Source organism: Mytilus trossulus, chromosome 4 (assembly GCF_036588685.1).
Source record: "Mytilus trossulus isolate FHL-02 chromosome 4, PNRI_Mtr1.1.1.hap1, whole genome shotgun sequence".
Classification (NCBI taxonomy): domain Eukaryota; kingdom Metazoa; phylum Mollusca; class Bivalvia; order Mytilida; family Mytilidae; genus Mytilus; species Mytilus trossulus.
In genome coordinates this window covers 1,533,755-1,594,702 of record NC_086376.1, presented here as the reverse complement: position 1 = coordinate 1,594,702, position 60,948 = coordinate 1,533,755, and the positions used below count along the sequence as shown (strand labels likewise).

The 60,948-nt window shown below is 32.3% G+C and overlaps 2 protein-coding genes across 7 annotated transcripts in view; one reads left to right on the top strand and one right to left on the bottom strand.

The window, feature by feature from the left end:
* Positions 1-4,859: 4,859 nt before the first annotated feature.
* On the bottom strand, positions 4,860-45,201 carry LOC134714469 (elongation factor-like GTPase 1). Of its 5 annotated transcripts, none has more exons than XM_063575745.1 (24): positions 45,077-45,201; positions 40,468-40,505; positions 37,768-37,882; positions 37,158-37,225; positions 36,353-36,437; positions 35,759-35,892; positions 33,534-33,671; positions 32,521-32,577; positions 31,556-31,591; positions 30,931-31,043; positions 29,767-29,890; positions 28,586-28,665; positions 28,076-28,212; positions 27,320-27,442; positions 26,627-26,726; positions 25,657-25,820; positions 24,888-25,036; positions 23,905-24,055; positions 10,620-10,751; positions 10,278-10,425; positions 9,730-9,886; positions 8,550-9,390; positions 7,230-7,414; positions 4,860-5,249 (listed from the first exon to the last, which is right to left on the bottom strand). In XM_063575745.1, the coding sequence occupies exons 3-24, from the start codon at positions 37,856-37,858 to the stop codon at positions 5,061-5,063; spliced, it is 3,402 nt and encodes a 1,133-aa protein (XP_063431815.1). In that variant the 5' UTR covers positions 37,859-37,882; positions 40,468-40,505; positions 45,077-45,201; the 3' UTR covers positions 4,860-5,060. The 5 variants fall into 5 exon arrangements, with proteins under 5 accessions (XP_063431815.1, XP_063431814.1, XP_063431819.1 ...); XM_063575744.1 differs by having other exon boundaries at positions 37,768-37,866; XM_063575749.1 differs by lacking the exons at positions 35,759-35,892; positions 36,353-36,437; positions 37,158-37,225; ... (1 more) ...; positions 40,468-40,505; positions 45,077-45,201 and adding an exon at positions 35,674-35,735.
* Positions 45,202-48,412: 3,211 nt separating this feature from the next.
* Positions 48,413-60,948, top strand: part of LOC134714468 (stabilizer of axonemal microtubules 2-like) — a 17,021-nt gene continuing 4,485 nt past the window's right edge. Inside the window, exons 1-4 of one of the 2 annotated variants that reach the window (XM_063575742.1) lie at positions 48,425-48,487; positions 53,269-53,433; positions 58,110-58,283; positions 59,205-59,317. In XM_063575742.1, the coding sequence (XP_063431812.1) occupies positions 53,402-53,433; positions 58,110-58,283; positions 59,205-59,317 (319 nt within the window). In that variant the 5' untranslated portion in view covers positions 48,425-48,487; positions 53,269-53,401. Of the gene's footprint in view, positions 48,488-53,268; positions 53,434-58,109; positions 58,284-59,204; positions 59,318-60,948 lie in introns of both variants that reach the window. The other variant, XM_063575743.1, reaches the window with a different exon arrangement.

Below are 60,948 nucleotides of genomic sequence, written 5' to 3'. Positions count from 1 at the left end.
GTCTTTAGTAACATCCGTCGTATTTGTATTTAAAATGTCTAAATTTTCTAGAACTGCTTAAATTTTTTGGCTCCTTTGATCGACTTTATGCACTGGGCTATCGATTTTGTTTGTTTCTGATGCTTGGTTCGTCGTTGACTGCGTTAATGGTTGTATGCATGGTTTTGACAGTCCTTGGGGGTAGAAAGAAAGTGATCTGCCATTGGTGATGTTCAGCTAAAATTCGGATTTTGCATTATCCATGTTTTGGAAATGTTGAAAATAAGTTGCTGGTAAAACAGGAGAGTGGATTATAAGTGTTAATTTGTACTGGATTGAAATTGTTATTTTTCGCTACTCCTTTACCACAGGTCTCATTCTTCACATTTTATTTTACCTTTATCAGCAGTGTAAGTAGTATTCTGTTTTATTCTATTAGGTTTCTCCAGCTAATCACGCGAGTTTTGTCCTCTTTAACTTTCTTTTTCTTTTATTATTTCCACTCTTTTTTAGATTCTTTAGGTATAATGTTTAAAAAGAGGGACGAAAGATACCAAAGGGACAGTCAAACTCATAAATCTAAAATAAACTGACAACGCCATGGTCAAAATCACAAATATGTTGTAATTCATATCCAAAATCACATTATTTTGATAAAAAAATTTGCAGGAAACGCTTCAAATAAGCCCCTTCTGAATTAAAAACGACTCGTTTTATAACTATCATTGATATGAGCATTAATATACAATTATGGCCATTGGAAATGGTGAATATCCAAATGCTGTCAACTTGAATTGGTTATTTCATTGAGGGCGCAGTCCGATTTGAAATACTTTTGTTGGTTTGACAATTTTGGATATTCACCATTTCTACTGGCCGATCTGGATCGAACATATTATTCAGCTATATTTATATATAATTTAATTTTGGATGTAACGCGTCTTCTGATTGGCTGACGTTATTTTGTAATGAGCCCATAGACATAATTTAGTCATGTGACCGTGACGTCATCAACGTATTTTCATGGTTTTCTAAGGTTTAAAATGGAATTTAGAATTAAATTATAAGAAATGACAGTAATATTTTTTTTGTCTATTCGAATTAACATAAAAAATGTGGTGCACACTGTTAAATAACCCGCTACGCGCGTTATTCAGTGTGCACCAATTATTTTATGTTATTTCTTCATAGACAGAAAAAATATTACAGTCATTCCTTAAATAGATTTTAAAAGATGTGGTATGAGTGCCAATGAGACAACTCAGCTTCCAAGCTTTACGATGTTGTAAAAGTAATTCATAATAGGTCAAAGTACGGTATTCAACACGGAGCCATGCATCACCTCGAACAGTAAGCTAAAAAGGGCCCTAAAAATGACAAATGTTAAACCATTCACACAGAAAACTAACATTCTAATCTATATGTATTAAAAAACGAGAAACACTTATGAACCACATCAGCAAACGACAACCACTGAACATCAGGTATCAGAGCTAGGACAGCTGCAAACAAATGCAAAGGGGTTTAAACGTTTTGATAGATATCAACCTTCACCCCCTACCTTAAACAATAGTATAACATCACAACATAGAAAGACACACTGTAAAATATCAGTTTAAATTGTTTAACTCAATCAAAAGACATATAACACAAACAAGTTAACATTCACTGAACGAATAAATCTAATCTATGACACAATGTAAATACAAAATCAATACAATAAGGGATAAGTTGTTAACGATATCATAAAGACAACCATAACATCGGACAGCATGCCGCCAAATAAAATAATGCACACAGGTAAACGAAAACATGTTGCTAGGTATACAGCAATGGAATATGGAAAACAGACAGACTACGTAAAACAACATCTATCTCAAACATGTTAATGCTATATTATTTGAATTTAGAGCATACACGTAACGGCTAATTCTTTAGCTTCAATGTTTTTATTTGTTAATAATACGAAATATGATTCATGACATTTTATGAATTTCATTTTAGTTTTATTTAATCTCATACACTTTCTTAAGAAATAATGCAATAACTCTTCAATTTGCCTTAAAATCTAATTTCAATTTAAGCACAAAGAAATTAATATAGTGTTTGCACATAGATTACGATAGAGGTACGTATAGTAACAACTATTAATATTTACATTTCCGAGTATGTGCTAAGTTTGGATATTGAGAACATTATGACGCTATTTGATCCTATTTTTTACAACGCAAAACAAACATGTCAAATTAGAGTGATTCTTAAAAGAGGGTAGAAAAATACCAGAAGGGCAGTCAAACGCATAAACCGAAAATAAACTGACAACGCCATGGCTAAAAATGAAAAAGACAAACAGACAAACAATAGGACACATGACACAACATAGAAAACTAGAGAATAAGCAATGTATACAATTCAATTGTCTTTTTTTTCAAAAATACATTCATTTTGTGTAAATATTGTGATGCATGCACGCTGGTTCATTTTTGGAATTGGTAAGTTTAAATGACTATAATATTTTATATTTACCATTCAGCATTATCAGTATTTTATCCATCAAAATGTGTATAATGATGTTGTGTGATGTTAGTATTTTAGTAAATACATTTTTTGTTGTCGTGGTCGATATTTTTGTATCATAGCCAAAAATGTTGTAATATCTTAAATGTGCACAAAGCTGCCTATCATTTGTATTGCATTTATTCAATTTTATATTCTATTTCATATTTTATCAATCATAGTATGTGAGTTAGGGCTTTAGTATTTATTTCTGATGTGAACACTTATATTTAGAAGAAACTTTGTATTATTACCACATCTGGGGAAATTATTCATGAATTAGTAAAGTGTAAGCAATTGCTGTGGATTGATGTGGATTGCTGTGATTGCTGTGGATTGCTATGGATTGCTGTGGATTGTTGTAGATTGCTGTGGATTGTTTTGTGGATTCCAATCATCGTGGATTTAAGACTTGTGTATTGGCATAGATTTCTTACTTAGTTTTTAATTAGTTGTCAAAGGTACATGTACCAGGATTATAAAATTTAGTACGCCAGACGCGCGTTTCGTCTACATAAGACTCATTGAAGAAGAGCATTGAGGATCCAAAATTCCAAAAAAATGTGCCAAATACGACTAAGGTAATATATGCCTGATACAAGAGAATACTTAGTTTTTCGAAAAATTCAAAGTTTTGTAAACAGGAAATTTATAAAAATGACCATTGTTGATATTCATGTCAACACCGAAGTGTTGACTACTGGGCTGGTGATACCCTCGGGGACGAAACGTCCACCAGCATTGGCATCGACCCAGTGGTGTAAAGAGTTTTTAAAGGTACCAGGATTATAAAATTTAGTACGCCAGACTCGCGTTTCGTCTACATAAGACTCATATCAAAATATTTATAAAGACAAACAAGTAAAACGTGACATTTCTGCATACACGATTATGGATTATTTGCATTATGTTGCACTCTAAAAGTCGTGGTAAAGTTTGTGTTACCTCTATCCAATAATAATAAATGCACAGGGTTTTGTAATATTCTCCTTTCTGTATGTTTTTCATGCGAAATGTTTGTATTGTTATCTTATCTGTGCAATCCATCACAAGTGCTATTTTAGAACATTATGATCTTTCATCCATAAGTCAAAGGGACATTGTCATTAAAAGAGGGGCGAAAGATATCACAGAAACATTCAAACTCATAAATTGAAAATAAACTGACAACGCCATGCCTAAAAAGGATGCAAATAGTTGAGGCAAAATGAAGTTAAAGAATGGAAACCAATTTTTGGACATACAGATTAATTTACAGATGGACAAGGGTAAAACTTAAAGCACCCTCTACTATGACAGGGACGTAAAAAAAGAGTACTGTTACAACACCAACTGATTGCCAATGTTGTCATCAACAAACTAGTATGGGCTTTGCTCATTGTTGAAGGCCGTACTATGACCTATAGTTGTTAATGTTTGTGTCATTTTGGTCTTTTGTGGATAGTTGTCTCATTGGCAATCATACTACATCTTCTTTTTTATAAAGTACACATAAAGATGAAGTTTTAGTTTGTATTTTTATGATATACTGAAGGAAACTACATCAAGGAATCTTATTTAAATAAATGGAGAATGCGTCCATGGAGATTTGATGTTTTTTCCCATCTGTAACGGGGTATAACTCTGAAGGTAAAATTTATGCCACCGAAAATCAAACTTGTTCACGCGCTGAAATGTCTCACCTGTTTTACTTACGATTAAATTCATGTTAAGAGTCTGTAATACAAGGTTTTACTACAAGTATCACATAAAATTAACATTATCAATGATCAATGAAAATGAGGTCAAAGTCATTTAAAATCTGATGAACCCTGCCTCACAGTCATTCATTACACCTGATATAGTGGTCTTTTTGTTTTCAGTACCTGGAAAACATGAGTAATCGACTGTAGGTTTGGCATTAAACTCTTATCTATATTCAGTAGGTGAACTATATTTGGCATATGGAATGATTGTAAGGTGTTCATATCCATGTGGCCGGGTTCATCCTACCTTAATCTAACTTTCGAGTTTAATGGGTCAATGTTAAGTTTTCATGATTATGTTTTCTAAAAAATTTCAAAGTAAACAGTCGAATATAATTGGTGATTGAAATAATTGTTAGCTGTACATTCCTTCTGGTAGGGTTCCTATGAATTTAGAAACCACCGGCTCATTGCATAAGGCAATCTCCAAAACCTGGCCAAAATTATTTGTCTCTAGCAATTATATTTAAGACAACCATTGAAACCTGAAATTGCTTTCAAATATATAATAGGATTAGGTCAGTTAGAGGTTGGAAATCTACAAGATAATGAACTGTAAACAGAAAACCTTAAAATAGTAGTTAATAAAATTTTAATAAGTTACAAAATAAAAATTTAGTACATGAATTTCAAGATCTAAATATTACAATGTTTGTGATATAAAGTGAGATCATTTCAAAAGTGAGTCCTCTGTTTTCTGTATATGTAAATTCTTTCAGTTAGCGTAGAGTATTTCCTGTGTCATACATAGCATGAAGTATTAATGTGAGGATATCAGGTTCACTTATTCTTAGTTAATGTCCTTTGTTTCTCAGCATGTTCAACAATTTTCTTGTCCAGTTTTAGTCCTTTCCTTTTGCGTACAGTATTCATGTAGTGATGAGCTCTGTTTTCTGAGTCTGCTTTCTCTCCGTAATGAAGATATTCCTCCTCAGTTGTCGGTATCCAGAATGGATCAATATCTACCACCTGAAATAGATTAATTGATCATGATTGATAGATATAGGAAGATGTGGTGTGAGTGCCAATGAGACAACTCTCCGTCCAAATAACAATTTAAAAAGTAAACCCTTATAGGTTAAAGTACGGCCTTCAACACGGAGCCTTCGCTCACACCAAACAACAAGCTATAATGGGCCCCAAAATTAGTGTAAAACCATTCAAATGGGAAAACCAACAGTCTAACTATATAAAAAAAATGAGAAACACATATAAATTACAAAAACTAACGACAACTACTGATAACTGTTTAACAATATATTAGTCAGATACATAAATGATATAAAATGGTTTGTACTAGATTCATAACTTTGTAAACAAAAGCATGACTCAAAGTGCTTGTAGTTGTACATGACTGTTGTCAATAAAATTAACAATGTTGTCATAGGTAAAATAGCCATACACAGATTATCACTGGTCATCTCAACTCAATTGCTTTTCTCACTACTGCTGTACTGGTACAAGCGAGAAAATCAATCTTGTTGATATGACCAAAAATAATCTTTAATTACAATTTCCCTTCCATGTAAATCCACATGTACAAATTTTATGTCGATGTTGCTTATTTAAAATCAAGCTGCAAAAAAAACCTAAAGAACTGTTAAATCTATTCTAAGCATAACAAAAAGAATGTATGCATTAGAGCTTAGAAAAATGTACAAAATAAGATAAAATAAAATTCATGGAAACTGTTAATGCTTGTTGTGCATTATCATTCAAAGCATGACATGATACAAATGAAAACTAAAGGTTATTTAATTTTATGTAGGCTCCAAATTTGACCTGAACTAATTCTGTTCACTCGTAGTGGAGAAAAAAGTGGCACAACTTTTTAGTTTATGCATCATATTGAAAAACTTGACAGACAGAATCAACAAACACAGAGAACTCACCTTCCCCTTGAAAACTGGCAATCATTGTCAATAAAGTTCACAGAGAACTCACCTTCCCCTTGAAAACTGGCAATCATTGTCAATAAAGTTCACAGAGAACTCACCTTCCCCTTGAAAACTGGCAATCATTGTCAATAAAGTTCACAGAGAACTCACCTTCCCCTTGAAAACTGGCAATCATTGTCAATAAAGTTCAGAGTCAAACAAAAATGTTTCATTCAACTTACAACCTCAGTGTTAACAGCTTAGTGAAACACACTACTTAGACCATTGAGCCCCTGAGGCAAAAAATAGCCGTGCAATATGCTTTTTACTGTGCAATATGCTTTTTACTGTGCAATATGCTTTTTGCTATCTGCTGGTTTCTATCTACCTTCGAAAAATATAGTTTAACATGTGACTATCCCTGAACAAATCAAATTAGTTAAAGTATTTGAAATTAATAATATCATTAAATATATATGGGGTCATAACTCAATTGTTTGTCCGGGTAAAGGAAGAACAGTGTTCCGGGGGAAGATAGTCAGTTTGGAGATAAATGTAATTTGTTTTCGTGGTAGGAATCTAAGTAATATTATTAGTATACAGTAGTGTGCTAGTGACCTAAAGAAGGATCAATATAAACCCAAACAAGAAACAGACTCTCATTGTCATTTTCTGGATGTGATATTGGACAGAACTTACGCTGCTGATTGCAATACTTTTTTATCGACTCACTTTTATTACAAATCCAGCCAATGACTAAATACAAGCTAGCTAACACTTCCATCGTAAGTCATATAAAAAAAAGAAGATGTGGTATGATTGCCAATGAGACAACTATCCACAAAAGACCAAAATGACACAAACATTAACAACTATAGGTCACCGTACTGCCTTGAACAATGAACAAAGCCCATACCGCATAATCAGCTATAAAAGGCCCCGATAAGACCATGTAAAACAATTCAAACGAGAAAACTAACGGCCTTATTTATGTAAAAAAATGAACGAAAAGAATAGGTAACACATTAACAAACGACAACCACTGAATTACAGGCTCCTGACTCATACATACCTCCCAGTGACTAAATACCAACTGTGGACTAGCTAACCCACTTGTTTTCTTCCTAATATCATCAGCAAATCCAAAACTTTCTACTACAGGTAGTGCTGCAATTATGTTAAATATTTGTGACCCTTCCCTCATTTCGTCTTCAATGACTCGTCCATTTCTTTTCCCCAGAACAGCAAACAGTTTACCTGTGAATATATGTACATATAATAATAGTCAGTAAAACAGTTAAAATTTACAAATCATATATTCTGTAAGAATAACTAAAGAAGAGTTGACAATACTATAGTAAGATTTATTTTAACATGAAATACATGTGAATGTTGTGTTATAGTTTTATTTGATGCGACTGTCATACAGGTGAGAGGTTAAGCTAGCTTTAAAACCAGATTCAATCCACCATTTTCTACATAAGAAAATGCATGTACCAAGTCAGGAATTTGACAGTTGTTATCCATTCGTTTGATGTGTTTGAACTTTTGATATTGCCATTTGATTAGGGACCTTCCTTTTTGAATTTTCGTCGGAGTTCAGTATTTTTGTGTTTTCACTTTTTATTTCAAGATTAATTGAAATCTTTTGACATGTCACATACAAGACGCATCTGATTTCAAATTTGAAGAAAAGGATCCTGCATTAATTTAAATTTTATGTTGGATTCCCAAGATTTTGTCTCCAACATCACTCATTCATAATATTAATCATTTTTATTTCAAAGAAAGTTGTAAAAATTCTTGCAAAATGACATGAACAGTAAATTTTGGTGTGTAAAAAATAAATGTACACTTTCTTTTAGACGACAAAAAAAATACAAATAATTATTTGAGACATCTGGGGAATCACAATTAGCATGATAAGGATATTTTGACAATGTGTTATATTGCTGAAAATGGCTGTTTGACAACTGATGGTAAAGGGCATTCCTACCCTCATAAAGGGTTTTACACAGATTTGACAATCATCCCAACTTATTAAAAGAAAAATAAATTACTTCACTTAACTGATTAACTAGAAGCCAGTCCTGTTTCAAGGACTAAAGCTTGTTCAATGAAACAGGATTAGAATTGAAAACCCATAAAAATGCATTAGGGCAAGTTGTTGAGTTAATAACTGATAATCAGACTATATACTATTATAAGACTATAATTATTTTCCAATCTCATAAAACCTTTCTTATTTGTTTGTCAAGTGAAAATCAGTTTAAAAAATTATAGATCTACATTTTGTTAACTGAGAACTCTTCCATTCTTTTAAGAAAAAAAACAAAGGAACACTGTCAAATAGAGAAGTTTGTTGATATTCACCATAACCATGACAACCTACCTAAAACTTCAGCTGTAGCCTGTATATTACATTTATACATTGCCACCACTAATCTTTGAGACTGCGTTTGGAATGCTTTACGGCAGCCATCTTTGATGCAAGATATTAACTGTCCAGAGAACTGACCATAAGTCTCTGTTTTCTTTCTAGACACAGAATCTTCTATTTTATCACAAGATGCTTCGTTTTCACTGTTACTTTTATTTCCAAAATTAATCTTAGATGTTAACTTTTGTATATTATCTATATCACCATCATTTACAGAAGTTTTAGAACATTCAGATCTACTTTCATTTTGTATATGACTTTCTTTTTCAACGCTTTCTTTAGATTTTTCTGTGTCATTCATCATTTCCCATTTTTCAATAACAAAACAAACTCCTCTCATTGGTTCCTCACAAAGAGGTCCAGATAATGTCGCTATTTGAAATCCACTAACAAAACTATTATCAAGGTCCCACAATTCACCACTCCCTTCCGACTCATTATCTAAACATGTCCACACAGTTTGTCTTTTATATTCTGGAATTCTATTTAATAATAAATTTGGCCCAACCCTCCTTGGACCAAAAGCCCATATCTGGTCAATAGCACCTCTCCAAAATTTTCCAGATTCATCAAATATTTTGGTAAGTTTAGATTTGAAGTCTTTGATGGCTTCCTGTATTGATAGGTTTAAGCTGACAATGTCTGATGTTTTGTTAAGATGATCTAACACTTTCAGTAAGTCCATGCTATCTTCTAACAGCTTGGTAATATCATCAGGGAGAGGCTGAGCTCGGATTACAACACAACATTTCTTATTAGCTGTATAAGTCTGAATAAGGCCTGGCTTTAAAACCTAAAAAGATCAAAAGAAGTTTCTAAATAGGTATCCATAATAATTAATTTATTTTCAGCAAAAAATTGCTAAACTTACATTTTTCCTGACACCTCACCCTCTGTTAACCATTTTAATAGAACACACACATGTGAACCAAGCCAAGTGGTGTAGACCATACTTAAACGCTAATGTTTTCTTTTAAAAATTGTGACTTGGACAAAGAGTTATCTCTTTGGCACTCATACCACATCTTCTTAACTCTAGCTTTAGTAAGAATCCTAAACTTTGATATAATTCTAGTATTAAAATTGTGACATATCCATCTTATGTATTTAATATTGCAGACAAAAGTCAAACCTCATCATCATCTTCAAATTCCTTCATCCTGCTAGTCTTAATAACAACATTGGTATCCTGTATAACTTCATTAACCATGTCAACCTTCGGGGGAATTATAATTGTCTCTCGGAATGGTACTATAGCTTCTGATACATTCAACTCGATCTTGGCATACCTTCAAATAATAAATATTTCTTAGATTTAAAATTTGTTGAAAATACATATCTTGTGTTTTGAATTTTGAACATAAAAAAAAAACATACAGATTTGTCAAAATAAACCTCTCATTTAAATAAGCTAAACACTTTCCTTGATAAACTGTCCAACTTTAATAATCACTTGTAGACTGTACAACAAGAATATGTGGTATCACTAGACAACTAGCTTACAGAGTTCAAATAACATGATTTACACAAATATGTCACTTTTCATCCTTCAACAATGAGCAAGATTTATACTGTATAGTCAACATCAAAGTCTCTTACATGACAACTGAAAAACCAAATAGATTAATGAGAAGGAAACAATAAAACAAATATGACGGTCTGGTATACTAATATAGTTACCTCTCTTTCAAGTCGTCTACACATCTTTGTAGATGGACCTCTCCAGCTGTTACGATCACATGTTCTCCAGTTTCTTGTACCATCACTTGTACACAAGGGTCAGCCTGGTTCAATAATTTTAATCCTTGTACAAGTTTCTTCATATCAACTGTAATTATATGAATATCTATGATATGGGGTTGCAAAGGCTTATTTGTTTGTATGTGTTTGTAATTTTTATTTTACATTATAAATACATCATGTTAACTTAGCCATTTTCTCTTAGCCTTTCCAAAAATAACAGTGTTTCTAAAGAATTTCTTTGTCTCTTTAACTCTTTCTTCTAAAACCTAAGATAATTACCAGCATGTTTTGGCTCTAAAGCCACCCTAACAATGGGCGAGGCATCAAAATATAAGTCTGTAAAGGCAGGACAGCCTACAGTACTGGACACTGTACCAGACTTCAGGATGTGATCCTCTAATCCACCTATACCTAGAACAATTTCAAACATATATTAATAAAATTGAGAATGGAAATGGGGAATGTGTCAAGTTTATTTGAAAACAAAATGTCAACATTATGGGTATATAAATTTCAAAATCTGATTCACAATCACATCTCAATTTAGACTTTCTGTATATTTTTCTCTTTCACATATTTTTTAGTCTCACAAGATTTTTCAAATAAATCTTGAACAGTTTATCTTCCTAATGCAATTACCATCCATAGTTTTTCCTTTTTAATTTTTGTCTGTAAAAACTTTCTATTCTAGCTTTTCAAGCACAAGAGATAAACAACAGAAGTTTAAAAATTATGCATACCCCGGTATATACATGTACATGCATAACAGTTATTGATGAACCTATCAACTATACTGAAGAATATGAATTAAAAGAGATGTGGGATATACAGCAAAGACTGTTTATTCGATGTTAAACACTAATTTAACTCCTTTTGCTATATCATAGGGTTGTTTTTACTGGTGGAAAAAGCCAGAGTAACTTGTGAGTACACAGGCATAATTAACTCACAGCAATTTCACGTGAATTAAAATTCATGTGAATCTCACGTGAAATTCACATGAATTTCACCTCAAACGAGCTTATACATGAAACTCACTTGAAATGAGTTTTTGTGAGTTTCATGTGAATCTCATGTGAATTTCACATGAAAATCACGTAATTTTTTTATGTGAAATCACATGAATTTTTAAAATAGAGTATTTCAAATAACATCCAAATTTACAAATTTAATCAAAATCATGAAAAGTACCATTTTTTTTTGTTATAAATTTCATGTGAAATTCATGTGAAAAAAATTCACATGAAAATTTTCACATGAGTATAAGCTCGATTGAGGTGAATCTCATGTGAAACTTTTCATGTGAATTTCATGTGAATTTCATGTGAAATTCATGTGAAGTTGCCTGTGTACTACAACTTTTAGAAGAAAAGGGGCAACCCTTGTCAATTAAGATAAATGTCCAAACATCTCATTATGAGCATGATTAAACTCACAAACTCATAGCCAACTATAGCTAGTGATTACTGTAGAAAACAAATTATACAACTTGGCCTGATACATGAATGAGACAAGCAACCCAGCAACCAATAAAACAAATGATGTTTTTATTTATGATCTGAAACCCAATTGTTTTTGTACAATCAAATCAATCAAAGCGCGAAAGCGCTGTAAAGGCAGTTAATTACAGGTTGTGTGTATTTCTAGTCCAGTTTTATCATTATCTTCCATAGAACAGAGGTGGTTTGTAGAATTTAAGATTTAGAGTTCTTTTGTACCTAGTTCACCTATATCTAGTCTACTGTTTACAGTATATTTTCTGTGCCTCCCATGAAATGCATTTTTAGCCATGGCCTTGTCAGTTTGCTTTAAATTTATGAGTTTGACTGTCCCTTTGGTGTCTTTCGTCCCTCTTCTTTAGACATATAAGAACTTTTCCTTTTCAATATAAATAGACTATTTTTAATTATTGATTGTATACACATATTTTATGACTCCCATAAAAAATAGTTCACAAAGATTGACTAGTCTCTTTACTGTGTGTATAGCAAGGACATCAAGTAACATAATGGTAAATGTACATAGTAACATGTCAACTTTTTTGATGACCATACCTGTCAACTGTCAGTATTTGCAGAGTATTTCCCCCATCGAGCTCAAGGCTCCCAAATGGAAATTTTGTGAGAGCAATTTTGTCGACTATTTTAAGGAAAACAATTAATTCAACAATGGCTATGAGCTTGTTAATGCACGAAGAAGCCAAAAACCACATTGGAATATATTTGAAGGGAATCCATGACAAATCGCCCCACTTTTTCACTAACTCGCCTCACTTTAAAAACAAGAGTGCACACACTGAAATGTCTCGCCTTCTTTACTAATCATTGATATTCTGTTGATAGTCCTAATAAAAAAGCGTTATTACAACTGTCACATAATCTTAACATAAACCAAGAAAACTAAACATTGACCTTTGAACCATGAAAATGAGGTCAAGGTCAGATAAACCATGCCAGGTAGGCATGTACAGCTTACAATTCTTCCATACAACAAATAATATTGACTAATTGCTTATAGTTTAAGAAAAACAGACCAAAACACAAAAGCTTAACACTGAGCAATGAACTGTAAAAAATGAGATCAAAGTCAAATAAAACCTGTGCGACTGACATGTAAATCATGAAATATTTCCATACACCAAATATAGTTGACCTATTGCATAAAGTATTAGAAAAAAAGGCCAAAACTCAAGAACTTAACTTAAACCACTGAACCATGAAAATGAGGTCAAGGTCATATGACACCTACCAGGTAGACCTGTACACCTTACAACCATGCCATACACAAAATATAGGAGACCTATTGCAAACAGTATAAGAAAAACAGACCAAAACACAAAACTTAACTATAACCACTAAACCATGAAAATGAGGTCAAGGTCAGATGACACCTGCCAGTACATGTACACCTTACAGTGCTTCCATACACCGAATATACTAGACCTATTGCTTATAGTATCTCAGATATGGACTTGACCACCAAAACTTAACCTTGTTCGCTGATCCATGAAATGAGGTCGAGGTCAAGTGAAAACTTGCAAGGTACGCACATACCAAATATAGTTATCCAATTACTTACATGTATAATAAGAGAGAATTTGACATTACAAAAAATTTTAACTTTTTTTTCAAGTAGTCACTGAACCATGAAAATGAGGTCAAGGACATTGGACATGTGACTGACGGAATCTTCGTAACATGAGGCAACCATATACAAAGTATGAAGCATCCAGGTCTCCCACCTTCTAAAATATAAAGCTTTTAAGAACTGAGCTAATATCGCCGCAGCCGTATCACTATCCCTGTCGAGCTTTCTGCGACAAAAGTCGCAGACTCGACAAAAAAACTGCCCCAACCTGGATTACCAAATCACCCCACTTGTGAACTGTGTTAAATCCCTTTAATATTACTCCTGCCAACTGGTCCCATCTAATGGAAATGGGTGAAATCTAGATAAATATATTATTAACCAGGATGAATTAAGTAATGCCAACTCGCCCCACTTATGGAAAAAGATGTTATTCCATTGAATATAAGCTAAATTCCTTATATTGCATTTTGATACATTTAACTGGTTACTTTTCAATTGTTATGCAAATAACTAAGCTTCAAAACTTAGTTATTCTTCAACAATCAGTTTTTTTTTAGAATTATAATCTCAGTATATATCAATAATAGTAATTAAATTAATTTTCGGTTTGTTTGTATTCTGTGTAGATTAGTTTTCATTAAAGTGGTGCGAGTTTTTATTTTTAATTGTATATATTAATCTAAATATTACTGTTTTTTTTATAAGTAGGGCGAGTTGACAGGAGTAATATTAAACATGATTTGACCAATTTCACATGTGGGGCGATTTGATGAATCAGTTTGTGGCGGTTTTTTAAAAAGTGGGGCGATTAGCCAGTGGGGCAACTTGTCCTGCTTCCATTTGAAGGCTCCCTTGAAGGTTTTGTATGACTATATGGACCATCTTTCACATAAAACCCCCATGTGCATTTTGAAAAGTTGGCAGATATGTTTCTAACTCCAGGCAAAATCTACCGGTATGAATGAAAAAGAAAATTTCAATTAAGGCTATGTGGCCATAACAGCTGTCTCATTAGCATTTTAACCACTTCCCATATTTTGCAATTAAAACAATAGAAGAAAATTATTTAACGCAAAAACAAAACTTGCTTGTAAATATGAAATTCTCTTTTATACGGTATGAGTTTTTCTCATTGTTTGAGATTGTACAGTAGTACCTGTAACTGCTTATACCTATTTCTTATTCACTTTTGCTTGATAAACTCACTAAATATCAAATACATTGTACCACATCTCCTTATTTTTATAAGCATTCCAATAACATGAACAATTGTAATTCAATTCTATATACCAAAGCAAAATGAACTGCACCACTTTCATTCACTAGTATGCATCTTTTGGCAAAATACAAGTTCTTAAATGACACAATATATATTTATTGATAAAAGAATAAAATTTAGTATTCAACTCTTTAACGAGTATAAAAAAAGCACAGCTGTGTCATAACTTGTGAAATCTGTGCTGAAAACATAGACATTGGTTTTTGAGTAATTCCATATGTGAAGCTCAACATTAGCTCGTCAGTTGGTGGTGGACAGTTAAATATATAGTTCCTTTCTGTAGGCTAGCATGAATGACTTTTCAGGAAAACCAATTTCACAAATCAAAACTTTCCTCTAGATTTCTCCAACAATATTCATCCAGTTTAGTTCTCAAGTTTGTTTTAATTGGACACCGTCCTGATTTTTAATTTTGCAAACCATTCAGTCTCTTGCTTGCAAATGGTGCATGAAAATAGGATGGGTATGGCAGTAGACAAGTCTCTTTAAGGGAACAGTCATTATTTATCAGCTGAGGGGGTTGGTTCAAATTTTTCACACAAAAAAGTTTTGATGGCGACCCCCCAATCATTCTTATAAACCTTACAATGACCCCCCCATAGAACATATTTACAAAAGCTTGACCCCCCCAATCCCAGTAAACAGTGTAGTTGGGAGAGGGTGATGCCAGAAACGTAATTACAAGCAATTGTTAATGTCTTGTGGACATTATCAGACAACCAAGTGATGACTTTAAATATTGATATACATTTTGTACTTTTGTACTATATTTATTTTAAAATAACAGAATAAATTATTGCATTTGTAACAATTTAATATCATAGTAACTATTATATATACAAGAATTATTCAGATACACTACAAAATTTAAATGAAAAAGAGAAAAACAGTATGTTGCATTAAATGATAAAATCATATATTATTACAGTATGGTGCAAATTCGTCTCATTTTCATCTCATTTTGTTTCTAAAAATGATAAACAAATAATCCTCTTTATTTAATCGTTCGGAATTTAAAAATCCCGGAATTTGCTTCCTTTTGGTAAATTGGAAAAAAAAGTCATATTTTAATCAGGAATGGGAAATTATTACTAAAATGTTTAAATCAAAGATGTTAAAGAAAGTGATAAAATATTTTACTTTACTTGAGCAAAACACAAAAAAATCAACATTGCAATAAAAATAAACAAAGAACATTACTCAAATCAATAATATTTACATGAACTAAGTGCAAAGAATAAAGGATAATTCAAAGGCATCAACACATCTAGATAAGAATTAAATTAGTCTGAATCAGATGTTTCTGACGTATTTTGATCAGTGTCAACACTTTCTTCAACAACATTTATACTACCGGCATTTACTTCATAAAAGTTATCATACTCTTGCCAATATGCATCCTGTACTTTGTCTTGCAGCTGTTCTAACAAAAGACATTTTGTGTGGTGATTGAAAATACCGCTATTACACTCAAACAAAGCCACCAAATTAGCCATATCTACTGACTTGAGCCTTTCAACCTGGTGTACATCAACTGTGGTCATGTCAATATCACTAAGATGAAAGTTTATTTGATGTAGAGATGTCATTCCTTTGATAAAATATCTATTTTTGCAGTTATTCAAATTTGGACAAATGTTTTTAATCAGTAAGTGTCCATTCTGAATTCTCCTTTCAATTTTGCGTTTTAATGCCTTGCGCCTGGAGTGTCTTTGCTTTTTTGTCTCATAACCTTGAACACTTCTTCCTGGTTTTTTAGAATCTTGTCCAAATAAAACGGACTTGTTCATCAATTTGGCAGCTTTTTCTTTCATATCATTTAACTTTTTATGAATGTTATCACATCGAGAAATAAGATTTCTGTTAAATAAATGAGGTTCATCAGAATATTGTTTTTTCAGAGTTCTGCCATTTTCGTTAAAGAGGTTCAGATCGTCTGACTTAGTTTTGTTTAAAAGTTCTGAACAGTCTTCTATGCATTTATCAATATTTGTGATATTAAACTTAATCCTTGATCCATCCCCAGGACGTACAAATGACCCTTTCAATAAATCACCTATTGAGCTAGGGTTGTCCCCACATATATAAGCGCATCTCTCTTCTATTGTCTCTATCTCACGTATCAAATTATACTGCCTAGAGCCTTCCGTGAGAAAATACTTCCTAAATGTTGTCACATTCGGCAGATAGGTCCATGCTGAACTGTACAAATTTGGTAGCAAATTGTTGAAAAACATGCATCTTTTACCTTTTGGGTGGGGGAACCAACCTAAAGCTGTATTTTCCCAAACATTACCGCCTGTTAAATTTGCATTTGTGTTGCTTCGGTCCACATTCTTCAAAATATGTCGGGCTAAAGCTCCCCTCTGGTGAATATTTGAAGAACACTGTGAGCAGTAATCTGAAAGTATTAAAATCATTTTATTTGGGGGTGTAATAGTGCAAAAGAAGAGAATGCACGGATACAGTTTTATGCCTATTTAGACTGAAATTGGTCATCTTATTAAGAAAAACTATTAAAAGGAACGATTTTTGTAATATTTTTGGCTTGTAGAAATAGCAACTAATTTGCCTTCTAGTGTATTCTACAATTTATTTTTTAGTATTTTAAATTCTTTTCCTTTAAGGCTATCTGAACCTAATGAAAACTTTTACAAATATTATATGCATACATACAATAACATAGAAAAGAAAAAAATGATGATGCATTTACTACTTACATAAACTACAGTCTTCACAAAATAGTGAACTATCCAATTCAGTACAGTTTTCACATGTTATATTGCCACTTTGATTAATTCTTAATTTCTGGAAACGATGACTTCTCAATGCACCCTGCAGAATGAAAAAAAAAATAATCTATAAAACAAATGATAAAGATATAAAATTAACTTACAATATACTAAACTAAAATTTAAACAACAAAAATATTATAAAAACAAAAAAAAAACCTACCTTAGAGTGAAAAGTATTGCAACATTCTTCACAATACACAAGTTCACAGTCGGAACATTCAAAACTAGACCTGGTTTCATTGCAAAGATCACATAATTTTTCACAAGAGTCCATCCTGAATATCTGATGAATAAAGAATGTGTGTGAAATGGATGCTGACCTTATATCATGGATGTTAAAATTAATTAGTCAATACAGACTCCTGGGGAGGTTGCATAATTCATTTCCCTTATCAGATAATCACTGTAATCTCTCAACTCTCTGTTGTCAAAAGCATATGGGATTGACCACATAGACATGTTTAAGGTTATTTATGTGTACATGAAAAACAAATTTTACATTTCCCATCAATATCACAGGAAGGTGCAATATTTATACTATTAAATAGATGCATGAATAATATTAGTTTATAGACTAGGAGATAGAAAATTGAAAAAAAATAGTAGTTATTGCATGATTTTGTTGAAAAAGAATCAATTTACAAAATAAAATTATATTAAAGATAAAAAATTACCTTATCTTGAATCCAAACAGTTTTATTTCTCTAGCATCCAAAAAAGTGTCTTTCTCTCCAATTTGTGTATTGTCTCCCTGATCTACTTGTCTTTGTTTCTACAATGTCTATCGATGAATGTTCACTTTCATTTTCAGACGAAGAGGCATCACCAAAACTTTCAATATCTGTATCTCCAGGAGAGTCACTTTCTTGTGTATCTTCTGTGTCATCTTCATCTTCAGAGCTGCTTGTTGGATCGATCTGTGGAATTTGGACTGGTCGTCTTTCATTGTATAGAATTTGTTTCATATTTTTGTTTGCCATAAATGATTCTACAATTGCAACAAGAGCTTTTTTCGTCTTTGGGATAGTTGGTGAAATTTTGTTTCTGTCCACATATGCTGCCAATATATCTTTTGGTATTGTTTTGACTTTCCCATCTAAATACAGAGAATTCATGTCATAGTCCTCCAATCTCTTTTCCTTATTTTTGTGCCTCACTTTTCTTGTTTTTTCTGCCCTTTTCTCCCGTTTCAGTTGTATATATTCCAATTGACTAAGTTCTTCTTCAGCTAGGCTGTGTGTACCTACAGCATATTTTTGACAAAACTCATCTACTTTTTCTTTGTCTTGAGAGCAAAGGAGGCCACTTTTGTGTAGTTTTCGGATCTGGGCTCTTGGTTGAAAATCATCTGGCTTGCGAAAAGATCCATCATCATCATAAATAGGGGTGTCCTTGACTGATAAATATTGATAATTTTGTCCAGGAAAAGGTCTTGGAATTCTAGATGTTATTGTCGACCGCCATCCATTTTGACAAAAGCTGCATAGTGTACCATTGTCTATGCCTTCAATACAAGAATTTTTCCTAAATTCAATGTACAGTTCTCCCTCTTCAAAATGTTTTTCGTAGAAACTTTGCAATTTAAAATAGTAATTATACCCAGGAAGAGAACGTTTTTTCGTTTCTGATGCATCTAAGAAGTCTTTAAGATATTTGGCATCTGTATAAAAGAGATCTGATTTATCCTCTGATACAAGACCCTCCATAAAATCTCCTCTTGGTCCTGGAGACCCGTCAACTCTACTTGAAAGATCTTTACAAGTCTCCAAAACATTGTGAATCGTAATTTCTTCTTCCAATTTCTCATATTCATCAAATGACAATTGTTTAGCATTATCATAATCTTCAATGCATTAATGTATCCATTTTATGCTTCCTCCGTCTACTATTGCTCGACCTACTGCAGCTTGTGTCCTCTCAACCTCATTCTGACAATCCCCTGTTGCCCTATGAATACGTGCATAGAGATCTAGGTTATCCAATCTAACTTTTTCAGTTGCTCTCATTCTAACATCTCTGTTAGATTTTCCTACACCTGGCCCAGCATCAGTTAATTCTAGAACAACTGGCTTTGTATCAGGTAATTTCAAGGTTTGCATGTAATTCACTAAGTCTTTACACTTGGTCACCAAATCCTTATAAAACAGAACTAGCTCTGCACCTTTAAGCCTTTGTTCCAAAACAGTGTTCAGTGTGGTAAGCTCTTCATTTAAGAGATTAACTTTATTTCTAAGTTCTTGTAACTTGTCAGCCTCATAAGCAGAAATTGAAAAGGTATGTATATCCATAGCTTTCTTAGCCTTCTTTAACCAAATTTTCACGCTGTTAATTCTTTCTTGCTCATAATTCCTATGGCTACAAACTTTATTGTTTGATACATTTTTAATGTCATTTTCTTCAGTTTGATCAATAAAGTGTCTGATTTTATCTCTTACTCTATGACAGATGATCCGGAATTCAGATGAAAAGTTGCAAGATTTAACTTCATACAAGTCAGGTTTCTCTACTCGTAATCTCCTATCCTCTGATGCCCAAACGGACCCACTGCTGCCAACATAAAACTTAGGTCTCATCACACATACTGATTGGTCTTTTGACAACATAATGGATGCTTCTCCATTTACATTAGTTATGTTTTTTTCCATGTACCTATGACTTCCAGGAGTAATGTTTAATTTTGCATTTGCAAAATCATACTTAGGTAGACGTTTCATTGTATTAGCGTCTGTTGATAAAAACACTCTGAATTTATCAAGTCCATCTGATGCCTCGGGCTTAATATATGCTTTGTCATCAATACTGTGTATAAGAACATTGTCTGGATTATGCTGACATAAATGCATCACAGCTCTTTTTATATGAGCTCTCTGGTGTTTAGTGTGTATCTTATTTTTTTCTTCTGACTTTGTAGGTTTTTTGCAACAAAATAAACCACGTCCTTTATGAAGTTTTGCTTGGATATGTCGAACATTTGAGGGCCGGGCTCTATTATATGCAGTTGTGTCTGATCTGATAGGTTTCTTGCCTTGTTGATGTCTTTTAAAATTTATAATTCTTTTGAAGTCTCGTTTTCGGACAGTTTTGTTGAGATACAAGACAGCGTCATGTCTCCTTCCATGGGCTGTTGCCTTTTCCTCTATGCAGTTTAGCAGGAATACTTCATCTTCTGAGTCAATTTTTTCAGGCGCACCTGCTCCTAGTTTTCTCTTTTTTATTCTATTTTCATCCATCAAAGATTTAGCTGTCCTCTTAACAGTCTGTTGATATCTTTGTCTATATTTTGGCTGCTCTGAACTTAATATTTCTTTCTTGTCTTTGAGTCTTTTATCCATTTCTAATATTTCCTCATCAAGATCAGCAATTCTAGTCGCCGGTTGTCTATTGTCCGCTGTTAACAATTTATTAAGGTGTTCAAGTTTTTTTTCCAAAGTCTCAATGTCATTTGCAAGTTTCAATTTAACAATGTCTGTTGCTGCAATTTCTGCATTTTTGGTTTCATGTGCAGCTTCAGTAACTTTATTCAGTTGTTTTCTAGCAAGAACGGGGTTGATTCCACAAGAATAGAGTTTCTGATTACTATATGTTGCCCCTAGTATCACTGATAAGCAAGTCTTGTCGAATTCAGTTTCCATTGATCCAATAATAGATTTAACTGTTTCGCTTGGTAGATCTAAGTCAGCTTTCTCTTCCTGTGAAAGTTTAAAATCCAAAAGTAACATCTTTAATGTTTTTTCAGTTTGAATATTTGAGCTTCGGATACAAATATACTTTTTGTATTTTGTTGGATGCGTAAAATAACATATTGGTAGTCCTATGTCATGTCCCAAGATGGTATCTCTAAACACAGCCTTATCGGGACAAGTTTCAAAGAATGAGCAGTATATGTCATATGCATCATCAAATAAAATGTACCCGTTTATGTCCAAAAAGTCGAGAACGGATGCAAGTCCAAGTAAGCTTCGAAACCTAAATTTTGATTTTGTTGAATTCAGTAACCCATACAATTTTAACCTCAAATCTTCAGCGATATCGCATTCCTGTAATGAAACTTTAATTTCATTATCGATTGTTTGTAGTTTTCTGTTCTCTGTTCGTTTTTCTGAAAAGGATTTCTTAACATTTTGCTTTTTTTCAATATATACTGCTGGTCCTTTCAGTTCGGAATTAGTATCATTTGAATTAAAATTACTATCCATTGTCACAATTCTATTATTGTCCATGTCAATCCAAATTAAAAAAGGAAAACTGTCAGTTTAAAGATCTACAAATAAAAGAATACCTTTATGTTTAAAAAAATGCAAAGTTATCAGTTTAAAAGTTAATTCATTAATGAATTTCGTTTATTATCTTATACTTATTTATTGTACTATATGCTCTATCATGCCTATGCGAGCCCTTTTATTGAATAGTATAGATATTAAACTTCTATGTTTAAATATATGTACATTTTTTATTTTATTTTATTTTATAAATTGATTACATTTTTTCCAAATGATTGAAAAATATACATACCTTTTAAACATTGATGTTGTGATACACATGTTCAGTTAATTTCCAAATCATGAATTCCTGTGGTCAATAGCAGTTTCTCATGTTCCATATGCACTGTGTCATTTATTAATGCTAAGATAAGTGTTATAAATTTACACATCAGATAGATAATGAACCATAACAGATTACAGTGATTAGAGAGTGATCTGATTAAATACCACTTCAGTGATTAGGCATCCCGCTGGTGCTTCAGGCTATCAAAGATTTAATGACAGGAGCTATTAATATAAAACTAAAGGACTTCACTCCAATGCTGTTAAGAATTTATATACTTGATAGAAATAAATACTTTCATCTGGTGACCCCCCCCCCCCCCCCAGTAATATTACTTTATAGAAGGCAACCCCCCCAGTAATATTACTTTATTGAAGGCAACCCCCCCAGTTGTTTGATATTTTTGGTGATGACCCCCCCTAAAATGCACCGACCCCCTCAGCTGATAAATAATGACTGTTCCCTAAAGTGGGTTTGTGCCCTGAAAAAAAAGTTTTATAACCAGGGGTGTGGAAATGCTATGACAGACTCGTACATTTGAACAACCGGACAAGTAATTATTTTTGTCTTGGTACCGTGGACAAGTAAAAAAATACACAAGACAAAGTTCAAATCCATCAAAAACATAAAATTAATTTCAAAACGTATAGAGATGTTTAATTTATGTAAGAGAAACAAATGTTCAGCAAGTAAAAACATCAATGTTCATGACGATAAATATTACATGATACCGGAAATAGATCGATTACCAAAATAAATAAAATAAGTATGCGAACCCGAGTCGCGTAACATTGCATTGGCTTTGTCCATTGACCCGGGATCGTCGATTAGGTTTTATCCGTCATTTGCCGGAAGTGTCATTTTGGCGGGAAATCATGTACACATACACACGTAGATTGGCTGGTACCCGATCGTAATGTTACACATCAACATATATCAAATAGCTAATACCCGGAACGTAGTACCGGGAACCAGGATAAAACGTGGACAACATACATAACTAGAACCGAAATTGAAAACGCTTTACGGTTTCTCGTTCATAAACCGAATTCCGCTTTGAATTATAGAAGATGCAATATTAATCATGTTCAGTCGACTTTTCATTGTTATATCAACGTCTGAACTAATTAAAGAATCTTTAGATGTCAGATAACACTCGAAATTGAGCCGACCTCTTTCCACACGGAATACACATAATGATAGTTTGTAGTCAGGTTGACTGCTTATAATGCAAAATACACACTAATAACAAGTTCTAAAAAACGAACAATACACACTGATCGTTTCTTTAGTCCCCAATGTAAATGAAAGAAACAAAAACCATATTATACCATAAAAAGAAGAGGAGAAATTCGAACATTTCCGGATCTATTTCTGGCCAAAAGACCCCCTGCAAAGATTGCGTATGAAAAGATGAACCTCATGCCTTAAAAGTCAGGCCTTAAAGCACTGCCTTTAAAAACTCAGAAATTAATGTCATCTCTTCTAAACAAAGTTAAAATTTTATTAATCATGTTCTAAATTCAACTTATGAAAATAACAAGAATGTGTCCCAAGTACACTGATGCCCCACTCACACCATCATTTTCTATGTTCAGTGGACCGTGAAAATGGGATAAAATCCCTAATTTGGCATTAAAATTAGAAAGATCATATCATAGGGAACATGTTTACTAAGTTTCAGGTTGATTGGACTTCAACTTCATCAAAAACTACCTCGACCAAAAACTTCAACCTGAAACTTGACAGACGAACGAATGAACGAATGAACAGACGGACAGACGAACGGACGCACAGACCAGAAAACATAATGCCCCTCTACTATCATAGGTGGGACAAAAAACGTGTATTTTACCAAGTACATTCCCTGCAGGAACACTATCCATAAGTTCTAGTTCTCTTCCCATGAAGAGGTAAACCTCTCTAACTGTGGCTACTGTTATATGTCTGTCACTACTCAGATCCTTTATCGACAGGCTATCATCTATCTGGTGTCCTGAAGTTTCCTGACAAAAATAAAACAAAAATTATTATTGTTAGATGCTTTCATCATAACAAAACATACAAATTCTATCATAGTTTTGAGTAACATACAATAACTCAAGACAATTAAATTTATTAACATTTGAAATTCATCTAGTTTTTTTCATGCAATGATTGGAAAAATATGGTTTTTAAAAACCATTACAAAATTAAAGGAAAATTTTAACATAACAATTAAATGTTGACCCCGACAAAATATATGAAGTATATGACACGACGATCAGAATGAATTGTTGAGAAAAGCATGAATCAATTTTTAAAAGAATTAGAGAATCAACTATGGGTCATTGTAATAAGTGTTCTGTATTAGTACTGAAATCACATATTGACCACCCTAACACAAATCATTATTTCTTTTCCATTTAAATTTGCTCAGTGCCTAATTTATAAATCTCCAGTTTACTGGTACACAAATTTTTCACTTCTTGCTTTATGCATACAGAAAAAGCACTCCATTAGTTGGTTTGTCATGTAATATGCTTGACTGCAGTTAATTAATAAATGGAAAATATTATGAGATTTTTTCTTAAAAATATTGGTTTACTTAAAACAGTATATTTCCTTATGCATGTTATGAGATCTCCTTTTGATAGAATATAAATACTGCATGACTTTGTTAAATAAATCTTTTTTTCTCTAATTTCTACTATTTTCAAGTAATTTTAATGTTTTATCTATCCTCCTGAATATGCATGCTTCATTAGATATTAAACATCAATCAATCACACAATCTTTTGATACACTAATATTAGGGTAAGACCCTGAATCCTCAATAAGTACCACTATAAACCATACCTCTTTTAAAGCTACTTCTGGGTCATGTTTAGGTCCTAGGACATATAACTTCTGACCCTTCTTTACAACACCACTCATTACTCTAGCAAAAGCTATAAATGTTTGGTCTGCTTCAGGCTCTGTGTCAGAACCAACTGGAGATTCTTTGTCTTCAAAGTAATATATTATAAAAATAACAACCAAATTGTTTTTTTTTAATTTTTTTATTTATCCAGAAAAATGGTTAACTACAAGCTAAAGCAGATGATCTTATAAAAATATGATATAAAATGAATGAAACTTTTTAAAGAAAATACATTATCCTGACTGATTTTAGATTTGACCTTCATCACTATGCATTTTTAAAGTGCCTGTCAACTTGCATCTAAATGTCTGGCAAATGTGATTATGCATTATGTATTGGAGGAGTTTCAATTATCTACTAACTTTACAGGATAACAATTATCTGTTACTGATGGAGGCACATGTGTATTCATACTTATTTTCTCAGCACATTGATGTTCATGTGTTATATTATAGATTATCATTGGTTATCTCAATAAGATTGATTTTCTCGCTTGAGCCGACAGTGAAAGTGAGAAAAGCAATAGAGTTGAGTAGACCAAAGATAATCTGTTTATAGCTATTTTACCTATGAAAATGTTGTTAATTTCATTGACAACAGGCATGTGGGTCCTTAGTTTCTAGCGAAAGAATTTCATATCATTCTACTCCGCTGAGAAAGAAAATTATCAGTCAGCATGATCAAAGGAAAAAAAGGGATAATTACCAGATACATCCTCCTCTTCAATGATCTTTGACCCAGTAGGCTGTTCCAACTTCTCTCCACTATCTGTAGGGGTTGTCTGTCCCATGTCAGATGTAGCCATTCTCTGTGCATGTCTTAGTCTGGCTTGCTCTCTCCTTCTTTGTATGTCTTCATCTGTAAGGGGTCTATCATAAAAAAAACCACCTCAAATTCAATTAAACTCACTTCCTAAATTATTTTTTGCCACAGGTAAATTATTGTTTCAACATAGTAAGAAATGGGGAATGTGTCCATTGGCTACAGATGATGTCCCCACTTGCTTATCATATAAAGTTTTATCGGATCACAGATGAATTATCACGTTGTGATTGGTTAAACGCCGTCACGTGGTGACCCCCTATGAGACCGTATGGGGTTAGTAAGTTTCATATGGGGTTCGTGACGCGTTAATGGCGATGTCATCCATTAATGTTGTTGTGTTTCATTGTTTATTTTTCAACAAAACGCTGCAGAAAAAGTCCAGCGTCCGATAATTTCGTTATACGGTTAACTACTGACCCCCTACGGATCCATAGAGAGTGAATAAAATTCATAGGGGACTTGGCCTCCGGCTTCACCCCCTATGGATTTTACTAACCCTCTATGGATCTGGATGGGGTCAGTAGCGAACCATATAACTTATAATAAAGGTACATATCTGTAGAACAGTAAAAGTGATACTGCCTTAATTTCTACTTCATCTGAGTATTGTGATAATAAGTGTATGAGTTTCATAACATTTGATAAAGGCAAATTTAAGGTAAAAAGTTTCTGAAAAGCTGATTTTTCTCCATTTGTAAGGGCATAACTCTAGAATAGTAAAAGAAACAAAACTTAAATTCAAACTAGATCTGTATTTTGAGGTAATAAGCATTGTGAAAAAATTTCATAATATATGAAGACGGCTCAAGTTAGATACATGAAAGTTTGGGTTAGAATTTAAAATTATCACCTTTGTTTATTTTGTGGTAAATCTGTTTTTTCTACTGGAACCATTTTAGAAACAAATACTATTACTGGGGCCTCTTCTGTGGCAATGCACTTCATAAAATCTGAAAACATAACAAATCTTATAGTCAAAACCAGACACTTGTTACATGCAATGAGATCGATTCTGATTCCAACATTTCTTACACACTGATGTGATAATTGAAATCAATTTGAAAGACATGTCGGTTACTCTTTATCTTTTTAGACATACATAATTATTTGATATTGCAGGAGCAAAAATACTGGAGTAAGCATGCATAATTAAAACGAAAGAACCAAATAGGCACAATACCCACTTCTATTTATGCTTTTGAACAATTTCTGTGAATACTTTAAAACATGGAACCAAGAATGATCTATCTTCTGACCCAGTGATCAACATCATTGTCTATTTATAAATTATACATCAACAGATCCATTCTGTATACCAAAGCTTAGTCTGGTTTAGATGTTGACTTTCTTGTGGAAGTAACAAATCTTTACTTGTGAATACAAATGATCACTTGTCTTCTTTAAGCTATTGAGTTTCCTAAGGGAGTTTATCAAATCTTTAGCTCTGAGTAAACATCTATCACTATACTCGCCTTCTTTTAGCTGTTGAGTTTTGTGAGGAAGTTTATCAAATCTTTTGCCATGAGGACACATCTTTACTTGCCTTCTTTTAGCTGTTGAGTTTTGTGAGGAAGTTTATCAAATCTTTTGCCATGAGGACACATTAATTTTTCTATCCTGTCTCCTGTTATCTGAAGAGGAGATGGTAGTTTTTCTACAACAGCTCCTATAATAGAAAAGGTTTCATTAAACATGGCTGAAGGTGTAATTTTCTTTTATTCACATTTGAAATTTGAAAACTTCTTAGTCACAGTTACAACATGAGGTCTGCATTAAGACAACAGTACGCAAAAGTAGCATATTGTCGCAGAAATGATTGTTTTAATACATGTATATACAGGGTAACGTTTAACCTTGAACTATACAGCTAATCATATGGCTGCATGTGGATGCTCTTCATTGTATAACAACAATTGAGGGTTTTTTTATTCAGAGATTCTCATGTTGATATCACATTGAAAATTTACCTTGATTTTTTTATTATTCAATTCAATTTCTTTAATACTCATACATATGTAACATCAATACATGTGCCAAACATATTTTCATTTCTTTTCTAATTTATATTATCAATAATAAACTCATCAAAGATAACATGCTTGTAATTTTGTATTTGCGCCACAAGAACTAAAATAAGCTTCTGTGATTTTCAATATTCTGTTTGAACAATTCATCAAGACAAGTTAACCAATTCCTATAATAAACATGGTAGAAAATAAACTCATCATAGATATCAGGATTTAGATTTGTATTTGCACCAGAGGCAATAAAGGTCCTTGACCTTGATTGATATACAAACCTAAGACAGCTTCTGATAGAGGGAGCCACTGTGTAGTGATTGCTTTAATCTGTACTTTGGGATCATTGTGTTTTATGTCTCGTGGCGACACCTTCAAATCAAGGGAGGTAACTATCTTCTCTATCATGTCTTTATCTCTGTAAAACGTTATAACAATTCAACAACAGAATATTTACTACACATAAAAGTGAAATACAATTTATACACTAATATAAAAATGTCTTTGATAAATTCATTAACTATACTGATGATGCTATGTTTCATGTTATCATTTTATTAATTGAAATAATATGTGACAATAAAATGTTTGTTTATTTTATCATTAGAATATGACAAAACAAAATTCAAGGACTCTAGTCACTAAAATGATTTATTTTGAGTCTGGAATATATCACTGTTTTGAGCACTATTCTCCAGCTAATGATTGCAACAATTTAAAATTTACTTAATCATAAATATAATATTTCTCAAATACTTCCAAATACATTCCAACAACACTGACAAACTTACTTTCTTACATAAACAGCCTCATACACAGACCAGATATTCTCCAAAACTACCTGTACAAACAATGGTTTCTTTCCTTTGGCCTGAAAAGTTTTAAAGTTTAATATTTTCAGTTTTAAACAAAAAAAATGGGATGTTTTACAATACATACATGTTACTTTTTGATTAATCAAGAAATTCTATATAAACTGCATATTGGAATTACATTTGTGAATATGCATGTTTACATACCAACAAGCACCTTTCCTGTGTCAATATGTTGTATTGCTATCAGTTAATGTTTCTTATCTTGCATTTTTATTTATTTTTAAATGTCAGTTATTTGTCTCCAATCAAACAAGGCAATATATACAAATAAAATGAGTAATAGAGAGAAAACTGACACAAAGAGGTCTCTTAGCACAATTGGGCACATGGAGATTTTGTTAGAAGGTGACTTATTAATTATGTGTATCAGTGAGGAAATATTGGCCTCCTTTTACTTTAGGGGTCCTAACCCATATATAGCTATACTAAACTATCCCTAACCTAACCCTAGCCCATACCTAAATCTAACACTAGCCCTTACCCTAAAACCTAAACCTAACATAGAACTTCCCCTAACCTAACCATAACCATGAATGAACCCTTACTCTAAAGTATAGGGACCTTTAAAGAAAAAGAAGGCTGAAAAATTATGATAAATAAAGTTGGGTGTTGCAAAAATAAATCCTTAACATCGCCTGGTGATGATTTATAACCTGACCAGCTTCAGTTCTTCATGGACCTTTTTCAGAGGCAAAATGATGTATTAATGAGAGCAGACTATCTATATGCTGTATGAAAGTTATCTGCTAATAGGTGATAATTATCAGTTACAATTACACCATTTCTTTATAATCCAAGGATTACCAACACTTGGAAAACAAACCTATGGAATTATATGATCAGTAGTTCATTGATGTGGTAAATAAGTTCTAGTTTCTCATTTTTATATAGATTAGACCGTTGGATTGAATGGTTTTACACTACACAATTTTTTTACCCTTTATAGCTACTGTTCAGTGTAGGCTAAGATTTCCTTTTACATATTATGACTTGACTTGGATGAAGAGTTGTCACATTGACACTCATAAAACATCTTCTTATATCTATGGTGTTTGAACAACAATTAAAGGCCATTTTATCTGCAGATTAATATGTACCTGTGCCCCTTTCATGATCCTCTTAGTTTTTGAATTCAAGAAGTAATCTCCCCACAGCGTCTTTAACAGGACATCCTTATTGATACCAGTCTTCTTGGAAAATAACTTGGCAAACTGCCCACATCTGTAAGATATAACAAAAATTTGTTACCAACCTCTTTATTTTGAAAATTCAAAAATCGTTGCCTGCAGTAATTATTGAGATTTTTCAAGTACGGACAAAAATGTGAGTTAAATTATTGCAATTTTGCAAAACTGAGTTTCAGTTATCAGATTGCGAGTTCTTATAATTGCAATAACCACCCAGTCGCATTATTCACATGAAAAAAACTTCACAATAATTTCTGAATTAACAGTATATGTTCTCATGTTTCTAGAATAAATGTTCATTTCCAACTTTAAGTGTTTATTTCACATAAGGTTGAGGGTTTTTAAAAGAGGTTAAATGCAAAAGGAGGGAGATAATTTTTATAATGTACACGCTGCAAGTTATCTCAATAGAAATAAGCTTTCCTACAAAGAGATTAATAGCTATCAAAATAATATTTATCTAGATCCAAAATAAATGAAAAGTTAATAAAGATAGACTTAATATAATCAATCATAAAAGGGAGCTAACTATAGTTGTCCAAGTTTTAGTATGTAGGAAGGAAGCTTATTTGATCATTAGGTGTTGTATTTTAAACAATATACCATGAAACTGACAATGGAAATAGGAAATATGTTGAAAAGACAAAAATCTGACCAAAAAGCATGAAAATATAGTTTGAATTTTATTTCTTGAGCTCATCTGTCTCAGAAAAATTAAATGATTTAGCACATTATATTAAATGGCAGTAACTTCCTACGATAAGAAGTAGTATGTCAGAATATAACAATCTTACGTAAATCCCCAACCATCTACGGCACTGGCAAAGATTACATTAAATGTATGTCAGAATATAACAATCTTACGTAAATCCCCAACCATCTACGGCACTGGCAAAGATTACATTAAATGTATGTCAGAATATAACAATCTTACGTGAATCCCCAACCATCTACAGCACTGGCAAAGATTACATTAAATGTATTTTAGAATATAACAATCTTACGTAAATCCCCAACCATCTACGGCACTGGCAAAGATTACATTAAATGTATGTCAGAATATAACAATCTTACGTGAATCCCCAACCATCTACGGCACTGGCAAAGATTACATTTCCTTGGTCTGGCGAGAAGAAAATATTTCTTTCTTTTTCTGTGTCTTCAAATGTACTTGTAGTGTCATGTGACTAAAATAGTCAAACAAATAAGTCTCATTAGCAGTTAACTTTAAACAGAATATTCAAAATTTCTTAAAAGTCAGTATGTTGTTATAATAACAGTGATATTGTGTTTGATTTGGCATACTCTTCATTTTCATTTTTTTCCCTGAGTATAAAAGGGGTACATTCATTCAATTCTAATAGTAAATGATTTTTATTTGCCAAAAGATTAATCAATTATTTTTCATTCTAATCTTTTTATATACTATACATGAAAATATATCAATGAATATTTAAGATCATTTTGATTTTGAAGATTTTGAATGATATCATGTATAATTCATGTCATAAAGATTTCTTTTTGTTTGGAAGGCTAATCATGTATGCTCATAATGTCTTCTTTTTCAAAAGAAAACAATCTTGAACAGCAAAACTTTTGATAAGGATGTACATTCCTAATGCACTGTTTCATTTATCCTCAAAACTTAAGAACAAAGCTCATTTTTGTCATCTATAACAAAGAAAGTTTTTAGACTGACCTGAAATTCTTCCATGTTAACACTACCATTGGTTTGCTAAAAATAGACAAAAAACATGATTATTGCTGTTTCAAACAACGAAATATTTTTCAAATCAAGTTATACTCTAGTGATGATAATGATGATGAATTAAGTGTTTAACATACAGTGATAGTTAGTTATGCGTTTACTTTTCTTCATTGGCTAGAGCTATAGGGGGAGGGTTGAGATCTCAGGTTTAACCCCGTCGCATTTTTGCGCCTGTCCCAAGTCAGGAGCCTCTGGCCTGTGTTAGTCTTGTATTATTTCATTTTTAGTTTCTTGTGTACAATTTGGAAATTAGAATGGCGTTCATTATCACTGAACTAGTATATATTTGTTTTGGGGCCAGCGGAAGGATGCCTTCGGGTGCGGGAACTTCTCGCTACATTGAAGACCTGTTGGTGACCTTCTGCTGTTGTTTTTTCCATGGTCGGGTTGTTGTCTCTTTGACACATTCCCCATTTCCATACTCAATTTTAGTGATAGATATTTTATAATTATCAGAAGAGAACATGTAAATGTGATATAAATTTGAATCCTGCTTAAGAATACCAGAACATGCTGAACCATATTTTTAAGTGTGTGATAACCTTCCAGGACACATTATTACCACTTTGAGTCACCTGGTCATTGCCCTTATTCCCAAATGCATAGAAACAATAAATTCCAAATTTTCAAGTCTTTTGTTTGACCAATCCTGGGATGGAACCTCTGTACTTACTGATAATCTGATCACTCAGATACATTTCCATCGATTCATTAGATTTTTTTTATTAAAAGACTTTTATCTTTATATCAATGTAAATGTGCTGAAATTATTCCATGAAGAATATTTGTATTAACATCCTTTATTACATGTATTACAGATATAAAAGCTGCAATATGTCAAGTTAATATCTAATAAAGTTTTAACATATTTTTAAACTAATATTTATTTTACTTACATTTGAAGATTTCTCCATTATTTCAGATGTAAATAACTCACTGGTCACAAGGTTTACCTAATGAAAATTAAAATGACATCTAATTCATAAAATGTCAGGACACTTGAACATTATGATCAAGAAATAGCATCTGAAAAAGTTTCATCTAATAGTCCCCTGAAATCTATATTCATTTTTTAGTTGTCTCCCTTAGGAGGAATTATTTTTAAAGACAATGAACAGCTAGCAGAAAGAGCAAAAATAAAGAAACCTTTCAAGTTTTTCAAATCTTATAATTACATCTAATTAGTTGTTAAGCGAAATACATTGATATCATGAGTTGTTTGTCACTAGAAATTGGTTAAAACACTGATAAATCACTTTCAACTTATCATACTTTGAGTGGCAAAAGACAATTTTGTTTGGTATAGAACCTGTTAATGATTTATATTCAATAGGGTGCAATTTATTTTAAAAGTGTGTAATAACAGAATAAAACTGGTTACTGTGGATTCATTTATTTTCGTGGGTACCAATTTTCGTGGATAGAGAAAAAATTACATGTTCGTTGAAATTTGATTTCGTGGATTTGGCAAAATCTGCATACAAACCTATAGAAAATATGTTATTTGTTGAATATTTTAATTTTGTGGTTCACCTGAACCCACGAAATCCACGAAAATTGGTATCCAACGAATAATAATGAATCCACAGTATTAGCAACTGGACTATTGTTTTCCTGTATTTTACTGATATATAATTCTATTTTTTGGCAGAATTCTGGACTCCCTATTTTAAGAGGTACTGATTTATTGATACGATTCTTTTAAGAATTTTTATAAGCCTACCTTATCATTCTATTATCTTTTTCTATATATAGGTTTGGACGTAGTTTTCAATTTAGACTTGTTTATATATGTATATACTATTTCAGTCGTTGCTTTAAGATTTCACCAACATAAATTTGTTTCTTCCATAACATCTGTAGATTGGTATCAACAAACTTGTCAGACTTTTACCAAGTTTTAATTTACCTGTTCCAATGTTTGTTGTAGTTGATAAAATGCTTCCAGTGGATCCATCTTTAATTCAGCTATTAATCTGTCTATCTTATTCAACACAAGAATAGGTTTGATGTTTTCTAACCAAGCCTGTCGTAGAACAGCATGTGTCTACAAAAAATATTTTCTCATAAAATTACCAGATACTGAAAAACCCTACGATTTTCTAACGTCAGATATATATGCCAAAATATATATCATTTAGTATAAATGATACCTGAACTATAGCTCAGACATTACAAAAATATAAGAATTTCAAATCTGCATTTTCATTGATGTTTTGTTTTAAAGCACTTTTCAAGTATTAGTATATTTCAAGGTTTTTTTTTCAACACATAAATGAAGTTGTGGGAAAATTAGCTTAATAGACAAAGACATAATCCTATCATTGTTCTGATGAGTAAAGCCTTGCACACTGATTTGCATAGCTTATTATCCTTATGATGAGTCATGTCACCACTGTCCCAGATAAGGGGAGGTTTGAGCACACCCAAACATGTTTAATCCTGCCACATTCTTGATGTTGCCTGTCTAAAGTTCGGGAGCTTGTGATTCAGTAGTTTTCGTGTGTCATTTAATTGTTTTTCTTTTTAGTTTTGTAAATACTATTATTTTGAATATTTTGAATCTTTTACTATTGTCTCTTCTTGCCTTTTCTAATGAGCTATGCAGTATGAACTTTGCTCATTGATAAAGGCCTTACAGCAACCTTTAGTTTCTTACTTCTACATCATTTGGTCACTTGTGGAGACTTGTCTCATTGGCAATCATACCACTTTTTCTTATTTCTATAATAACAAGTGAAACTGTGAGATACTGCTCACTGATGAAACCCCCGCCAAAAATGGATAATTTAAATATTGTAAAAATATGCAAGTGTTTGGTAAACAGGAAGTTGAGTAATGAATCTGAAAAGGCATCACACAGTATAGCTGACTTGTATAAATCCTGAAACAAAATTTTAGAAATCCATGTATTGTAGTTCCTGAGAAAAATGTGACGAAAATTTTCAACTTGGCTATCATGTGTAAAATCATACGAGTGTTCAGTTAACACGAAGTTGTCGAGTGATGAATCTGAAAATGCATGACACTGTATAGCTGACTTATATGAACCCTGAAACCAAATTTCAGAAATCCTTGTATTGTAGTTCCTGAGAAAATTGTGATGAAAAATATTCATGGGACAGACATAGGTAAAACAGCGGGGATATAATTAAAAATGTTACCTGAGGACACACCCCTTCTACAACATCTACAACAACAAAAGCTCCATCACATTTACCTGAGGACACACTCCTTCTACAACAACAATAGCTCCATCACATTTACCTGAGGACACACTCCTTCTACAACAACAATAGCTCCATCACAGAGTCTAACGGACTGACGGACAGACAGAGGTAAAACAGCTGGGGTATAATTAAACATTTACCTGAGGACACACCCCTTCTACAACATCTACAACAACAATAGCTCCATCACAGAGTCTAACAGACTGACGGACAGACAGAGGTAAAACAGCTGGGGTATAATTAAACATTTACCTGAGGACACACCCCTTCTACAACATCTACAACAACAATGGCTCCATCACATTTACCTGAGGACACACCCCTTCTACAACATCTACAACAACAATAGCCCCATCACAGAGTCTAACAGCAGGGGTATAATTAAACATTTACCTGAGGACACACCCCTTCTACAACATCTACAACAACAATAGCTCCATCACAGAGTCTAACAGACTGACGGACAGACAGAGGTAAAACAGCTGGGGTATAATTAAACATTTACCTGAGGACACACCCCTTCAACAACATCAACAACAACAATAGCTCCATCACATTTACCTGAGGACACACCCCTTCAACAACATCAACAACAACAATAGCTCCATCACAGAGTCTAACGGCGGGGGGTATAACTAAACATTTACCTGAGGACACACCCCTTCTACAACATCTACAACAACAATAGCTCCATCACAGAGTCTAACGGCGGGGGGTATAACTAAACATTTACCTGAGGACACACCCCTTCTACAACATCTACAACAACAATAGCTCCATCACAGAGTCTAACGGCGGGGGGTATAACTAAACATTTACCTGAGGACACACCCCTTCTACAACATCTACAACAACAATAGCTCCATCACAGAGTCTAACAGCGGGGGTATAATTAAACATTTACCTGAGGACACACCCCTTCTACAACATCAACAACAACAATAGCTCCATCACAGAGTCTAACGGCTGTGGAAACCTCACTGGAGAAATCTACATGTCCAGGTGAGTCAATCAGATTAATCAGATAATCATTTTCACCTGAAATCATAAATACCACAGGTTTCCAATTACAGGTTTTACAATTAAACATTAAACACAAATGTGATGCAATTGCTTAAAAAGTCCTCAAAGGTTTATTTATATGACTAATGGCGAAAGATATTTATCGTTTTATGTACCAATTATAAAATAACCCATAATCATTAAGATTAAGAAACGGTTAATTGTCATATACTAATATTAATCTCCTAAGAATCACTAGAATAAGGAAACTATATAATTTTTGCCTTAAAATCATTTTAAGTTGTGTCTTCGTGTAGATATCTTATCAGTAACATGTAATTAAAACAATGTTGACCATTTTGTTTTGACCCCATCAGTTCCTAGGGTATATTTCATACATACTGTGTTTATACGTCAGAGATATTGCACTTAAAGGGTATATTTCATACATACTGAGATATTGCACTTGATTTCATTGTAATCCCTCTATACTCACTGTGTTTATACATAAGAGATATTGCACTTGACTTCATTGTAATTCCTCGTATCTGTTCATCCTCTCTACTGTCCATGTATCTCAGCTGAAATCATCATAGTTAATACATAATATTGTTAGACTATGGAAAACATGTCCTGTTAATGAACCCTTACATATCGATTCAAATGTCCAAAACTTAAAAGTTACCTCTTAACGATATAAATGAGAAAACAAGGAAAATTGCAAGCTCCTGATGATACCCTGCCACCATTGAATGTTAGTTTTTCGGTAAACAGAAGTTGTTGAGTGATGAATCTGAAAACACATCACATGGTACAGATTACTTATAAAAACCCTGAAATTATATTTCAGACATCCTTATGATGCAGTTCCTGATGAAAATGTGATGAAAATATTCATGGGACAGATAGACAGACTGACGGACAGAGGTAAAACAGTATACCCCCACTTTTTTAAAGCGAGGGTATCATTAAAAACTTATCTCATAACAGATGAATTTATTTTTTGGTTAATGCTCTCCAAAATTACTCAGATTTTGTTACAGTAATTTTTCAAATGGTTCTGCATACTGACAAAATGAAGTTAAAATCATTAAATGAAATACTTGTCAAATTTTTCATAATTTAACACTTCAATTTAGTATATATATATATTTCAATTTTTCAATGATCAAATCAAGATTCCTATAGGATTAATAGACTGGCGTGTTTTCTACAGGGAGATCTCAACTAAATAATAAGTTAACTCTTGATACTGATGTTCATAAACCTAGACCATGCATGTAAATATCACCAATATGTACCTTTCCAGCCATTCTTTGAGAGATAATTCCATTACTAGCAACCAAACTATCAGCAAGTGTTGTTTTCCCTGAAATAAAATGTTATTCATATGTATGTGTATGCTGGTATTAAGCATTGTGTCAAATAAAATATATGTATAGGTTTGTCTGTTTTAATTCTTTGCCCAAAGTTACTTAAAATTAAAAAAAAAACTTCATTATCTGATGGTAAGAACAAGTAATTAACATTTAAAACATAAACATAAAATGATGTGTCATATTCCTGCAACATTTATATTTATATTTGATTTTAATATCTGTTATCAAATAATGAACAAAGGGAATTAATAACAAAAATATTATTACATAGATATCTCCCTTATCAACATTTTCCCTTCCATGAGCATGAACTGACTATTTGCTATTCTATATTGTTGTAATTTTTTCTCTTCATAATCATTGAAATAGTGTATGAAATTTCAGGCAGGCAAGTATCCATGATTGGTTAATTTAATATTAAAAGAATTTATGTTTCTATTAATCATACATTTCCTTGTATATAAAATAAATTATATATATTACAATAGTGTTCTTTTTGTTTGGTTATATAGTAATTTCACTTTTATCTTACCATGATCAACATGCGCTAAAATGCAAATGTTTCTTATACAGGAAGGCTTCTTCTGTAAGGCAGACAGGGCTTTAGTATCCAAGGTCTTCATCTTTTATTCTGAGTAAGTCAACAACTAAAGATTAACATTTATAATACATTTCATTGTATTGCAATAATTATAGAATCTTAATAAATCATGTGATGTGTTTTCTATACGTTTAATCGTCGTGATAGCTAAAACATATACAATATAACGTCAGACAGTATAGCGTTATGGTAACGTTGGCGTAATGTTTGTACTTCGTGTATTTTCCAACTGGTCTCACTGACAATAGAATTAATATCCAACTAGCAAGTGTTGCCAGATTGCTGGGGGTAAAATCAGAATACTGCAAACTGACATTAACGCTATCAAGTTCTCTCCCAATACTTCACTAATTAGCCAATCAAAAATTTCTAAAAACGAGTGTTCAATTTATTATTTCATTTCAAATATCAACATGATCATAGGTAAATTCTTTTTTATAAATCAGAAATATAAAACTTAAAGTAAGTTCAATCAACAAACACCGTAGCAGCTATCTGGCTATAGCATGTAGCATTTGTATATAGTTTAATTTGCTTAAAATTATAATTTAAACAAAATAACACAAATGTGCATCAGAATGGAGTAATCAAGAAAAAAAACCACTTTTCTAAGAGTACTGAAAACCAGATGCTCCGCAGGGCGTAGCTTTATACGACCGCAGAGGTTGAACCCTGAACGGTTGGGGCAAGTATGGACACAACATTCAAGCTGGATTCAGCTCTAAATTTGGATTGTGATTAAATAGTTGACACAGCATAGGTTTCTGACACAGAATGAATGTGTTCTAATGAACTTAAAATTTTTGTTTTCTCTTAGAGCAATTCACTATGCTGTTGAATATTAATCCTCTCAAAAAAAAGTTTGAAGAAATTTCCTTTTTATTTATGAAATTTCAAATGAGAAAAATTGAACCCAATTTTTTAATCACATCCCCCTTTCCCTTATTCCAAAACTAATCACAATTAAAATATTCTAATGGAGTTTGCAACAATAACTACTCATTTAAATACATCATAATATATTAAGATGTAAAAAAACTGCTTGTTATCACTGAATGGTAAAGATCATTTAAATTTATCAGTTGGTAGTAAAAAGTGAATATACATTGTATATTGTATATAACAAAGATTTAAGTTGATTCTGGACAAAGAAAGATAACTCCAACGAAAAAAAAATTCTTGCAATAAGATATTTCTTGCTTACTATTCTGGACAAAGAAAGATAACTCTAATTAAAAAAAAAATTTGCTATTTCACAATATTGTGAAATTAGATATTTCTTGCCATTGCACAATACTGTGCAATTGAAAAGACTTGCTATTGCACAATACTTAATATAATAATTTTAGATCCTGATTTGGACCAACTTGCAAACTGGGCCCATAATCAAAAATCTAAGTACATGTTTAGATTCAGCATATCAAAGAGGCCCAAGAATTTAATTTTTGTTAAAATCAAACTTAGTTTAATTATGGACCCTTAGGACCTTAATGTAGGCCAATTTGAAAACGGGACCCAAAATGAAGAATCTACATACTCAGTTAGATTTGGCATATCAACGAACCCCATTTATTCAATTTTTGATGAAATCAAATAAAGTTTAATTTCGGACCCAGATTTGGACCAACTTGAAAACTGGGCCAATAATCAAGAATCTAAGTACATTTTTAGATTCAACATATCAAAGAACCCAACCGATTCATTTTTTGTCAAAATCAAACTAAGTTTAATTTTGGACCCTTTGGACCTTAATGTAGACCAATTTGAAAACATGACTAAAAGTTAAGAATCTACATACACAGTTAGATTCGGCATATCAAAGAACCCCAATTATTCAATTTTGATGAAATCAAACAAAGTTTAATTTTGGACCCTTTGGGACCCTTTTTTCTAAACTGTTGGGACCAAAACTCCCAAAATCAATACCAACCTTCCTTTTATGGTCATAAACCTTGTGTTTAAATTTCATAGATTTCTATTTACTTATACTAACGTTATGGTGCGAAAACCAAGAAAAATGCTTATTTGGGTCCCTTTTTGGCCCCTAATTCCTAAACTGTTAGGACCTAAACTCCCAAACTCAATACCAACCTTTCTTATGTGGTCATAAACATTGTGTTTAAATTTTATTGATTTCTATTTACTTAAACCAAAGTTATTGTGCGAAAACCAAGAATAATGCTTATTTGGGCCCTTTTTTGGCCCCTAATTCCTAAACTGTTAAAACCAAAACTCCCAAAATCAATCCCAACCTTTCTTTTGTGGTCATAAACCTTGTGTCAAAATTTCATAGATTTCTATTAACTTAAACTAAAGTTATAGTGCGAAAACCAAGAAAATGCTTATTTGGGCCCTTTTTGGCCCCTAATTCCTAAAATGTTGGGACCAAAACTCCCAAAATCAATACCAGCCTTCCTTTTATGGTCATATACCTTGTGTTAAAATTTCATAGATTTCTATTCACTTTTACTAAAGTTAGAGTGCGAAAACTAAAAGTATTCGGACGCCGACGACGACGACGACGACGCCAACGTGATAGCAATATATATACGAAGAAATTTTTTTCAAAATTTGCGGTTGTATAAAAATCTTAGATTTGACTAAAAATAGATTGTGATATAAGTAACTTACCTTATAAGATAGTTGCACTGATTTACTGTGATGTGTAGCTGTAATGAGATAAATAAATAATACCTTATACGTTATTCATGTTATTAAAACACTGATAACAAGAATGTGTCCTCAGTACACGAATGCCCCACTCGCACTATCATTTTCTATGTTCATTGGACCATGAAATTGGAGTAAAATCTCTAATTTTGGCATTAAAATTAGACAGGTCATATCATAGGGAACATGTGTACCAAGTTTGAAGTTGATTGGACTTCAACTTCATCAAAAACTACCTTGACCAAAAACTTTAAACTGAAGCGGGACAGACGGACGAACGGACAGACGCACAGACCAGAAAACTTAAGGCCCCTCTACTATCGTAGGTGGGGCATAAAAATCAACAATAACAAATATTAACAGATTATGGTGATTAAAGCAGAGCTGTTAAGATGAAGTTTGATACAATGTACTAGTCAGGAGTCAAAATTACATCAGTTTTATATAATTTAGTAGATATACTTCGACTAATATAATGTTCAATGTCATATTCAATTGTTATTTTTTATTTCAGTACTACAACATTATTTGAGTAATCAATAAGTAGTGCTAAACATATATATTGCTAATTAAAAAAAAAAAATACTTAACTGAGTCTTGCTTCTTCAAATCATTTTTAAAGGCACATATATATCCAGCATGTCCAGTGATATTCATGATATTCATGAAAATTTCAGCAATTTTTTCGAAAAGATAAATAGCCTTCTGTTGATTGAATGAGAAGTTACAACATTGTACAAGCCTATGAAAACTTTACAATGATGTAGTTGGCAAAAAATCCAGAACAGACTTATTGTAAGGGTTTGATAAAGGATTCTGTGGACATGGAAACAATAGGGATGAATAATTGTGATGTTTTTCGGAAGTCTATGGTAATTTAGATTTCAATAATGTAGAAATGGCAGTAATTATTAGGTACAGTCTTTCTTCGTCATATTCATTATTGTGGTAAACTCAAGAGATAGCTGAAAATATATTTTCCGGTAGATGTTGCTTTATTACTTTTATTTACAAATGTAGGGCCTCGTTAAGTTCTATTTCAGAAATGTCGAGTTTGTTTTAAGGATTACAATAGTTATATAGGTTACTTAAGGTAACAATACAGTATATGTCATTGGAGAGATAATTCAAGTGGGAACATATTTATCCAGGTCTCAAAGTAAGTGAAAGTCTTAGAAAAAATTTACAACAATAATTTGAAGCACTGTCGCAAATGAGCTTCCTCCCTTGTAATTTTTTAGGGGTTCATATGGATAATAATCCTGGCAATTGTAACAAATCCCTGTGCAAATCCTTGCTATACATGCTATATCGTCGTGTCATATGTTTTCGTATCAACCACATTTCGTCGGTTTCGACTGCATACTCGTACATTGTGGGGTGTATTTTCAGTTTCTATTTTTAAAACAACAAAACCACTACAACTTGACATGTTTGAAACTTATTCAACATCGCTTTTTAAAGACTTAAGAACAAATTAAATAAAACTGACCTATTTAGCCATTTTTATTTAATGTAAAATATGCATCGCTAGAATAGTTGTGGAAATAAATTCTGAAGGGTTAAAATAAAGTCTAGATATGTTTTTTGCAAGTTAGACACCGGATCTTCAAGACATATGACTGTCAAGTGGTTTTTTTTGGCCGTTTTAATTTCAAACCCGCGAATTAAAATTAGCAGGGTTCTTATGTTAAATGGTTGTTCAAAATCTAATTATTGAATATTTCGTAGACAATTTTTTTTTACATCCTTGATACAACAGTCAGGAGCATGTAATTCAGTGGTTGTCGTTTGTTTAAGTGATACATATTTGTATTTCATTAATTTTTAAACATAATTAAGGCTTTAGTTTTCTCGTTTGAATTGTTTTACATTGTCTTATCGGGGCTTTTTATACATGTAGCTGACTGTGCTGTATGGACTTTACTCACTGTTGAAGGCCGTACGGTTACCTATAATTGTTAATGTTTGTGCCATTTTGGTCTTTTGTGGATAGTTGTCTTATTGGCAATAATACCACATCTTCTTTTTAATATTAACTTTTTATATTTAATCCTAAATTTTGAAAACTGCATTTTTTTTTTTTTTTAAATGATGTATTTTGTACAAACCAGGTGCCAATCTGAAATTAATCAAAATCTAAAAATTTCAGCACACGAAACATATGACGCCGGGTTTTTATTTTACATACAAAAATCACGGTACGTCTAAACACTGCTAAGGACTCCTTAGTGCACTAAGGACTATACAATGCCACTAAGGACTAGAAGGACTACTGTTATACGTGTTATTTTTGCATATTCTGTTAAAGATTGATATTTAATGCATAAATTTCAAATTTTATAGAAAAATAATCATAAATAAAAAAGATATTCAACATTTTCTAGACACGTGCCCATTTTTCTTTGATATACCGAAAATCAATGAACCGATTGACACGTGCCAAATAATATAACAACTGATTACACAATCATAAATTCTTTAATTTAAGAAATTGACAATTGTATCGAAAAGATTAATACTTGATTATCATAATGAAATGTGTTGTTCTTATTTAAAAGATTAAATGATTAAAAGGACAAATAATTTTGCGTTTGTTTCATTTATTTCCCGACATAGTTATTTGACCTAGGTTTTAATGTTGAAGTGCGCCAACTAATAAGTAAGAGTGTGGTCAGCTTGGTAAAATGTTTATGTAAGAGACATGAAGACCAAATGAATATATATATTTATAACTTTTTTGTTTTTATTTTAATTCCGACAAAGATGCGTTACGAGTGGCTTCACTAAAACATGAGTAAATTCCGAAAAAAAAACTTTAAATCATGATTTTTATTTGTCCACTTTCTATTACTGCTTTTTACGTACTAGTACGAAAAACGATTGAATTGATAAAAAAATTATGTGGCGTCCTTGTGATTTATCAAAACCACTAGTTTTCAACCAGTTTGATATCAGTTTACAAAGGCGGTACTTATTAATTTGAAATTGTTTGACATTTGTTTTTTTTTTCTTCTAAAAGTAAAAGAAGTTTAAAATAATCATTTAACGAATTTTAGTCAGATTAGGTTTTATTTCTAATATATGAAAGAGAAATGTTTTTCAAAATGTTTCACAGTGTTTAGTACATATTTACGAATAATTTCCTGCATTTGTTAATTTAAAGTTAAAGATATAATGTTGAGAGTGCTTTGTAAAAATAACTCACTGTTGAAGGCCGTATGGGTAACTTAAAGTTATTAATTTCTGTGTCATTTTGTCTCTTGTGAATAGTTGTCTCATCACCAACCCTACCACATCATTTTTTATATTGGTTGCAAAAATTTATTATCGTATTGAACTCGTTTTTGTCCAGAAATATATTGCTCAAACGTGTTCTTCATATGATAATAAGATTTGAAAATGAACCATAGCATACGCACAAAAACATGATTTCTGTCTAAATCCGTCTGTTTACTTGTAGCTTGCATTAAATAAGTTTGGTAACATGCAGTAAATATTTTTTATCAGATGGATTTTTTTTTGTCCCCAAATACATTGCTCCAGAGACATATATACGTCTCTGATTGCTCAAACGTCTTCATATGTAAATTAAAAAAAAGGATAAAATTTTACAAAAGTACCATAGCAAACGCACAAGGGTGGTTGCATGTAGTAAAAAGTTTATTATCTTATGATTACGTGTTGTCCAGTAATACATTGCTCAACGTCTCCATATAAGAAAATAAATTTTGAAAAGTGCACCACAAGAAGCAAAATAATGTGTTTCGGCTCCATACCTGTTCGAACGCATGTCCGTCGTCGCCCGTATTCTGTCATTTATTAATATATGAACATCAAATTAAAAAACCTTCAATACACTTGAGAAAAAATACTTCTTCATTCTGAAAAAAACACATTAATAGTATTTCAACAACAATTAATTTTTTTACCAATGTTGTCCATTAAACACAACAAATACCATGATTCCCGTGTAATCAGTTATGTAATATGACACGTGTCACACGGTTCATTGATTTTCGGCACATCAAAGAAATACGGGCACGTGTCTAAATAATGTTGAATATATTATTCATCTATGATTATTTTTATACGCAAATTGAAATTTATGCATTAAATATCATTCTCTACCATAATATGAAAAGAAATGGCATGTAACAGCACCCCATCTAGTCCTTAGTGGCATGTTATAAGTCCTTAGTGCACTGCACTGCACTAAGGACTCCTTAGCAGTGTTTAGACGCACCCCAAAAATCGCAGAGTAATCAGACAGTAAAAAATCGTAGTAAGCATTGACAAAAAAACTAGATACATGTAGCTAAAATTAATCTTCAGGACATGCTTTTTAAATTTGAGTAAACACCTGAATAAAAACTCAACAGTGAAAACCGTATGCAGTGAAAATTGTTATTAGTTAGTACGAAAACACATCATTACACGATGAGACTACGATTTAATCATTTATATGTATTCCAAATTATCCGACTTTGAAAAATAAAATTAATAAAACTGCTTTTTCTAGTCATCTCTTGTGTCTATGTTTGGATATAATTCGCCAAAATACACTTACAAAGCTAATCTACATTTCAATATGTTAAAATGTTTACACAAAACGTGGAGAAATCAGTTGCGAAATCCTATTTCTTTTTAGATTCAATGTCAACAAGAAGCAGACAAATAACAACGATATTACCTCCGTGTAAACGCATTAATGATCTAGAAACAGGTCAAACAAAGTACCAGTATAAAAAATAAAAATTATTTTTTTACAGCAACGCACAACAATGTATGCGATTACAAGATGAGACTGATACCGAAGAGCAATAGAAAAAAAAAAAATATGTATATCAGAAACAGAGACAAATCATTAATTTAAATCTACCATATATATACATGTAAAGACCACTTTCAAAAAAATTAAAAATTATCAATATGTCACAGAACGATAAACTAACAACAAAACATAAACTATCGGTTGTTCCAGTCTAAGAGGCTAAGTGTGTTATAGTAGTCTAAGTTCTATTTAACCTACCTAGTCTCATAATAACCTACTCTAAATATTTCATTGTCATTTTTCCATTAAGCACTGTTAAAGTTAGAATGTTGTTACAAAGACTCAATGTAAAACTTGAAAACCAAAAAAACATAAAAATAAAATTTAAAAAAATCTACCAAACTACCTAACTTTTTAAAAGTTATACTGGAATCACACATACTATTTTATTTTGGCCTGATTAATTTTATACAAAAGTTAAAAGAAAAAGATAAAAAGTCATATAAAAGATAGTGTGCAATAAGTTTAATGTGAATACCCGATTATAATATTGGCACGGTCCGGCTTTGAGATGAATGATTTGAACTGTTGAAAGACCCTACTCAGGATGTTCAATTTATGATTTTGTGATGTCTGATATTTTGATCCTGTCAGTAATATTTTCAATTGTTGGGAAACAAATAGATTCTTTTCTGTACTGCATTTTGCATTTACTATCATCCGTATCGGGAAACTGTTGGAATTTGAATGTCTTGTAAATTTGTCTTTTTCGTGTGTGCATGGTGGTCCGTTGAAGTCTGATTAAATTTCATTTCTCCGTGCATATGGTTAGATGTGAAAATTCTGCTTCAATTTTTTAACGTTTATAATTCCATAAATTCATATATTTGTTTCAATAAAAAACAATGGACTGATGGATTTTTTCTGCTTTAAAAACAATTAAGCACTATTCTAAATTGATTTATAAAACAAATCTGCAATTTAAAACAACTTAGTAAAATCGAGGTAACAAACCTTGAACAAAACACAAAAATGGGAACATAACAAGCTAGAGGGAGCAGTCTTTTTTCATCAAGTACTGTTTTTCAGGGGTATCATTTGCGCCAAATTTTATTTTCCAAATGTATCAATTGCGCCAATAAATATTCGGAACTCATTTGCGCCAATTTACATGTACACATATCTGTCATAATATTTGTGGCTTAAAAAGTATCCAATATGTTCGGAGATATTTCACCATGCAGATGAGTATCTGGGGAGAAATGATTTGAAATACATTAGACAGTCAATGTACAGAAAGAGAAGAAAACCACTTGCTATGCTGAATATCTAATACAAGAAAATGTAAGCTTTTTTCTACTTATGTTTTAGCCACTTAATTATGTTAATGACACTGCTTTGTTCTTAACATCCATATGGGCTGAAAATCCGTCTACCACAAACCCACAAGACGTACCGGTAATGGAGCAGAAGCATCCACATTGCATATGAAATATTATGAACTGTTTTATGCATTCCTATCGTTTGTCTTTTTGGACAATAAAGTGAAGTTACAAGCTACTACATGTTTATACATTAAATTGGGAAATACCCATGCAGCAGTAGTAAGAAGAAAGTATGTTTCAGAAAAAGAAAAATTTGCAGTATAAGCTGCCGGTTTCCAAGTTCGGATAACGGAGGATGGAAGTCATTTTCTTCTATTTGGCGCAAATGAAACCATGTAATTTTAAAACAGGTGGCACTAACGTTGCATTGGAGAAAACAAGTTGTAGCTTAAAAGGACGCATTTTTGGCGCAAACGGATCTCTCAAAAGGTAGTGTCCGAATAAAATAAGGATAAAAAAAGTAGAAACATTTGGTATACCATTTTAAAAACCCCAAATAGGACCATGTTCCAAGTATCTGTGTATAAAATAATGTAATATCGATAGTGGCCATGGGCCTGGATTCAAGTAAGACGAAACAACTTGAAAAACTGTTCATATCATGTTGCTTAACCTTAAAAAAAAAATTACTTTAAAATGACAACCAAATATTCATTTTGAACCTTTTACTCTTAGATGTAAATAAAACAAACGCGTGTGTGTCATAATATTGTTTGATTTATATTAGACGTAGAAATTGTATTTATTGTAAATAAAACTTTATTAATATTGTTAAATCAAGGATTTGTATTTCTAACTATACAAATCCTTGGTTAAATGAAGTAAAGCTATGGATTTTAATAGTCTCTTATAAACCTGCATAGAATGGTTCTCATTTTATGTAGTATTATTTTACAATTTATAAATATCGATTAATTGTTTTTAGTTTACATGTGAGACTTTCACAAAACATTGAATTGAATTGAATTGAATTGAATTGGATTGAATTGTGAAACCACGAGGGTAATATATATAATCGATATAGGATTAAGCGAAATTGTTGCCAAGGGCACTATTCTATTCAGTCAACTTACCATGGGAAATGTCTCGGAATCAAGGAATTATCTCATTCTTGTTTTCTTTTATTAAATACAAGTAGTATTAAATAATGGATGTTGAACATCAGCTAGGGGGTACTCTTTCAGCTATCTTCAGGATGAGAATATCTCGAAAGGTAATTAGGGAACCATAATTAAATAGGATATCTTTGTGAGATTTGGCATGGATTCCAGTCGATCTTGTTAGAATCAAAATGAAAATCGAAAAAAAATTTGTTTATTTGCTTATTCAAAATTTTAGAATTCCTTTGACTTATTGGCACAAATTTGGGAATTTTCTGGGTTTTTTTTCTTCATGCTTGTCACTCGGTTCTTCGACCTTGATCTCGTATTTGAATTTGCCTTCAACTCAGTCTTATATGCAGTCAGTGTGTCAATATCATAAAGCACTTCTTAGTAAAGTAAAGCAGGAATAGCTGCCAGATCTGCCATCATTATAAATATACCCACTCAATTGCAATTCGCGTCTGGTTAACAGAATCATAAGCCGTTATTCAGGATCAGAGTTGTACTTAAATGACTTTTTATTGACTAATTTCTGTACCTATTCTTCCTGTTTTAAAACTAAATAAACTAGGAATACAAACTAAATCGATGAAATATGCTAGTAGTGAGTATATATGTGGTGAGCATTTAGACGGAGGCCATGCTTTAGTCACTATGTTAAACGTCACAGTAGTTTAACTAGAAACTTCGTCGCTACATGAAGATGGCTGGACGCTAAGGTAAGAACGGAGCTGAACATTTATTCTTTCTCCCCTTTTTAAAATGAGTACGATTGCTCTCTCACTCCCGATAAATTTGACTCAACTCCAAATACTCGCCTCATCCCGTCTTTCAAGTTTTTTCTCTATCTCCTTAATTTTAAAATCTCTTTCTCAAATCTCTTTTTCGTCTTATCCATTTCTCTAGGATGTCAGATTGTCTGTAAGTGAAAATACATTTGTATTGTCCGCATGCTTCAGTTCAATCTCTTGGTGTATGAATGTTTTAAATTTCTTAAGCCAAAAAAAATATATATCCTCATTCCATACCAATCTGTCATTAGTAACAATCCAATTGCATAAGTAATTTAGTATTTGATAGTTTTGCTTTGCGATGGCCTTTTAAAAGCGTTTAGGCAGCAACCATTTGATTTTCTCTCAATTTTAGCATTACATATAGTGGCAGCTGAGTGTGAAACAAACTTTTTTTTCTCAGGGTCCAAAACAAATTATTTTTTTCACCAAAACCTGAAAACAAACTTTTTTCCCCAAAAAAAAACATAGCCCCCCCCCCCCTCCCAGAAAATCAAATGGTTGCTGCCTTAAGTTCCCGTGGTACAGGTTCTGAAAAGTGGGTTATTCAAAAGAACGTGTTTGTTTAATTTATAGAAGGTTTCTCCAATTGTACAGTGATCAAGGCATCCCAGTTTTATTTCGATGTATATTAAGGGAGTTCGCGGGTCTAAATCATTTTTTTCTTTACATAGGATTTCGGTATATTTTTCTATAATTGAACTTTATCTCATACTTAAAAGAAAAGAAAGTTTACAAAAATGGGGTCACCGTTCATTTATGCTCACAATCTGCCATTCGAAAGAAGCATACATTTTTGTGAAAGTACTTTTACCCTGTTGAACTAATAGGAGAAAAAGAGGTAATATCGAATAAAAAAAGAACCAAATTACAGAAATCGCTAAAATTTTACAATACTTTAGTTTAAGTACCGCTTATTCGAACATAATAATAAAAAATATAGGTCATCGGTGAGTTAAAAAAGATTTTTCAATTTTAATGCAAAAAAGTGACATTTTTACACCAAAGGGAGATAATTTGGAGCTTTTTCAATGATACATACATTTTAAAAGTCATCTGGGGCCAAACTGAATTGATTTATTTGAATGATTGTTGTACCATATGATAAGTAAGAACTAATATAAAGTAATAAATAAAATTTGAAATGAAAAACATTTTTTTATTTTTTTTCTGAAACGTGTCCTCGAGCTTTTAAAGATCATTATTAGTCTACGAAATAATCATAGTGGTCTATTATAGCGAACTAGATCATCAAACTTAACTTTAAGATCAAAGAATTCTATGGCAGCATAATCAGCCAATCACCAAAATTCTAAAACGACCTTTAGATAAACTGATGATCAAAATATAAAAAGGAACATCATCCACAAGAACACACTACAACTACAGATTATACAAAGACGGCATCCATCCAGATATTTGGTTGGCTAAACCCTAGTTAAAGAAAATCACTGACCAAGCACAAAAAAAATTGTTGGAACTAATAACTGTGGTTGTTTTCAGAAGGCATCTGCTGTTTCGAGCTATACTGAGCGATAATATCTAAAGTTAAAAAACCAACAAACAAGCAGCAAGGAACCACATTTATAAACAGACTTAACCAAAGATGAAAATTTTTCACTCGGTTTTACTAGTAACACTCATATACAACATATGTCCTGATCCTGATCCTAAGGTCAATATTATGGCACAACTGTTCTCTTTGTGCTGTTTTTTTTTCATCCTGGTACTTAATTTCTCCGTTAGTATTTTCACACGGTACTTACTGGTTAATTTGTTAGACGCAGGATCGGGGGTTTTCAGGGTTAAATGAATCTTTAAATCGACCTGAACTCTTTACATCTTCTCTAATTATATATCTTCTGTTCTTTCGTATGTCTCCCTACTTGCTGGTGCTAATATGGTTTGAAGATCTATCCTGATGTTTTGAATCTCCAGCTGTCTTTCCATTTCTTTCTCCTCTGGTAGTATATCGGACAGTTTATTAGGTAGTGTTTTCCTCTTCGACACATTCACAGTATGGCGTGAGGGATTGTCCTACTCTGAAGGCGAATTATTTTAGCCTATTGTAGCCTGTTCTTTATTCCGAGTCGACATGTTTCTCCCTATAACGGGATTGGGATAATCAAGAAGAAGGGTCTTTCTTTCAATAGGAACTAATTCTTGAAATTGTCTCCCAGTTTCACATACTACTCCATCTATTTTGCAATTTTAGTAAACATCTTAACTGCACTTTTCAGATCAGATATTGTTATGACGTTGTACTGGTCATTTAGCCTGATTTGAGGCCTCCTGTGCTGCATCTTTTGCTAACTGGTCTATCTCGTTCCAAGATAGAGTAGCTTGTATATGCCGCCTTTCAAGAGGGTTCCAATGATTTCTTTGATGTCTTTGATAGTGTCGATGTAGTTAGATTACTTCAAGTTGAGATGCCAACCGCTATCTGGCTATCTGATGGAATCTTTAAAATTGTTTCAGCGAACTTTTCTCTAAGTGCAGTGCCATAAATCATAGTGAAGTGTTCCCGGAAAAACTATGCAGCCTATAGAAACGACAGGGGCTACACTATATAGGCGGAGGCGTTTCTGTCGTTGTACCCAAAAAGATCAAAGCAGTATATAAAACCCAAACTTGTAAAAAGTGCGATATAGAGTGGGTAAACTGAAAGACCAAAATGAATCGACGATAGGCTCATTGTACATGCCACAGAGAAATATGAACGACAAAATTTTATATACATCGTAAATTTATACAATGCTAGTAATAATTTCTTTTTCTGCGGTGATCGGGTTATTCAAAGTTAAGTTTTATATTTTATCAGAGACGGTAAATCTAATTCAAAATGAAACTGTCAATCTTATGCTGAGTTCACACGTAATTCTGCGCTACCGCTCTCTTTGTATACGACGTCACTGACGTTACCTACTTTTCACTGAGTTCCAATACAAGTAACATATTGCAATCAGACATCTTTCTTACTTCGCCTCCATGTGTGTCAGCTATATACAACCAATCTACGACACGTTCATTGTGGTTAATAATTATACCGGGAACAACAACTGTAACGGTAAAGTTTTAAATATATTTTTTAACTGATACAGTGTAAGAAATGGTCATTGATTCAAATCTTTAAAAAAAAAAGGGGGGGGGGGGGGGGGGTTAGGTAGTGTTATTTTCTAAAAATAGATTCTGATTCCGAGCTTTTTTCTTTAAATTTTATGTATGATTCCCTAAATTAAAAGTGTGATGCTTGTGTGGTAAGATTGTAAAACAGATTTCCAATTATAAAAATAAACTAATCTCTATCTATCCTTTGTCTGAACAAAGAAAACAACATTATAGTAGATGTGCGAGACGATATTATAATATCGATTCATTTTATTGGAAGCCACTGTCCGTCGTGAATTGTCTGCTCAAGATTTTTTTTAATTTTTATTAAATGTCTGATGTAATTATTAATGTTATATATATATTGTCACCATTGTATATAGAACCCAAACAACTTCTAGAAGGGGAATTTGAACATGTGATCCTCGCAAGTTAGTATAGTTCAATGATTTTGTTATGTTCAAATGTGTAACTTTTATTAATCTGCAGTATATTTTTTAAAACCAAACGTGATAAACTTATTAATAAAAGTGCGTATTAGTTTTACCTTTTCTAAGCAATCTATGTTTTAATTATGGCTTGGCAAATGTTTATGTGTGAATGTAACTGTTAACAGGTTAAACTGTATGTGTTCTTGCATGTTTGTCCGGTATAAGCCAGGGGAATATATTCCCTGCCGCAGTAAGAGGGTTACCTTTTGTTAATTATGTACCTTTTTTGTTAGCTTGATAGAGATTATCTTTAATTAAGAGTAATAGAGAATGAAACATATCAAAGAACAGGAAAAAAACGGAAGGAAAAACAAAGAGCCGAGAATAATGAGATGCCAATATATAAAGAATAGAGAATAATAGGCAAATTGATTGAGAATAAAGAGTAGAGAAAAAATGGCATAAAAAATTCAAGAATAACTGAGAAATGAAGGAATCTTCATCCATGATCCAGACCCAATTAAATAAATGTATCATTTGACTTTGAATTTGAGTTTGTTTATTGGTCCTTAAATTTAAATTTGAATTTGTTTATTAGTCCTTTGAAGAAAAATAACAAAATATTAACCGAATTGAAAAAGCAATACGACTCTTGACTGCAAAATTTGAATATGAATTTGATTTCAATACTATAGCCATTTGTTTTCCCAATCCTTACACAGTCAGCTTTCCGACTGTACAAGTGTATTGTACCTGGGAACAGTATATTAATATATATGTTCCTGATTGTACATAGTATCAAGGATTTGTATATAGAGTGAGATACACACCCTTCATAGTATTGTTGACATTGATCATGTATGTATTGCTGTTACGTTTTTTTTTAACAAGAGCGTATATGTATTTCATGCCTTTTTGTTATATGTCCTGGTTTTCTAAATAAAATAAAATATTGATAGTGACATTTTATTACAAATCCTTGTTCATGCTATTCAACAACTTTGGGGGTAATCTCGTCTCACACCTGTAATCCTTGATTGGTTTGACACTCGTTTGACAATAAAATACAATTAGTGGTAGAGTTAATCTTTTTGAGAAACGAATTTTAAAATTTCCCGCCAGTCTTTCTTTATATTAATTCCCTTTAATATTTATTTCCCTTCCCGACAGGTTTGTCAACAGTTGCCATCCACCATTTTGATAAACACCTGTCAGGTGCGCTTAACGACGTTTGATTGAGGAGGAATACAACTGTGAGGAAGAGAGTCATACGAGTGCAATTCACCAGAAAAAAGTTATAAAAATGACGTCAAAATGTAACGAATGCATATGTGGGTAAGTAACCTGTCAAAAATTCTCACCTGAAAAAATAATCAAACCGTACAGATCCGTACACGTAAAAATTTAGAGTCTTTACATTTATAGGAAATTCACCACGGTCTGTCATGTATTTATAAAAGACAGGGTTTTAGTACCCTGCATGAATTTGTGTTTTGAATTATGCTTATTTACACAGGAACTAATCAGATATACATATATATATTAAATCCAAACTAGAAAGTGTAATTTTGGGCCAAATATGTACATACATGGTTGGCTAAAAAAATCCGTCCCCACCAACACAAAAATGATCTAACTTGTTTACATTCATCAATAAAAAATCTGTATAAGTCTGTAGTTGTGAGCCTAGGGAGAATGGGGTGATTGGTCAGTTTGAGCCCCCCTTTTTTTCTATATAAACGCTTTTGAAAGGGCACTATGGTTAAGACCCCGCTTTATTCTGGGTTGGAACCCCCATTTTAAACTTGAACAGACCCTGGTTGAACTGTTGTCATTAAAATGATATTTTATCAGAAAAGATCGTCAGATAGAAGGCACGGTGGTCAGAGGGGTCCTCATCCTCAAATCATGGGCTTAAAAACATGAAATTCCAAGGTCCGAAATTTAAATAAATCTAAATCCTGACATCCTTCAATTTGAAAAAAAAAATCCTGGATCCGGAAAGGATCAATCCTGAAATCCTGAGCTTAAAAACACCCGATCCTGGAGTCGTGATAAAGATCCTTTCCCCCCCTCAGCATAATTTTTTTTTTTTCACCCGTTAGCTCAACATGTCTTGAAATTGACAATGCCTACATTTTGGATGACGGACTCAACTTACTACTGTATTCTGCAACTGGCATAGTAATAGATGTCAAATGTATGCAATTTAGGTCATGAAAAACATGTTGGGTTTCAAGTTACCATGATTACTGATTGATAAAGATTACACTTTCTTAGATTTTATTTTACCATATATTCCTCATAGATTCTCCATAAACATACATGTAGCTCTGGTCAAAATGACTATTTCTGGTCCTGTCAGTGACCATCATAACATGCTAGGGCATCTTGTCAGTAGATTGAAAGATAATTAGCTTTGGAAGGTGATAAGTTTATTTTTGCAACATCATGGTCAAACTAAAAACAGTTTAGACATCATTTGACTGGAGTTCAATTAATGAGGGTCTGTATCTGAAATGCCTGTTACCATCAGGCACCAAAGGGCCTTTTTAGGCTAAAGTAAGCGTCAAATTTAAAATTTATACAAGCGCATAGTGCTGTTCATGATCATTAACTAAAATAAAAGGAAGGCAGTAAAAGATTGTACTGACTGTCAAAACATTATAATTACATTAGATGTATGGTTCATTATAATACGTTATTCTGATTGGCTAACAGCACATCACATGTTATTCCGTAAACAATTGCATCAGACAATAACATTTATCATGCATGATGACACAAGGTCCCACAATAAAGTGCACAGGTAAATTAAATAAAACTTGATAAAAAATCGTGTTTTCATGATCCTAGCTAAAAAATGTAATTATAAGTATTGAATGCTTCTTTTTGTAACTTTATAGGGTTGTAAAAGCGTTGACCGTGCGTACATTTTACGAATGAAGCGCTTCAGCGCTTCATACAAAATGTACTTAGGTCAACGCTTTTACACCCCAATAAATTTACAAAAAGAAGCATTCAATTCTTAAATAAAATCAGTTCACAGTATGTCAAAAATCTGGCAAAACTGACCAAATGAAGGACGTTGAAGTTCTCAAAAACTGTTAAAAAGTAATTAAAATTTTATAAGACTTTTACAGATGGCTTATCATTATACATGTAAAAGATTTACAAAAAGAAAAATGGGGGTCACTTGGCAAATTTTTCAAGGCATTCAATTGGATAAAACCAGAGGATTCCGTAAATCTGACAAAAATCTAAAACATGACAAGCCAGCTTCCTTAAAGTACATGAGTACATTAAAAAATTACATAATCTAAAGTGAATAAGAATTAAAAGGCAGGTTGAAAAATTCAAAACAAATCATATAGTACATGTATCATGACAGTATGTACAAATTACAATGAAACATCAAAACTATTCCTGTTGAATTCTTCCGAATCAAAAATAGCCATTAGTTTATTATTTCATACTGAAATTTGCACCAAACATTATATATTTGAAAACTTTTTGTCAATGTTAAATAAGGTGTCATTAAATTAAGATACATAATAATTAACTATGTCTGATTTGTGTAACCTGAAACATTTGTTTTGCCTTGTTTAAAACTTAAAAAGAAAATCAGACTTCATTGGTGACTTCAAGTGTCACAACTTCACTTTTCTAAAACTTCAAACAAATCAAAATTACATATTAAATTCAGAATGCTGTTTCTAGTTTTTTTTTCACAGAAAACTGCAGTGAACTGATCAAGATTCATTAATTTCTTTTTGTGCCTTTCTGCCCTAGAGTTAGACATATTTCCAAATAATGATTTAGTTAGTCATATTGGCTCTAAGTCGATGTCCAAACCAGTGGCAGATCCACAACTTTTAGTAAGGGGCCTGCTCCATTCATGCTTCACTGATTCCCTATACAATCAACCAAATTTTTCCAACAAAAAGGGGACCCTGGATCTGCCTATGCAAACTAATGCAAATAGCACTGCAAGCAAGTCGCCTTGTTATAATTAACTGCGTTGTTCACAAAACTCTAGATCTGTATAATCACATACAGGTCAAGATTCTGTAAAAATTAAGTTGTAATATGTTAAAATAAAATGTTTGTTTGTTTTGTTGTTTTGTTGAAATGCGTTTTATGTTAGTGCCATAGGGAATCAAGATTGTCTAGTGTAATGCAAACTAAATAAAGACCATTATGTTTGATCCTGGGGAGACCAGCATTAATATCATGAAACATATTTATATATATACAAACATAGTGTTTGGCACAAACCTGTCAGGTCTTTATGGTAACTTTTATCTTTATTAGACTTATGTTATTGACATTAAACACTTGAGGTAATCTAGTGGATGTTTTGATCACCATTTACTTCTTAGTTGAGTTATGAAGCATCATTTAGATTTTACTCATCAGCTTTAGGTGGGATTTAGTACTTGTACCTTATGGCTAGTTCTACTAGCTTAAAATTTATTTATTCATATGTTATATTCAGGAAGCTGCTTACTTGTAGCCCTAAACAAAGGATGTCTCATAGAGTATGATTAGGACTGCAGTCTGGTTAAAGATGTGACATCTGACTAGTGGGTTACCTCCCATTTCACAATTTTTTTAAGAAAAAGATAAAGCTGACCAATTTTTATTACTATAATTTCTATTTGATCTTGGCTGCGTCAAAAATGAATTGTTTTATTCAAATTTCTAGGTATCATCATCAGATTGATTTTTTGAATGAGTAAGTAGTTGCATCCATGTTTGCTACAGCAAATGATCAACACTCCTAACGAATTATTTTAACGTTTAAGGTCATGCCAACATATTATTTTATCCAATATACGATTTGTATTTTTTAAACATGGAGCTGTCAAGAATGCATGTAGATAAACATGTACATGTCTGTCACATGCAATTTTCATTTTTTTTCATTTACTTGTAACATAAACATTTGTGGCTCATCTGTTTTATTTATTTATTCATTCCTTGAATATTAATACTTCAAATCAGCCTTATTCAAACAAATATCTCTCATAAACATTATGTAAATATTTTATTCATGTTGTTGCAGTTTCATTTTCTTCTTCATCAAAGCAATTTTATTTAGTGGTCGTCTGACGAGTTAATCTTTTTAGAAACGAGTTTTAAAATTTCCCGCCAGTCTTTCTTTATATTAATTCCCTTTAATATTTATTTCCCTTCCTGACAGGTTTGTCAACAAATTATTTTGAAATTTATTTTTAGTCTAATGTTAATGATCAGAAATGTACTTTTTGGCCTCCCTGACATAACCTTACTAGTTGCACTCACTAGCAAGTAATCAGTTCAGCTAATTCATTCATAGAAGGGTTGTTTTCTTTACTTGGCAAAAACCGTGAATAAAAATAATAATAAATAGATCATTATAATACGACACTGGAGTAGGTCTTCTTGCTTCGTTAACTGTAATTTTTTTTAAAGGTTTGATTTAAACAATCTGAGTAAACACTTTGTTTTAAAGCGTGGTCTAAATGACTCTCTTACACCTGATCTTGTAAAACCAATGATCCAAACCACAGATTAACATTTTAGGATTTAAATATGTTCCAAATTTAAAAAGATATTAACTAGTAGATTAACCTGAATAGAATTTGTTTTGGTTGTATAACTGGAGTTGTTATTAATAAAAAGCTGTATGTGCATTATTTATATGCTGTTTGATAGAACATTTACATTTAAAAAACTAGTGTTGCATTTTAAATGTGAATTATCTCCCTTTAGTAGGAATATGAGATTTTTTATAATTCATTATATTTTAAATATTATCATTCATAATTCATCAGAAATATTTTTACAATTGATTATTTTGTTATCAATTTTTTTTCTTCATTATTCCTCATGCATTATCATTATGGGTAAAACCAATCAAAATAAATCATTCACACATATTTAGGGTTCTCATTTTATCCACAATTAATTGTACTGTTGTACTTTTCTTGCAATTATGAATCAATGATTATTTTTTTCTTTTTTAGGAAGCATACCAGGCCCCATGTACACACAGATGTTATTGGTCGAGGAGACCCCTCCCAGAAATCAACAGAATACAATCAGACATACAAACAGCACCCCCTTACAATGAGAGAAAGCTTCAAACCAAATGCAGAGGCTATGCAAGGTGGAAGTTTTGAGGATAGAACCACAAATAGGTATGTGTACCATATCTCAAAGATTTTTTTATATGTACAAAAATGTACATGATGTAGATAGAACATAATATCTACTCAGAAACTTTCAATTAACTATTGAATTTATAGTGTGAAACTTAGAGTGTGTAGTGATACACATGTACATGTAGTACTTATAAGTTGTATTGGTTGAGCTTATAGGGACTATATGATTGCTGTCTATGCACTAAAGTTTTTTTACTCATATATTCCTGTATTTTCAACAAATTTTCTAAAATATTAAGTTCATGTTCATAGAGCTTGGTTAATGTAGCCTGAACCAAGGAATGAGATTCCAGAAGTTTCAAATTATTTTTTCATTACTACAAAATGTTTTTGACTTTTGTTTTGATTTGCATTTTCATTTCAAATATCAAAAATCCCCACCTCTGCAAGTTTTTACAGGTAAATTTAAAACTTATTTGTCAAGCATATCATAGGTCAATATTTTTATTCACACTTGATGTATATAGACAAAGGCCTGACGGTCATTAGTTTGGATATGGTAAGAGAATTAAATGTTAAACAAAAGAATGGTTTGTTGTTGTCATTATGATGTTTATCTAATGTAACTTTAAAGTAGAAATATGTAAATAAAAGTTTAGAATATTAATACTTTTCCATTTGTATGGGGTCTAAATAGCAAAAAACAAAACTTATGAATTAGAAGACTTGTGTGGCTGAACACTCTTCTCTTACATTTACAAGTTTCAATTTATTTAGATTTTTTCTACTTTCTATTAAATTTAGTTCAATTGATATTTAAAACACTATCATAACAAATTAAAATAAAAAGTTGTAATATTACCTTTTTGTGGATAGTTTAGCTTGAGACAGTAGAAGATTTATTTCTAGACCAAATAAACACAATTAAGTTATATGATAATATGATTTACTTTTCAGACAAGATTACATCAAGCATCCGATGGAGAAACCATTCGTTAGAGTACCAGATCAGTACCAAAGACCTGATGGTGCAATGGATGGAATGACGTCTTATAATAAAGATTTCACAAGTAAGTTTGGGTTAAAATAATCATTTATACAATACTTCCAGGGCCGTTACTGACTACCCTTTTGGGTATAACTGTGCCCACAATCATACCCTGTTCTAATCAGAAACATGGAAAAATATACCTTGTTCTCAACAGAAATATTGAAAAACATACCCTGTTCTATACACTCTCAGAAAATGTTTACCCTGTTCTGGACTGTATAAAATAGACCCAGTGTTCTGAACTGTATCTTAAACAGTTAAATAAGCAATCCTGTTCTAGAAAAATACTTTGTTTAGAAAATGACCATTCTCACCAGCAAGGCATGAAAAAACAACTTTGTTCTAACCAGTAGGACATGAAAAAGTGACCTTGTTCTAACCAGCAGAACATGAAAAAGTGACCTTGTTCTAACCAGCAGGGCATGAAAAAGTGACCTTGTTCTAACCAGCAGGGCATGAAAAAGTGACCTTGTTCTAACCAGCAGGGCATGAAAAAGTGACCTTGTTCTAACCAGCAGGACATGAAAAAGTGACACTTATACCACTAAAAACATAGGAAGTAACCCCCTACCCGGGACAATACTGGTGTTAGCCAAAAGTGTTATCTATTCATATTATTTCAAGACTTTTTATAAATAGGTATTTAGAAGAAAAGACAATTTCGCACAATTCCTCTTACCGCTATAACTGCTTAAGAAGGCATAACATTAGATTTATTGTTGTTCCCACACTCAATGTATACTAAAACCACTGCAAAGGGTGTTTGGATGACTCTCTGTTAGCAAACAATACTACTAGATATAAAAAAGAAGATGTGGTATGATTGCCAATGAGACAACTATCCACAAAAGACCAAAATGACACAAACATTAACAATTAAAGGTCACCGTACGGCCTTCTACAATGAGCAAAGCCCATACCACATATAGTCAGCTATAAAAGGCCTTGATAATACTACTAGAGACTAATTCAAGTCAAAATGCAACTGAAGGCTTGACTATAAATGTCAGAGATTCATGACACTAAATAATCCATTTCTAGACATTCTAACTACTGTCCTGATAACCTTTAAATACAAACCAACTCCTGACATCATTGCTAAATGTGAGATATATGTCTTTTTGATTTATTGATATATTGAATAGTGGAAAGATGACAAAAAGCACAACAGTTCATTGTTAGTCAATGCATTTTATGTTTTTAATTTATAAAATCAAGTAATAATTCTTGGCAATTATAGTTCATTATATCATAGGCTGCATGATTTCACCCTTTAATTGTTTTACCACTTAATGTTTAGCCAAGAACACTTTATCAATAAAGTATGCTAACAACTGTTAGAAACAATCTAGATCTTGTAGTACAGTGTATTATGATTTGGTATTGGTGAAAACCTTTAGCAACTGCATAAAGCATGAAGATCATCATTAAAGATGCTACTTTTTCGCTCTATCTTTTCTTGTACACCATTTGATCTGAATCAGTACATGTGTCATACCTACTTTGATTTTATTTTAAACTATAAATTTAACTTTTATTAACCCTTACCATGCGGTACCCGTCTTTTGACGGGCGGACCCTAATAACCGTTATTTGGCTCTAATGGCGTTCCATACTTTTAGAAGTCCACTTTATGATACTTATTTTAAA

Bases quoted from the DNA above. Each gene is read 5' to 3' on its own strand.
- LOC134714469 (XM_063575745.1), bottom strand. From the start codon at position 37,858: ATGAAGACCTTGGATACTAAAGCCCTGTCTGCCTTACAGAAGAAGCCT. The intron at 31,592-32,520 runs GTAAGTAAAATA...GTCTATTTTTAG, and splicing joins TAATGGAGAAATCTTCAAAT to CAAACCAATGGTAGTGTTAA. The intron at 27,443-28,075 runs GTTTGTATATCA...TTTCTATTATAG, and splicing joins TCTATCAGAAGCTGTCTTAG to GAGCTGTTGTAGAAAAACTA.